The sequence below is a fragment of the Muscardinus avellanarius genome, assembly GCF_963383645.1.
Source record: "Muscardinus avellanarius genome assembly, chromosome: 7".
Taxonomy (NCBI): Eukaryota; Metazoa; Chordata; class Mammalia; order Rodentia; family Gliridae; genus Muscardinus; species Muscardinus avellanarius.
The window spans coordinates 9,720,863-9,792,951 of record NC_137793.1 but is presented as its reverse complement, the minus strand read 5'-3'; the positions used below and the strand labels follow the sequence as shown (position 1 = coordinate 9,792,951).

General features: G+C 41.3%; 1 protein-coding gene and 1 pseudogene across 2 annotated transcripts; both read left to right on the top strand.

Moving 5' to 3' along the window:
- Positions 1 to 28,808: 28,808 nt before the first annotated feature.
- LOC308264990 (T-cell immunoglobulin and mucin domain-containing protein 4-like) lies at positions 28,809 to 45,299 on the top strand (the record flags this gene model as incomplete). The annotated part of the gene is made up of 5 exons (XM_080698621.1): positions 28,809 to 28,903; positions 34,274 to 34,612; positions 38,493 to 38,795; positions 40,774 to 40,928; positions 45,228 to 45,299. The coding sequence occupies exons 1-5, from the start codon at positions 28,846 to 28,848 to the stop codon at positions 45,297 to 45,299; spliced, it is 927 nt and encodes a 308-aa protein (XP_080554747.1). The 5' UTR covers positions 28,809 to 28,845.
- Positions 45,300 to 70,235: 24,936 nt separating this feature from the next.
- On the top strand, positions 70,236 to 70,563 carry LOC308265642 (dynactin subunit 6-like; annotated as a pseudogene). The gene has a single exon. The product of its transcript is annotated as a dynactin subunit 6-like (transcript).
- The last annotated feature ends 1,526 nt before the right edge of the window (positions 70,564 to 72,089 follow it).

Sequence of the window (72,089 nt, the reverse complement as noted above, 5' to 3'; positions counted from 1 at the left end):
TCTGATTCCTACCATGTGCTTCTTCTGGGCACTGGTCATTGCTTACTTCTATGGGGTGAAGTCAAAGATTAACCTGTCACTTGCTCCTGCTGTAAATTTTAGTTCTAAGCACGAGGATCTAGTATGAATGAGGTTACTCTATGTTGGTACACTGAATAATCTTGGGTTAAGAATTTAAAAGATTTTTGGTGTGTGTGTGTGTGTGTGTGTGTGTGTGTGTGACTGGGGATTGAACACAGGGGCATTCTATCTCTCAGCTACAGTCCCAACCTTGTTTCATATTTTATTTTAAAACACAATCTTGGAGGAAAGATGGCAGCCGCCAAAAAGGACATGCATTCCTCAAAGAAGCCCTGGACACCAGATTTTGGTTTAATATCTGATTGAGACAACTTAAGGAGACATTTCCAGCCATGACTTCCTATTTAGAATTCAGGAGATAGTGGATAATGGTGGAATTAGAAGCAAGATGACAAGGAGGTGCCCGCCACACAAGAAAAGTGATTTTTGGAAGAACATCCCAGAAGAGATTAAAGAAAAGACTGCTTTAGCCGTGCATGCTGAGGACTCTTAACAACATACCATGTAAGAAAAATGATCCGGATGTGGTGAGGGAGCCCAGCAGTGCCGGGCGGGAAGCCCAGCCATGTGTCCCGGGGAGCTCAGCACACCTGGCCGTCATGCTCTTCTATGCTGTGCTGGGGGCTGTGATGTGCTCAGAACAGCAGATCCTACTCTACGCGGTGAGGCTGTGGGCCTTCACTTGTGGAGGGGAGATAAAATTCATTGCTGCTGAGTGCTCGATCTCACAACCTCTTCAATACTGTCTTCTCTTACTAAAAAATATTGGAGAGGGGTCAAGGTGGTGGCGGTGGCAGTCAGGATTCAGAAGATGCAGACAAATCCTATCCAATCCACCTTGAACTTTTGGAAAAAAAATCTCTGTGAAGAGGGATTGCTCCTGCCGCACATGCTTAAGAATTCTGGACATTATACCATGTAAGGAAGGAGCTCAGCAGAGAACCAGGAGGAAGTCAGTGGTGGCAGTGGCAGTGGAGGCCAGTATTTGGGAGAGGCAGAGATCTGATCCAATCCACCTTGAACTTTTGAAGAAATCGCCCCACAGTTAGCCTGCTACGGCCATGCATGCTTAGGAATTCTGGACAACATGCTGTTTGGGAAAAATGTTTGGGAGAGAACTGAGATGGTGGTAGCAGTGGTGGCAGCGGCTAGTATTTGGGAGAAGCAGAGATTGGATCCAATCCACCTCGATCTTTTGAAGAAATCACTCCAAAGGTACAATACTACCGCTGCACATGCTCAGGAATTCTGGACAACATGCTGTGTGAGAAAAGTGTTTGGGAGAGAATTGAGATGGTGGAGGTAGTGGCAATGGTGGTGGCCAGTATTCGGGAGAGGCAGAGATCTGATTCAATTCACCTTGATCCTTTGAATAAATTGCCCCAAAGGTAGAATGCTACTGCCACACATGCTTGAGAATTAGGGATAGCATGCTGTGTGAATAAGGTGCTTGGAAGAGAATCGAGATGGCTGTGGCAGCAGCAGCGGTGGTCAGTATTTGGTAGAGGCAGAGATTCAATTCAATCTACCTCATAATTTAAAAAAAAAAGTCCTCAAAGGTAGACTGCTACTGCTGCACATGCTCGGGAATTCTGGAAAACATACTGTGTGGGAAAGATGTTCAGGAGAGAACCGAGATGGCAGTGGCAGTAGTGACATTGGTGGTGACCAGTATTTGGAGGGGCAGACAGATCCAGTCCAATCCACCTTGAACTTTTGAGGAAATCTCCCCAAAAGTAGACTGCTCCTGTCACACATGCTCAGGAATTCTGGACAACATGCTAAGTGGTAAAAGGGTTTAGGGGGTATCAGAGGGAGCCCCGCATAGCTGGGATGGGCCGCCATGCTGCGTTTTCTGGGAGACATCAGCCTTTATGGTCACTGCGCTCCTCTGCACAGAGCAGGAGGCCAGGGTGCACATGAAGCAGCAGAGTCTGCTCTCTAAAGTGAAGCCATGGACTTCTGCCTTCGGAGGGGAGACAAATTCATTGCCACTAGGTATTTGGGGTCCCAGCTTTTGCAAAAGACATGTACTGCTTTCTCATAATAAAAAAAAAGGAAGAATGCCAGGCATGGTGGCACATGCTTGTAATCCCCACGCTTGGGAGGCGGAGACAGGAGGATCACGCATGTTCGAAGCCAAACTCACTGGCTTATAAGACCTGGTTTCCAAATAAAAATATATGAAAAAAAACTAGATCTCTGGGAGTGTTGACTGGAGGTAGAAGGGTTTTCCAGGAACCCAAGTACCACATACACACACACACACACACACACACACACACACACACAAAGCCGGGTGTGGTGGTGCACGCTTGTAATCCCTGTGCTTGGGAGGCGGAGACAGGAGGATCGCTCAGGTTTGAAGCCAGCCTCGCTGGCTTAAGAGACCCTGTTTCCAAATAAAAATATAAAACATAGATCTGGGAATGTAGCCCAGAGATAGAAGGGTTTCCAGGAATCCAAGTACCACCCCCCCCCAAAAAAAAATATAAAAAAGAAGAGAGAGAGAGAGAAGGAGTGCAGGACCTCAGGAGTGAGATGTACTCTCAGCTCTCTCAGCTGTGTGGGATCTTGTCTTTAAAGGGGATTTTGTAAGTAGTAAACATGACAGGGCCATGGGGGTGACGTCAGTCAGATGAGCTCTATTCTCTCGATCACAGAGCACAGAGTAGGTCATGATGATCTGGTTCTTTTAGAATCTGTATGTTAACAGCATCCAGTCACTAGATAATGGCTGGACTGTAGCTGTATCATAAGCCTCTAGCAGTATTTTCCCTTGGCTTTATTTAGTCTAAATAAAATACACGGTGGAAGCTAGCAATGTATGTAGGCCATAATCATGTAGGCTCATAAGATTTGAGGTTGTATGTAAATATTTATTTATACTGAAAATGGAACCCAGAGACATTCTACGGCCAAGTTATACCCAACCTAATTTTTAAAAATATTTTCTCTTCCCCCTCCCATCACCTCCAGTTAGGCCTCCTCATTTGCTCACCTATGGTTTCTCCTTTGTCTAGAGTTTCTATTAGATCTTTTTTTCTCCCTAGTTTCTACATGTTAGGGAGAGCATCCGATTTCTTACTTTTTGTGACTGACTAATCTAACTTTGCATAATGTTCTTCAGGTCCAGCCATTTCCCTATAATTGACATAATTGTGTTCATTTTTATGGCTGAGTAAAATTCCATTGTATACCTATCCCATAGTTTTGTAGTCCGTTCATCTTTTGATGGACATCTTGGCTGGTTCCATAGTTTGGCTTTTGTGAACTGTGTGGTATGAACATAGATACACACACATTAGTTTGGTAGTTTGGTTTCCATTCTTTTGGGTAAATACCAAAAAGTATTACTGGATCATATGGTAGATTTGTTCCATTCTTCTGAGGATCCTTCATACTGTTTTCCAAAGTGGTTGCACTAATTTGCAATCCCACCAACAGTGTATTAGAGTTCCCATTGGCTTTTGTTGTTGTTTGTGTTTTTAATGATTGCCATTCTAGTTGGAGTATATTTTAAAAACATACTTTTTGGTGCATTGTAGTTATACATCATACTGAGGTATAGAGTGACAGGGATATACATGCATGTCTCAGCAACTTAGTGAGGCTCTCAGCAACCTTGTGAGCCCCTGTTTCAAAATATAAAACAACAAACCAGTGATTTTTTCACTCACTACACCATGACCATATTCATAGTAACAAAGTTTTAATTTAAGCTTTCCTTCACTGACTATTTTAATATCTTTATGATTGGTTGCACACTCCAGGGGTGTGTGATAATTTATTGAAATAAGTCTCCTTTAAATTTAAATTTTCCTCCATTTTTTTAATTATTAGAAACAACACTTAACACTTCTTCTGATGTTTTCTTTCCCCCCAAAATATTAAAACTGAATCAAATCAAATATTTTGCACTAACTTCAGATTTATAGGAAGTGAAACCACCAGAAGAGTCCACAGTATGCAGCATTGTGCAAAACAGCTCCTCTAACTCCTCTAAGATTTCTAGAGAAATGAATGGCATAGAACAATGGGGGGGCTCATTTTTTCAGATGAGAAGGAGCACAAAAGCAAGGCCCAAATGTAAGTTACGTGTTCTGTTTTGGGTACTAAAATGGGTGAATCACTTGATAAAAAGATTTGGGAGCGAGGAGAAAAGAACACTGAAATATCATTGCTTTCATTATTTATGATAATTATGATTATGTAAAAATGTGGGCTATATGTAAATAATATAAAATATTATAAAATTAAATATATAAATATATAGTATATATAAATATCTGGTATATATAAAGTATTATAACATATAACACATATATACACACATATATCTTTATTTTAAAAAGTATCTTTTTATTTCTGCTACTGGAGATGGAACCCAAGGGCATCCTACCTCTGAGCTACATGATGCACCAATAAAATAATTAAAAAAAAAAAAGAGAAATACAAGCTGGGCGTGCTGGCACATTTTTGTAATCCCAGTACTCGGGAGGCTGAGACAGGAGGATTGCAGGTTCCTGGTAAGCCTTAGCTACTTAGTGAGACCCTGTTTAAAATAAAGAACAAAAGATAGGGCTGAAGGTGTAGCTCAGAGGTAGAATGTCTCTAGGATCAATCCCCAGTAAGGGGGGGGGGAGTGAGAGAGGGGGGGGAGGGAGAGAGGGAGGGAGGGAGAGAGGGAGAGAGAAAGAAGAAGAAGAAGAAGAAGAAGAAGAAGAAGAAGAAGAAGAAGAAGAAGAAGAAGAAGAAGAAGAGGAGGAGGAGGAGGAGGAGGAGGAGGAGGAGGAGGAAGAGGAAGAGGAGGAGGAAGAAGAAAGGGAGGGAGGGAGGGAGGAAGAGAGAAAGAGAGAGAAGAAAGTTACAATAGTATAATGATAATATAAACCTCTGTGGCCTGCAGATTCTTCAATACCTTTAGACTATCTTCTTTAAGAAGGGATGCTGTCAGATGACAGGTCTCAGGGTTTAGAAGCTCAGAATCCCATGTGCAAAAGAAAACAGGCAAGACAAATTAGAAACCCAATATAAACATGCAGTGGTTTAACACATAGGGTTGCTAGCTGCTCCATTTCAACCTAGAGGCCCACGAAGTCCCCAGAACAGGACTTCTCTGTCCCATGACTGAGATGCGAAGCACAATCACCCTCGACACAGTGAGGAGCGAGTCATGTGGCTGTCCTTCCCCCACAGCCAGGCTGCAGCTGTGGGAGGAGGACCTGGCTTCTGGCACCTCGCCACTTCTCGGGTTCCTTTTGGCGTGGCCTCCACCTTCGTCACTTCTTATTTCTAGAGGACTTTCTCCTCCTGGCCCCCCTCGCTTGCCCTCCTGTTTGCACTGGCGGCTTATTCTGCAGGGGTTTCTGTTTGAATCGGGGTAGGGTGTTGAGCAGGGGTGCAGTCTCCATTGGACTGCAGAGTCTGGCTCAGCCCCTCCTAGGCATGCGCCTTCAGATGCATGGTGAACAGCTCTTCGACACAGCCCATCCAAAGCAACCTTGGAAACACAAAATAAGAACTTGAAGGTTTTTCCAATATCTAAGATTTGATGGCAGCCTTGCAAGGTTTCCAATGGTAGTATTTAGGGCTGAAGCTGACCCCCCCCCCCCCCTTTTTCCCTTTTTGACTAAGTATTTAGCAGAAACCGGTAATAGAATAAGTTAGAAGACATCTATTTTCCTCTAAACTGTTAGGTGAAATTTAACTCAACTAAAAGAAAACAAAAGAACACATAATGATGGTTCCCTTTTCTCCTTGTTTTTTATTTTTTAATTTTATATTGGTGCATTGCAGTCAGACATCTTAATGGGGTGCAAGATGGTAGAGGCATCCATGCACACATCACTCATTTAGCCCTTCCTTTTTTCCTTGTTTACAGACATCCTTTTATCAAAGGGAAATGCCATTGGCTGGATGTGTTCCAAGGTTGTTTCTTTGTACTTCATTTTGTTTTACGAGAAATGCACCGGGGAGAAGCATCCTTGCGTTTCTACAGATTATTACATTTTACGATATATTTTCACATACCTCGATAGTTTTAAAATTGTTTAAGTTTTTGGCGTATGTTTTTAAAACTAGCTCTATTGGTGTATACTTTTCATACAATAAAATTCACTCACTTTAAGTGTACACCATATTGGCAAAGGCGTTCGGTGGTCAAATCTCCACTCCATTCAAGCTACAAAACACTTCCATCATGACAAGTCCCTGTGTACCCGGTATAATAGTTACACCACGTACCTTGTGTAAAGACAAGAGATGTCTTTGCAGGAAATTTCTTTCCCTTCTCCCAGTCTCAGGAAACCTGTAATCTACTTTATTTCCTTAGACTTATTTTCCTCCTCCTCCTCCTCCTCCTCCTCCTCCTCCTCCTCCTCCTCCTCCCCCCTCCCTCCTCTCCTTCTTCTTTTTCTTCTTCTTCTTCTTCTTCTTCTTCTTCTTCTTCTTCTTCTTCTTCTTCTTCTTCTTCTTCTTCTTCTTCTTCTCTCTCTCTCTCTCTCTCTCTCTCTCTCTCTCTCTCTCTCTCTCTCTCTTTTGGTACTGGGGATAGAACCCAGGGCACTTTACCTTTGTTATATATTCCGAACCATATTTTATTTTGAAACAGAGTCTCACTAGAAGTGTGCACCACTACATCTGGCAAAACAAAAGTTATAAAAGAGAAAAAACAGAAAAGAAACCAGAAGGCAGGTAAGCACTGGAAATCTGCGTTCTAGTCTGAACATGTCAAAATGTAATAGTATAAAAGTCCAAGGAAACCACCAAACTTCCCCTGTGCCTCAGTTTATCTGTGAAATAGAAATAGCTGCCTTTCTCTGACACAGAGCTTTTGCCATGAATCAACACACCCTCTCATAAACAGCTTAGCAACAAGTTAGACATACCCTTGTCATGTGGCCCACCAGTTCCATTCTTAAGTATTTACCCAAGAGAAATGAAAACATGACCACATGAAGACTTGTACATGAATGTTCACAGCAGCCAAAAGCTGCTAAGTCGCCTTAAACTGGAAACAACCCAAATGTCCATAACATACTATTTAGCAACAAATACTAATGCATGTGATAACAGTGAAGGGCCTCAAAAATATGTACACATGTTTACGTGTCAGTCAAAATTGATTTTTTTAAAAATGTATCATACCAGATGAAAACTCCAGACACAAAAAAACTGTATGCTATACCATTCCAATTATATGAAATTCTTTTTTTTATAAAACGAAACTTCAGCCTGGCATGGTGGTGCACACCTGTAATCTGAGTACTTGGGAGGCTGAGACAGGAGGATTGCAGGTCTGTAGGGCAGCCTGAGCTACTGACTGAGGCTCTTAGCAACTTAGTGAGACCTTTTTTTCAAAATAAGGAATAAAAAATAGGGCTGGGGGTATAGCTCAGAGGTAGAATGCCCCTGGGTTCAATCCCTGGCACTAAAAACAAATAAATAAACAAAAAAACCCTATGAGACTTTTGCTTTCATAATAGTTTGAGCTAATTATTACACAAAATTCAAAACAAAGATTTATAAAGAAAAATGAATAGAAAAATCTCTTCTTTCTGCCCAGAAGAGACCATGGTTAATATTTCTTAAGTACCATTCCAGGCTTGTCTGTGTAGATGTATTTTTTCTTACAAAAATGGGCTGAAGTCGAGCGTGGTGGCACACGCTTGTAATCCCAATAGTGGGGAGGCCGAAACAGGAGGATCACGCAGGTTCAAAGCCAGCCTCAGCCACTTAGTGAGGCTCTCAGAAACTTAGTGAGACCTTGTTGCCAAGTAAAATATAAAATATGGATCGAGGCTGTAACCAAGAGGTAGGAAACCCCTGGGTTCCATCCTCAGTACCATACAAACACACAAAAGTGGGCTGAGGTTGTTCATCATCTTTTCCATCTTGATCGTCACGTACGATCATGAAAATTGTTTTCTTCAATTTGATCATGGAAATATTTTCCTATCTAACCATAAATGGACACCAATACCATCCTTTTCTCCGTGTGTGTGTGTGTGTGTGTGTGTGTGTGTGTGTGTATGTGTGTGTGCACGCTCCCATACATAAGTGGTGTTGGTAGTCAAAACCAAGGCTTTGTGCCTGCTGGAGAAGTGCCCATCACTGATCTCCATTTTCTGCCCTCTATGGCTGCTGAGTGGCTCCTGAATCTTTATTCAATGACTTAGTATGAATCTTCATATTAATGCACATGACATATATTATATTATTATTATTATTATTATTATTATTATTATTATTATTATTTTGTGGCATTAGGGATTGAACCCTAAGGGCATTCTACACCCCCAGCCATATTTTAGGTTTTATTTTGAAATGGGGTTTCTCTAAGTTGCTGAGAGCTTTGCTAAGTTGCTGAGGCTGCCTTCAAACCTGCAATCCTCCTGTCTTAGCTTCCAAAGTACAGGGGTTATAGGTGTATGCCACCACATGACTTTAACATACATGATATTTGAGTTATCTTAAATTTTATGGTATTAATACCATATTATATTTGTTTGTAAGAATTCATTTGTAAGCCGGGCTTGGTGGCACACACCTGTAATCTTAGTACTCGGGAGGCTGAGACAGGAAGATTGCATGTTTGAGACCAGCCTCAACAACTTAGTAAGGCTCTCAGAAATTTGGTGAGATCCTGTTTCCAAATAAAACAAAAAATAGAACTGAGGGTGAGGCTCAGAGGTAGAATGTCTTTGGGTTCACTCCCTAGCACACCACATACCACACACACACGCGCACACACACACACACACACACACACACAATTTATTTGCACTTCTACCTATTTTTAAACCACAGTTTTGCATTCTGAGGCAATCATGTGGTCTTAAGGTTTATCAGCCTTCAAGAGCATAACCTCGGCTACCTTCTCAGGTGCCTCAGGTGAGGAAATGGGACCAGTATGCAGATCGCAAAGTGGAATTTATCTCAGTGAGGGAATGTGTTTACTATGCAAGGCACTCGGGTAAATGGTTTTCATTTTCAACTCAAATATATTCTATTTACTCAGACATGAGAAAACAAACTTGCTACCCCCCTAAAGAGCAAGTCTGAGTAAAGGCTTGGCACTGAAGGATCTGAAAGGGCAAGCTTCCTCCGCAGTGCAACTCTGGAAGTTTCACTTCTTGTGTTTCCGCTTCTCTTCCCAAACCAGAGAACACTTGAAACACGTGGACCCTGCTGGACAGAGCTTTGGCCCTGGAGCAAGGCTTAGCGCAAGGATGGGGCAAGAGCCAGCTCAGCATCTGGCCAAAATGACAGTAGCAAAAACAATTCCTCTCCTCAAGTGCCCATGCCCGCATTGTGTCTGTGCATTGCTGTAGACCACACTCATCCCCTGGCGCTAGTCGGCCTTCCATCACTGTGGCAAAACACCTGAGGGCGGGCATCGGAAAGGCCTTGTTTTGGCGCAAGGCTTCGAAGCATTTGGCCTGTGGTCACTTGGCCTCTTGGCTTGGGCCTGTGCTGAGGTTGGACATGATGGCAGGCAGCAGGTGGTCGAGCAGAGCTGCTCACTCAGGGAGCTTGGAAGCAGCAGAGGAGGAAGGACCAGGATCCCAGTAGCCCTCCCAAGGGCACACCCCCATAACTCAACTTCCTTCCGCTAAGCCCCACCCACTAAAGTTTGTATTACCTCCTAATAGCTTCACAAGATGGTCATTAAATCTCCAACATGTGAGCCGGGCGTGGTGGGCACGCTTGTAATCCTAGCATTTGGGAGGCTGAGACCTGGAGGATCGCGGTTCGCGGACAGCCTCAGCTACTTAGTGAGGCCCTCTGCAACTCAGTGAGAACCGGTTTCAAACTAAAGAATAAAAAAATAGGGCAGGGGGTGTAGCTTGGAGATCAAATGCCCCTGGGTTCCATCCCCAGACCCGGAAAAAAAAAAATCTCTAACATGTGGAACTTTGTGTGTGTGTGTGTGTGTGTGTGTGTGTGTGTGTGTGTGTATGTGTGTTATTGGGGATTGAATCCAGAAGCATTGTACCTCTGATCTATACCCCCAGTCTTATTTTATTTTTAATTTTTTAATTAAAAAATCTTTTTGTGTTAGTGGGGGGTTAAACCTAGAGGCATTCTACCAATGAGCTACACCCCCAGCTCCATTTTATTTATTTGGAAACAGGGTCTCAGTAGGTTGATGGGAGTCTCACTACTTGCAGAGGCTGTCCTCAAAACTGCAGTCCTCCCATCTCAGCCTTCCAAGTACAGGGATTACAGGCATGTACCACCACACCTGGGTTACTTTTTATTTTAGAAACAGGGCCTCTACTAAGTTGTAAGGGGCCTTGCTAAGTTGCTGAGGCTGGTCTTGAACCTGTAATCCTCCAATATCAGCCTCTGAAGTAGTAGGATTATAGGAGTGCACCACTGTGCCTGACCTAAACTGGGCTTTCTAATGGAAAAGTATTTTCTCTCCTCAAGAGATGAGGTTTAGATGCCATACTACTATTTAGACTTGAGAAGTCAACTCCTCACTTTATCCATTCTTCTTCCACTGCTTCCTGTTTTAGAGGAAGAAAGAACCTGGCTCTTTTGCAGAGACAAAATTTTCATGGGTGCTCTGTTTTTCCCTTTGTTTCATAATTTAAAAAATCTAGACTATTGAACACAATGTAGAGAAGAGTGAAAAAGTCAAGAGCATTTCATTATCCAGCAGTAATAAGGTATTAATCATATTGTCAATAAAAACGTAAAGCAAGCCGGGCGTGGTGGGCACGCTTGTCATCCCAGCACTTGGGAGGCTGAGACTGGAGGATCGCGGTTCGCGGACAGCCTCAGCTACTTAGTGAGGCCCTCTGCAACTCAGTGAGACCCTGTTTCAAAATAAAGAATAAAAAATAGGGCAGGGAGTGTAGCTCAGAGGTCAAATGTCCCTGGGTTCCATCCCCAGACCCGCAAATCAACAACAACAACAACAACAACAACAACAACAAAAAACCATAATATGTAGTAAGCATTCCAATGAAAACCCACAGAACTTTTAAGATGGAAAATTTAAACTCTATTGAGAATTGTAAAGAAACATGAAAAAACCAAGCTCATGAACAGAATCACAACATTTGTAAGGATGTCAATCCTTCCCTTAAAGCAAATCCCAGAAAAATAATCTAGTAGGGACTCTTCAGATACTCAACACTGACTCTAGAATTTCCATGAAGGTATGAAGTATAAAATAGCTAAAAAGGAGCCGGGTGTGGGGGCGCACGCTTGTAATCTCAGCATTTGGGAGGCCGAGACAGGAGGATCGTGGTTTGAGGACAGCCTCAGCTACTTAGTGAGGCCCTCTACAACTCAGTGAGACCCTGTTTCAAAATAAAGAATAAAAAATATGCCTGGAAGTGCTGCTCTGATGTAGAATGCCCCTGGGTTCCATCCCCAGTACTGCAAAAAAAAAAAAAAAAAAAGCTAAAAAAATTTTTAAGTGTAACAAAGGCAGTCAGAGAGGTTGGATTCAACTTATTAATAGTTAAGTTTATTAAAAGCCTCATAATAAATAATGTGATACTGGCAAGGAAACAAAAAGACTGACACAACAAACAGCATAAAACACACACACACATTCACACACACACATCCACATACATGTACCTACCTATTTTTGTTACTGGAACCCGGGGGCATTCTACCTCTGAGTTACACCCCAGCCCCACTTATTATTTAATTTTTTAAATTCTGAAACAGAGTCTTGCTAAGTTGCCAAGGTTGGCCTCAAACCCAAGAAATTCCCACCTCAGCTTTCCAAGAACCGGAATTATAGGCATGCACCACTGAGCTCTGATTATCCACCTATTTAATAGCCAATGTACGATAGAGATACCATTACATATCAGTGAAGAAAGGATGGACTTTTAGCAGAAATTATTGGGAACATGTGGCAGATGGTGTTCATGTTGATTGATGGGTCAGAAGTCTCTTACATGAATGACCATTAATGGAATCAGAATGATATTATAGAAAATTATTATTATTAGAGAAACAAGACAGCAGAAGGGGCTAGGGAGGAGAGAGATATCTCTCCTATCTGACTTTCCATTAGTGTCTTGTTTTATTGAGAGTTTTAATCAAAACATTATAATCACAGAAGACAGCAATGCTGTAATAGGGTGAGTCAGGAAAAAACATCAAGGTAGCCACTGATGAATCAGGGAGTGAAGGGGTAAAATTCTGGGAAATCAAGAAGTTGTCAGGGTCTTTGCTCAGCGATCTCATTTGGTCTTCGGAGATTTGTCTGTGTGCAGCAGTCTCCACTTGGGTGGGCAGTTTGCGCTCCTTCCAACCCAGACTCAGGTGACTTCAAAGCTGATGACTAATGAGGCTCCCGGCAGGACAAATAATTATTATGTAGAAAAAACGTTAGATTCCTACCTCATGCCATATATAAAAGTAAACTTCAGAGGGATTAAAGACCAATTGTGAAGACAAAACTAAAATGTTTATGGAAAATAGGCAAATAATATTTTAATCTTGGGGTGGGAAAGGATCTCTCAAACAAGATTCCCAAAGCAGAAGCAGTAAGAATAAATCTTGGTGTATTTTTTCACTTTTGGTGGTATTGAAGATAGAACTTGGACCTTACACATGCTAGGCAGGCATTCACCCTTAACCCTGGATGCATGTGTGTGTGTGTGTGTGTGTCGTACTGGGGATTGAACCCAGAGACATTCTACCTCTGAACTACATTCCCACCACTATTTTAATCTTTATATTTACTAAGTTGTGAAGGGTTTTAAAGGGTTGCTGAGGCTAGCTGCAATACTGTGATCCTCCTGTCTCAGTCTCCCAAGTACTGGGATGACAGGCGTGTGCCACCATGCCCAGCTCCTTGATGGATTTTAATATGTCAGAATTTAGAATTTCAGTTCAATGAATTATTTAACGGAAAAAGTTGGGAGAGGAACTGTAGAGCAGAGGAATTGTTTTTATGTTCAGGGAAGATATTATACGTGGGGAAAGAGAGAAGAAAGAGAAGAGAGGGGGAGAGAAAGAAGAGAGAAGGGTAAAGAGAAAAAGAAGAGAGAGAGAAAAGAAGAAGAGAAAAGATAAGGGAAAAGAGAGAAAGAGAAGAGAGATAAAAAGAGGAGGAGGAGGAGGAATAGAAAAGTGGGCAAAGATGTGAGAGGTCAGTTCACTTAAGGGCAAATAGCAACCAAGTATGGAAATAGATGATTAAACTCAAAAGAAGATTCTCAAAGAAATTCCAAGAGAATCACAATGAAGTAACTACACATCCCATCTGGCAGTGGGGCAGGAATCACTCAATGGGATAATATTGTTAGCAAGGATGTGGGTAAACAACCCTCAAGCCCATCAGATGGAGGAGTAAAATTGGCCAGTTGGTTCTGGAGAGAGATCTCCATATGTGATGAAGTGTGCAACTTGCCTATCATTTAACAATTTCCTTTCTGAATACCTACCCCCAATAAACTCTCTCTCAGGTTCATGTAGGAACATGTATGAGTAGCCTGTTCAGTGCAAAGGCTACTTTATCAGCCATTTATGTTAGAGTTGGAGGACACCTAGCTCTTTATCATTAATGGAATGGATGGTTACGACAGCATATACCCCTAGTGGCATATTATGTAGAGATTAGAAGCTATAAACAAAATCGACATATGGTAATAGGTCTTAAGAACAAAGAGCAGAGTAAAAAGAGAAGGAGAATGAGGTCTGTAGCAAAATGTTTTGTTTTGGAAGTATTCTACCTTCTCTCGTTTATGATTTCTTAACTAACAAAAGTTATACTTTTCTGCTAAAACACATTTTCACTTTCAAATGATTCTTTTCCCAATTCTGCAGTATCATCTGCTTATCTCTTTCTCAAGACCATGTCTTTGAAATGTGGACCAAATTACTTCCTAATTCATTTCTCAATCTAGAATCCTTGTCTTTTTCCTACTCTTTCTTTAAAGCTGGTTTGTCAAAGGTTATCAGTGATTTCCTAGTTTTAATTCAATGGACTATTCCTTCTGTTTAGATCAATAAATACTTATATTTATCTTTATATATAATATGATGCTGGGACCTTAGCTAAGTTGCTGGGGCTACAAGGTGATTCTAGTACAATCCCTCTGTTCAGGAAATCATACTGTGGTTTGAAAATAGATAAGAAAATGAATCATCTTTTAAAATATTTTTTACATTATACATTACAATGTAAAATGTACATTATAATCTCACATCATAATGAAGCTGATAATAGAAATGACATTCACACAACTTTTTCTAATGCTGCTTTTTTCTTAGTTTATTTAAACTTAACTCTATTGTCTTCACACTCTCACATTTGCTGTGTGCTATGTGTTTTGTAATTGACACATAAAATGTGTGCATATTTATGTGGTTCCATGTGATGTTTTGATATATGTACACAGGGTATAATGTTCAAAGCAGGGTAAGCACAGCTATCTCCCCAAACAGTTTTCATTTATTTGTGATAAACACATTCAAAATCCTTCTAGGTTTATATATCATTCAAAAACTTTCTTCTAGGTTTTTAAAAAATGTATGCTAAATTATCATCATAAATAAATAATTTCAATGCAGTTTTCTAGTTATAAGGAAAAGGTATGCCTAGGTTGCTGTTGGAGCTCAAGTAGAAACATTGGACTCAGGAAGATTTTTAGAGAAAATTCAGTCTGCAGTCTGTGTGTGGAAGAACTAACCAATTAAATAAGTTTAAGAGATTCAGACAAATTTTTTTCACACTAGGCAGTCATATGAGATTAAAAAATTCTAGTATCAAGCTGGGTGTGGTGGCGCACGCTTGTAATCCCATTACTTGGGAGGCTGACACAGGAAGTTTGCGGGTTCACAGCCAACCTCAGCAACTTAGTGAGGCCCTTGGAAACTTAGTGAGACCCTGTTTCAAAATAAAAAAATAAAGCTGGGCATGGTGGCACACGCTTGTAATCCCCATGCTTGGGAGGTGGAGACAGGAGGATCAGGCAGGTTCGAAGCCAGTCTTGCTGGCTTAAGAGACCCCTGTTTCCAAATAAAAAATATAAAAATAGGTCTGGGAGTGTAGCCCAGAGGTAGAAGGGTTTCCAGGAACCCCAGTACCACCAAAAAATAAAAATAAAAAATAAAATAGGGCTGGGGGTGTGACTTGGGGATAGATTATCCCTGGGTTCAATCCCCAGTACCACAGAAACCAAAGATAATCCTATTATCTAGTTCCCACATGAGAATGATAAAATCAAAATGCCTGGAGGTGAAACTTGAAGTTGCTCTTATGATTTTAAGGTGTGAATATATCTGACCGTGAGGGCATTAGGGCTGACTAGGCTGAGAGAGAAAAGAAAGAAAATGGTCAGTAAGTATCAGAGCTTCCAACCCCAGACTGTCTCACTCCAAAGAATGTTCCCATCTGGTCTTCATTACTGTTTCCATATAACTGAGATGGTATTAGGGAATTAGTCAATATACCTTATGTTCTACTCAGGTGAACACACACATAGTTTAGTGCTTTAGGATAAGAAAGATTTTTATTTTTTATTTTTCTACTTGCTTCCACTGGGGATGGGAGATGGGATTCTGCTTGATATCTTTCCTAAAGAGTTTGTGGGCTTTCACCATGTAATGCCAGTTGCTCTGCCTGGGAAAGGGAAAATAAGGAATTGTACACAATTCTTATGGCTGTCACCTACAAGTGACCCATGAACTTCTGTTCACGTGTGGTAGCCAAATTGCATCATGTAGCCTTATTCAATACCACAGGGACAGGGCATGTTACTTCATAATGTATAAGAAGATAACGTGACCATGTGTGAAAATAAGTATTGCTAAACTATGTCAAATCAAACTGAACTCAAGAGTCAAAGGCAGTCAGTTCTGTTCAGCTAAGATTCCACACTGTCGGACTTCTGGGAAGATGGCGACCGAGAAAAGCGGGGCTTAAGAGCCCCGCTAACAACCAATCTCCATTACCACAAAATCAGCGCCTTTCATAGCCAGAAAACACCATCACCAGAGAAACAAAAAAATCACCAGGCTCCAGAGAGAAAGCGGACTGAGAACAGAGCTCAAAGCCACAGAGGAGATACACCGGCCTCACGCCCGAGGACGCGGCAGCAGTGCCATACTGCCAGCAGCAGCGGCGAGTTCACTGGACGGCTACGGCAAGCTGAGGTGAGCCGCTGTGGAACAGCCAGGCAGGATTTCTCGGCGCAGAGAGCATCTAAAGCTCCCACTGGCTGAGCTCAGCACACGCTGCAGGGATTCAGAGTGGAACTAAAAACCAAGAAGAAATACGCCAGCCTCACGGCTGAGGGCGTAGCAGTGGCGCCATATTGCCACCGGCAGCAGCAGCAGCGAATTCACCGAGACCAGTACAGCTACATCTGCGTACTCAAGAACAGTGAGTCAAATCACGGGCCACAGAGGAGAAATCCCAGTACTGTACTCCCTGGGACTTGACCCAGTGGGGGAGTGGCGGTGGCAGAGATATCACACCATAGGAGAACGTGCAACCTGGCACCCCCCACAGTCTAAAGCAGCCCCTATCGACTCTCTGGGTCGGAGACTCTGTGATACAACCCCGTAAAGGAGTAGTGGGGTCTGAGATACTACTGACTCGAGATCCAGAACACCTTAAGTGAAGTCATAGTGACCCAAGGGAAGAACCCAGAGAAGTCACAAACTTCCAAAATCATGGGAAAGAGGAATAATACTGGAGCAATGAATGCCCACAACCCCACAACATCAGAACCCGATAAAACAGAAATTCAGAGATTTCTAGAAGATCAAATCAGGAAAATAACTGTAGAAATAATAGAGGTGCTTCGAAAAGAACTCAGAGAGAGCCAAAAAGAGATAAAGGATGCAATTAATGAAGTAAAGGCCTCAATTCAAAGCACAAACAACCGATTAGACCACATGGAGAACAGAATCTCGCTCTTAGAAGATGATCATTCCAAAAATGAATGCATAGTTTCTAATCTAGGAAAAAATATCCGACAGCAGGAATCTGATATTGAAGAAATATGGGCCCATTTTAAGAGAGCTAACCTAAGAATAATTGGAATAGAGGAGGGAAAAGAAAGTGAAACCAAAGGGATCAACAATCTCTTCAAGGAAGTAATAGCAGAAAATTTTCCAAACATAGAGCAAGAGGTTGATACACAGGTCCAGGAAACTTATAGAACTCCCTTTAGACAGGATCGGAGAAGAGGATTCCCACGCCACATAATTGTCAAAATGACCAATGTGGAAGCCAAGCAGAGAATCTTAACGGCAACAAAAACAAAGGGCCAAGTGACATTCAGAGGCAAACCAATTAGAATCACTCCAGATTTTCCAAACCAAGTCATGAGAGCCAGAAGGGCTTGGAGTAACATATTCCAAACTCTGAAAGAAAACAACTTCCAGCCAAAAATTTCCTACCCAGCAAAACTTTCTATCAAATTAGATTGAGAAATAAGAAGCTTCCATGACAAACAGAAACTGAAGGAATTTATGTCTTCAAAACCAGCACTAGAGAAAATACTCAAAGAGATTAACTACAAAGAAGAAATAGGTAACACACACCAGAACCAGAGAAACAAGATTTTCCATCCAACAGACAAATAAGATTGGTTATCTGTGGAGATTCATTATTTATGTTAGTCTTTTACCTATCTCTAAATGGTATTGTTTGCCTTTATTGTTGTTAATTTTTAGGATTTCTAGTTGTAATATTAATATACCTTCAGATATAGCATTTGGAAATATTTTATCCCATTCTATTAGTAACTTTTAACTCTGTTTACATTGTCTTTGGATATACAATATTTTTTTTATTTTTTAGGGAGTTTGTATACTCTTCTGTTGCCTGTGCCATTGAAATCATATCCAAGAAATCGCTGCCAATTTCAATGTTGTGAGGTTTTATGACCCAGATTTTCTCCTAAAAGTTTATAGTCTTAAGATTTATATTTAGGTCTTTTATCTATTTTGAGTTAATATTTGTATATGGGATTAGGTAGGGTCCAATTTTATTATTTTCTATGTAATTATTATTTTTCAACAATATTTAGTTAAAAGATTATTATTTCCACCACCAAATGTTCATGGAAACCTTGTCAAAAATAACTTGACAATATAGGGAAGAATTTAGGTCTAGGCTTTTATTTAACTCCAATGGTTTATATATCTGCCTTTAGAATAGTACTACACTGTTTCAATTATTGTAGCTTTATATGGTTTGAAATCAGAAAATATATATCTTCTAGCTTTGTTCTTTTTCAAGATCGTTTTGGGTATCTAGAGTCCATGTTCCATATTAGGATAGATTTTTTTTTCTGAAAAATATATATATATATAAATATATGATAGTTTCACCTAAAAAAATAGAAAAAAATATTCTCTGGTAAGAAAGTAAAAAGAAATATTGAAATGTCATCTTTAAGTCATCAAAAGCTTGGTATCAGACAAATGAAACTGTTATGTGAGATTATCATTTTTAATTTGGATAAATTGCTATAATACTAGATGTCAACCACTAAGCCAAGCATGGGAGGGAGGGATGGAGAGGGAATGGGGTGGGGATCGGGTGGGGGCTGACTGGGTGATGTGTGCATGTATGTCTACAAAAGTTTGTATACCACTATGATGTATGAATACAGTACACCAATAAAAAATTAAAAAAATAAATAAAAATCTAATTACTCTCTACAAAAAAAAAAAAAAGATTCCACACTGTCGTGTGACCTAGACGTGGTGATTTCACTGTATTTGTTCAAGCTAGGCTCTCCGAGGGGAGCTGAAGACTGTAGCTTTTCATTCTTATCCATTTTCTCACTTTCAGTATCTTAACTCAGTCTGGCATTGCCAGGAGAGTTAAGTGTTGGTTTTCTAAGATTTCAGCATTTCCTATATTTTCAGATAGAAACTCCCTTACATTTATAGCGAAAAAGGAATGTAACAATGACTTTATGAACCCACCAGGATATGTATCCACCCAGGCTCCGTTTCTGCTTTCTGACCTGTGGCTCTGCCCTTTGTGGGCAGGGTTTCTAAAGCCAGCTGGTGCGCGCTAGCTTCCTCCCATCTTTGTTTCTTTTGCTTATAAATCAAAACATGTTCCTAATTCTTTATGACTTCAAATAACTTACCCATATGAAGATTCATTTAATTCTCAGATCAACTCTATGGTGAAGGAGTGATTCAATCCTATTCAATAGATGAAGAAGGTGAGATTCAAGGTCAGACAAGGTCTCACAGGGATTTCTGAAATACATTTTCTGATAGCTGCCCTGTTCTTCTTTCTTCTTTGTATCATTTTCTCCATTTAAGGGATCAAAATGTTCATTCATTCATTCATTCACTCACAACACAAACTTGTTATTATCAGAAGTCTGGTATTGGAGAATATGCACGTGGTCTCTTGGGGTCTATTGAGGAAGACATTGCTTATTGATCAACCAACAGTCTTCTAATAGAATTCTAATTTTGTTCAGATCACCAGCACATTCCATCCCTTGATCTGAAGAACTCTAGATTAATACTTTCTGATTGGTCTAAACTAATCATCGTCATCTCCTAGGATAGATTTGAGAGAAGGCTGTGGCCCAGGATTAGATAAGGTATCAGGAGAAAGTCTGTCTGAGAAAGGCTTCCTTCCCAGAAAAAAATTGAAGGACTAATTATGATAAAGCCTTTCTACCTTCTCATTTCCTATTCTCAAATATAAACTTGATGTCCTGAGGATACCAGCCCTTCTGTGACCATGTTAAAGACAAGCCATCATGGAGGAACACAGAGAGAAGAACCTGGTTCTTTGATAGTGCTTTAAAAATCCCTAGACTGTCTATATCCAGGCTTCTTTTGAAAAATATACCTTTATTGGTACATTGTGTTTATGCATTATCAAGAGGTTCAGAGTGCTAAGAACATGTCTGCACATGGCACTTGGTCAATTTCCCTCCAGACCCCATCCTGCCCCCTTCTCGATGTTATTGAGATCATCACTGATGATGCTGTATATAACTTTATTTCAATGTCTTCTTCATCAAGTCTCTCCCCCCTCCTTATACCTCCTTCATTTGCTCTACCAGAGATTCTCCTCCTTTATCTGTAATTCCTTATATTTTCTAATTTCTCTACCTTCCACATAGGAAAGAAAACATACAACCCTTCATCTTTTGAGACTGGCTAATATTGCTTAGAATAATATTCAGTAGTTCCATCTATTTTCTTGTAAATTATATTGTTCCTCTTTAGTAAAATTCCATTGGTTGTATATATCACAGTTATATAACTCATTCTTTTATTGATGGGAACCTAGGTTGGTTCCATAATTTGGCTAGAAACATGGATATGTATATATCACTATACTATTCCAACTTCAATTCCTTTAGAAAGATACTAAAGAATAACGGTATTGCGGGGCCATATGGTGGTTCCATTTCCAGTCTTCTGAGGAACCTTTATTTTCTTATTATGAGATGGAAAAAGAGATCCTTATATAGTTAGGTTTCTGTGAATTGAATTTTCAGTTACTTGCAGTTGAACAGATCCCTAAGTGATTTAACTGACTATTTTGGTTATCAGGCTCATAAACTAGTCCTGTTCATTCGTCATTGTTCGTCAGCCCCAGCCACTTCTGAGAACCTATACCCTACCAGACTACCCATTGTTGGAGTTGCAAATGGAATGGTGATCCTTTAGTTGCCTTTATTTTTCAAGATTCATGCTAATCCATGTCTCTGATGGACTCAACATCTCCAGGTAAACATAGCTACATTTTTTGTCTTGTACCATTTTCCACGAGGAGTAAGTTACGTTTGCTTGTGCCTAGGGCCTAGCAATACATGACAATGTATCCCTACAGGATGGAGAAGGGTTGTCTCCATGAAGGAAGGGATGTTGAGCAGCCCATGAGAAGGTATTAGCCCTATGAGAGATCATCCCGTCCTTTGTACTTATCTAATGCCACCTAGATAAAAACTACTTAAATCATAACTAACATTTGCTGGGTGTTCATTATTGGACAGGTATTTTGCTAAGTGTTTTGCATGGACCATTTTATTCGGTGCTCAAATCATCTAAGATGCAGGTATTATTATCTTTATTTCATAGAGGGGTCATGGAGCACAGAAAGGTTAAGCTGCTCATACCCATGGAGCTGCTGTGTTTGTAAGTTTTGGATCACTGTGACTCAAATTCCTCAAACGAACAATAGAAGAGGAGAAGTGTATTTCTTCTCATAGTTTCAGAGGTGTTAGTCCATGCCTGGCCAGCTCCATTGCCCAGGGCCTGAGGTGAGACAGAAGCATTAAGGAAGAAGGGTGGAATGAAGCAAAGCTTTTCATCTCATAGCAAGCAAGATGCAGAAATGGCAAGAGGAGGGGGCAAAAGGAAAGAAGAAAAATCTTTCCAGGGACACCTCCAGTGACCTACTTCCTTCAATGAGGTGCCACCTCCCAGCAGTCCATTCAACATCAATGGATTAATCCCAATGAAGTCAGAACCCTCAGTATTCAGTCATTCCATTAAAACCCCATTAAAACCCCATATCTGACCCTTGCTGCACTGGGACCTTACTTTGAGCATATGAGCTTTTGGGGGCCATACCAGATCCAAACCATAACATCTGATTTCATGTCTATGGGATCCAGTCAGCCATCCCACAGGAAATAAGGAAGCTGATGAAGAAGTCCTAGAGTGAAAATAAGTTTGCCTAGTAGACCCCTATGAATAATAAGCAAGAGAGGCTACTCTCTTCCCTACCATGCAAATAACTCACAATATGGCCTCCTTTCTAGGAAAAATTCATTTCCTGTCCCCTTAAGACTACACAGTCATATATCGCCCAAGATAGAAGAGAAAAATAGAGATTTTATGAACTAGTTAGTCCTGAAAGCAATTTTAATGAACATACTTCTAGTTGTTGAAATATTTTATCCTTTTTTGTCACGTCTTATTGTCTGTCAACTTGTTTCTTACTCACTTGGAGATGCTGGGCTGTGAGATTACAGATGGCTTGTCTAATATGGAAGTCCAAGGCTTTGTACAGTGCCTGACACATAGCATGAACTCAAAGTGTTGACACTCTTTCTCTGTTAAAACAAGACAGTAATTGTATTTGGCTTTGTGAGCCACAAGGTATTTGTTGCAATTACTTTGTCACTGTTGACTGAAATCAGCCTCAATATGTTACAAAATGGATATGGGTATATTGCAATAAAACTTTATTTAGAAAAATAGGTGTTTGGCTGGATTTGGTTCATGGGCTATAATTTGTCCATTCTTACTATAGTTGATGAAATGAACAAATAAAATGAATGCATAAGATCTTACTTAATGCCATTGATCAGAAAGTACTAGTTATGTGTAACTTTTATAATATAAAAGACTCATCACTAGAAAATCTAGATTTTTTTTTTTTTTTTTTGGTGGTACTGGGGTTCCTGGAAGCCCTTCTATCTCCAGGCTACACTCCCAGACCTATTTTTACATTTTTATTTGGAAACAGGGTCTCCTAAGCCAACTCGTGCAGCTGGCTTCGAACCTGCATGATCCTCCTGTCTCTGCTTCCCAAGAGCGGGGATTACAAGCGTGCGCCACCACGCCTGGTGAAAATCTAGATTTTTAAAATAAAGTTTTATTTATTTATTTATTTATTTATTTATTTATTTATTTATTTATTTAGTGGTACTAGGGGTGGAACCCAGAGGCTTTCTACCTCTGGGCTATACTCCCAGACCTATTTTATATTTTATTTGGAAACAGGGTCTCATTAAGTAGTTGAGGCTGGCTTCGAACCTGTGTGATCCTCCTGTCTCAGCCTCCCAAGCTCAGGGATTACAAGCATGTGCCAACACACCCGGCTCGAAAACCTAGATTCTATTTTCATGCTGTTATGTAATAGTTTTTTTTTTTTAATCTTCTCTTGTCTCCAGAAGCTTTATAAATAAAGTAGGGGGTGATACTACTTCTTCTGCTTAAAAATTTGAAAGTATCAAGTTTTTTAAAAGTAGGATCTATGCTTTATTGGTCTTTATTCCCAGAGAGCCTAATAAAATTCCCACATGTCCAGAGTATAATGAATTGAGAAGCACTTTTGAAATGTTTGAAATGTTGAGGTGAAATAAGTGTTTGGTGAAGCAGGTAATTGAACCAGATAACAGTATCACTCTTAAGGTTAGAGGAAATTTAAAGTCATCCAGCCACATTACCACTGTGCAAAGGTCTTTACAGTTTTAAACTTCAGAATGACTGAAAACTCAATGAAAATTGACTTAAGCTCAAAATAGAATTTATTAGCTCTTTGATTTGCCTTGTAGCTGGACTTACAGCCTGCTGTGACTCGGTGAGGCTGTCTCTGTTCCTTCACTTGCCTTCTGTTAGACTGGTTCTCTTACAAGGCAGGTTTCACTTCTTACTATTGGAAGCACAATGGGTAACACTGGCTTTAGGCTCACATCCTTGCAGCTCAAGGAGGACTGGGAATCAAGAAGGTCCCTATCTCCCCAAAATCCAATGAACATCTCCAGATTGTGTGTTCTTGACTTTGTATGGGGCACCTGAGAAACCTCGAGTCAATCACCATGCTAGTGAATGAAATCAATACTGTGTCTCCTGAGAGTGAGGGAGAACGGGTTCTCCAAGGTCAGATTTCCATGTGCAGAGAAAGAAGACAGCAAAAAAAAAAAAAAAAAAAAAAAAAAAATGCCCAGGAATGCTGGAGACTGTCTTTCAAGAATAATACGCTTTAATACCAAGTGAGAATCCATTTTAGGATGTTTGTAAATTCTCTGAAGATGTCTAGGGACCCCAAGAGTTAACAAATTGCTATTAGCTTTTGTATAAAATAAAATAATACGTGCAATAAACTTTTATTAAAATAGCTGAACTTATTTTAGGACAGTTTCCTCTATTATTAACATCCTGCATTAGTGTGGTCTGTTTATTACAACGAATGTAGCAATGTTGGTACAAAATTCATACTTTATTTAGATTTTTTCAGTTTTTACTTAATATTTTTTTTTTGGTTTCAGGATTGCACCCAGATACCACTTATTAGTTTTTATGTTTCCTTAGGTTGCTCGTGGCTATGAGAGTTTATCAAACCTTCCTTGTTTTCATTGACCTTGACAATTTTGAAAAATACTGTCAAGAATATTGTAGAATGTATTTCAATTTGGGTTGGTCTGATTTTTTTTCCATAATTGGACTAGGGTCATAGGGTATAAGGAGGAAGGCCAAAAAGATAAAGTACTATTTATATCATATGTCAAAGCACATACCATGTCATCATATCATTTCATATCAACATAATATATCATATATCATATCATGTCATGGTATACACCATCAACTTGATTTACTGTTGTTGACGTGTATTAGTTATTATTGTTGACATAGACCTTTACCACCTACCTAAGGCAATCATTACTGTTTCCCCGTCTCCCAATTCATTCTCTCTCTCTCTCTTTCTCTTTATCTCTACCTCTATCTCTGATTTTGGGTTCGTATATCTGTGTTTTTTGCTTGTTTCTGCATTTCTTTTTACTTTCTGATACTTCGAGATACTCTAGGCTCATCTTATATTTTTCCTGCCCTACACCTAGAATCAGTCATTACTCTAAGGAGCCCTAGTTCTTTTAATTGGATAACAGCATTAGAGACCAAGATCTGGGTGCTACATGTGACCAATATGTACATTTTCAAAATCATATTGTAGAAGGCTTACAATAACAACAAAAAAATGGTGAATTCCTTTCTTGCTCTTTTCTGTTAAGCTCTTTTGAGGTTTATCTTTTGGTTTTTACCTCTATATTACTAATAGTATCCTTAAGATGGTCTTACTTGATTGGTCTATTTGAGTCAATATAAGTGTGATAGAATTAGACTCTTGTGTTCCTACCCCACTTCCTTTCTGTATTTCCAATGTAGTCAGTGATCATATTGTAATTTTTTGTTAAGCCATTAGTGAGATTTTGCAGTATAACCACATAACTATCTCTCACATTTAGTAAATGTTCTATATCTTCATTTCCTTTTTGTGTACCACGTTTATTTTTATTTATTGATTATAATTGTCACAGTTTTTTTTCTCTAATTTCCAGTTATCCATGAAAAATTCATACCAAGTATTCCAACATATCTATCAAATACCTATTGAATTTGTTTTCTTTCTTTCCATTCCTCCTTCCATCCTCTTTATTCATTCTCTCTCTCTCTCTCTCTCTCCTCCCCCTTTCTCTCTTTCCTTTATTTCTGTCCATTTTGTTTTCTTCTGGTTGACCCTAGGCCCTCACACCTGCTAGGCAAGGGCTCTATCACTGAGCTATACTCTCAATCTATGAATTTGTTTTCAAAATACCTAAATGCATGAGATAGTTACACTCTCCACCCTTAATTTAATCCTCTGCCCTCTGCTCCAGCCTGTTTGGATTGTTATTGTATCTGGTCTCCAACAATGTTTCCACTAAAATCCCCAGTGTACCACACTTCCTGGTATGCATACCCTGGTGTTGCAGCCCCTGCTTGAATGGCTTCTAACTGTGATGTCTTGTAACCTCTTTGATCAATGAAGAACCATGGAAATGCTCTTGAACACCATCTGAGGCTGGGTCATAAAAACCTTTGCAGATTATTCTGAGTCTATTGGAGTGCACAGTTTTGAGGAAGTCAGACACTATGTCAAAAAAAATTCCATTTACTTTGATGGATTTTAAGGAAGCCCAAGGTGCCATGTAGAAAGGCCAGGTAGATAAAGTTGTCAGTCCAGCCCTAGCTTTGTAGAAATTCTCCCAATTCACTAGACCTGTGAGTTAAAAAATTCTTATGCATGTGAGAAAAGATACTTTGAACATACAGTCCAGGCTGGTCTTGAGATGGCTCCAGCTTTAGTCATTGAACTTGAATGAGAATTGCCCAGCTGAGCACATGGGTCTGGGGGATCATGGGAAGGAAGTTATTCAAGTACTAAGTTTCAGGATGATTTATGATGTGGTGATAGAGAAGTGAAACAGTTTTTCTCTAGATCTGTTCTACATCTGTCTTTCTGGAATTTTCTTTCACTTGAATCAATGTCCTACTCTCTGGGTCCTGTGATTTTGTTTTCTGGTTCATTCTAGTGTTTGTTACAGATATCCTTCCCATGGCTTCCTAAGAAAGACAGGATGGGGAAATAAATTTTGAATTCATCTGTGTCCAAAATTTCTTTATGATAGTCTTACATTTGAGTGGTAGAATGGGTGGGAATAAGATTCATTTTCCCTTAAGACGTTTGAAAGCATGTCTGTATTCTTTTCTAGATTTGTTGTTTAGAAGACCAATTCCATTCTTACTCCAAGTCCTTGCAATGCAATTTGTTTGTTTTCTCTCTAAAATCTTTTTTATGTCTCATGTGGTTCCATTAACTGGTAATGTAATAATGATTTTGTGGGAATATTTCCAGTTATGAAGTTTGGCATTTAGTTGATCTCCCAATCTGAAGGCTCATGTCTTTTAATTAGGAGAATATTTTATTATTTAATTATTCCTCCCCACTATTTTCTTTTTAAAAACATACTGGCTTATGACATTTTAGATGATTATACATTCTAGGAAGTTTTCTTAATTTTTATTTTTTCAAAGGTTCTATCAAGTCTCGGGTTGAGATAATATTTTTAATTTACAAAAGCCTTCTTATTCTCTAATTTTCCCTTTTACAATTTCCCTGTTCTTTTTTTGTGGATGTGAAGTTTTTCTTTCTGGGAAGATGTCATCTTTAAAAAAAATACTATTTTTTTTCTCCTCTCTTTGTTTTCTTTGTCTCTTGTTTACGTTAAAGCCTTTTCAAGTGTTTGGTGGGTCTTATCTATTCCTATCTAAAAGTCGCATGGTAGAAACTTACCACAGGTTCTGTATTCCTGGTTGAAGTTATGCACTACTGACTTGAGTAGAGAGGGGGATTCGGAGACATTATTGGGGGAAATCTGAATAAATAAATACCTGAATTTGTAAATAGCCTAATTCAGTTTATCTCTGGATAACTGACTCATCCTCTGAGTATCTCTTCCAGTTTCCATGGTCCATGGTAGGAAAACAGTCCCACCGTCTGTGGGCATTCAGTAGTAAAATTTTATCTGAAAGTCCCAATTTCCAGCTCTTCCCCCTATATGTCTACCTTCTCTGAGTCCAGAGACTCCCTTGATATTCAGATTTTCACACTATGAGCGGTGTTGAATGTTTGCAGCTCATTGAGTTGGTTATAATCAAGCAAGGACTGGAACAAAACTCTAGAACACTTAGCATTGTCACGTTTCTCTCTGGTGCTCTGTAGGCTGTGCTTGGTCTTATGGTTACACTACCCCAAGGGACACAGGACAAAGGAGGCTCTAGTTAGTGATGAAGAACATGGGCTTTGGGTTTGGGTCCTATTTCTACAACTTTTTAGCTGTGGGCATTGAGTAAGTTATTTAATGCCTCTGAGCCTTTCTTTTTCTTGCCTGCAAAATGGGTAAAATGATATTTATTTCCTAGGTTGTGGTTGTGAGAATTAAATAACATGCCATATGACTTATCAGAGGACCTGGAATCAAGTGAAACCATCAACAAATAAATGATAAAAAAAATCCTGATTTGTACAACAAACACACCTGACTGGTGAGCACTGATTCCTCCTCTACCTTTCCTGTAGTTTTGGATGTATCGTGTTATCTATAGAATCCCAAAGGGTAACACTCATCCAGTTCAGCCCCTGTAACCTGGTTCATGATTTATCTTTCATGCTTTTCTCCATCAATTGGCCTTTCTAAATAAGAGGTGGTGCTGGGCATAGACCCTGGGTCTGATCATTGCCTGAGCCTGGTTGCTATACCACAGCATGCCTTTTCTATGAAACCTCTCTTTTCTTTCCCAATACATTCTAACAGTGTTTTTGACTTATCTGATGATTGGTTGCAGATCTGCTTTTTCTTTTCTCCTTCTTTTTGGGGTACTGGGGTTTGAAACCACGGACATTCTACTTTTGAGATACACCCCTAGCCATTCTTTATTTTTTATTTTGAAACAGAGTCTTGCTAACTTGCTGAGGATGGCTGCAAACCTGTGATCTTCATCTCAGTCTCCCAAGCACTGGGATTGTGAGGACAGGGTGAGCAGAGGCAGGGTCAAGGAGAACTTAGAATGGGGGTGGAGCCAAATCCCAGTTGAACTTTCCTTTGGCCTTGGTACAGAACCTAATGAAAACAGTTGTCACTGAAGAAGTTTTTTGCATTTGATCACACAGTGGACATCAGTCAAGATGATTGCCACTCAAGCACAGGTTACAACATGCATGTAACACGAGAGCACACATTTGGATGCTCACACCTACATAGGAACCCCCATACATGTGGACAAACAAGCACAAGTTCCCCCGCTGCCATCACGACCCACATTTGTACACACACACATTAGCCGCCAGGAGAAAAATGTTCAGCACATTTGATCACACATCCAAAATTGGAAATTGGGCCGTGTGTGTTGTAGACACTTGTAATCCCAGAGACTTGGGAGGCTAACTCAAGAGGATCCCGAGTTTGAGGCCAGGCTAGGCAACTTACTGAGACTCTACTTCAAAATAAAAAAATAAGAGGGTTGGGACTATAGCTCAGTGGTAGAGTGCCCCTGGGTTCTATTCCCAGTACCACACAAAAAAGGCGGGGGGGGCATTCAGGATGAGGAAAGGGAAGATTATGAGGCAAAAAGGGAAATGAAACTCCAATATCCCACCCTGTCAGCAATAAGTGTGGTATAAGAAATGGATTTGGGACAGACAGAGAGACTCCTGTCAAAATGTCCACGGGACCTCTCATTCTCTGGCTGGCGATGGAGCTCGGGTGGCTTTGTCTGAGTAAGTGTTGGAAGCCTACTGCCTGGGGTCCGGGGAGGGCTTCTTGTCTTGTAAGGGCTCCCCTTACACTCCTCCTCTGCTTCCTGGACTTTGTTTTCTGGATGATGTCTTCCAGAGACGGCTTTGAGAACTTAGAGTGGGGTGATTTGCGCTCATTCTAGAAATGGCAACTTAAGACATGAAAGTAAAGGGTCAGAAAAATGGAGATAAGAACTACTTCCATTGGTAGGAGTGACCTAGCAGGGTGAGAGTCAGGGAAATTTCTTCTGATAAAAACCCTTATTATAATTCTTATTATTCTCTACTTTCAGGTCTATGTTTGCTTTTGGTTTTATTTTAATTTGCTGGGAATGGGGCTTCGAGGGGAGATCTCTTTTCTGTGCACTGTCTTCAGATTTTGAATGATTCAAAGGTATACACTCAGCTTGGGCCAGCAGAGCTCTGGGTCCCCTGGGGGTGTGTATATAACGAGTGCTCTGGCCTGAGCTGAAGTTCCCTCCCAGCCACTAACACTGACACTGGGAATTTGCCTAAGTCACTGTATCTCTTCCATGTGTGAAGAAACTCATGTGAGACCTTAAGACCTTGTGCGTGACTCTAGCAGTAGACAATATCTAAAGAGAGTCCGTGTTTATTTGCACATAAAGTTTACCAGCATTTTGTGGCTAAAAATACCTACATTCTAAGGAAAATAAACATGTTCCCTTTCAAGACCACATTGTACTATTCTTTCTGCCTTTTATAATGTCTCAGGACCATATCATGCTATTCTTTCTTTCATAACGTCTTACATTCTTGGGTCTTCACTAAAATTGGCTCTTCCTGTCTACCCCGTGGACCGTGTATAAGCTTAGGTGCTTCTACTGAGGTCCCATCCTCCCCAGAGTTCCTGCATCAGAGAGCTAGTCACTCCATAGTAACTGCTTGCTCCGCTCCCCTCTCTCCATAGATTTTCTGTGGGCTCCATAAAGGCTGGCCAGGTCTTCTTTGCTTCTTGAGAAATTTTAACTTATGGAATGAAAACAGATCTTGTCACTTCTACACATTCTTGTTGGCTTTTCTGTGAGCATTTCTTCCTCCATTTTATGTTAGAAAATTATAGTCTAGTTCTTTATCAATGTTTATTTATTTATTTTAAACATTTGATTTGGTACATCTTAATGGAGTACAAGATGGTAGAGGTATACATGCAGGAACTGAATGAGCTTCTCCAGTCTCTTGATTGAGGAAGGCAGTGCTTGGTGAACTGTCCCTTGTGTTTATTTTTAATGTGCCTTTTCTAAAATAACTAATGTAGAGGGGATCAGGATCAAAACTGAATGTTCTATTAAGAGATGCCTAAGGAGACTCCTCGCTCTGGAGATGGTAAAACAGATCCGTGTGGGGAGGCCCATCAGCTGGAGATGGAACCAAGCTGGCACCAGAATGAGGTTAAGTTAGACAACCTGGGGCGATTCCACAGGGGGGAAACTGATCTGGTTCCAGTGATATCCAGCGATTTCTCCAAGATACTTTTGCAGCTAAGAAGAAAAAATTTCCTGTCCTGTTTCTAAATTTCGATGCACATGATTAGTTGGATTAGTACTTTATTCCTTTTCTGTGTCATCTGATACTTCATGTCACAGGAGCCTTAGAATTCTTCCTAGGTAAGTAACATTCTCTTTGTCTTTTTATTTTATTTTGTATACTGGATTCATCTTTTTTATTGATGCATTGTTTTCATACATCTTAATGGGGTACAAGATGGTAGAAGCATGCATGTACCCAACACTCATTAATCCCTTCCCTTGTCTTTTGTGGCTTTTCTCCCAAATCATGAAAGCAATGGCTGGCAGTATGAAGTTCACAGTGTCACCCCGACGGGTGTTTTCCTGCCACATTAAGCTGCCCACTTCCTCTTTGTAAATAGAAACGATTTTGGTAAAAAAAAAATACAATAAAGCTAAAATCTCTTTTTAATCACCACTCCCTTTTCAAATCCTGTCCCTCTCATCCTGGAGTAACTGAAGTCATCACATGGTCTATCCCACCAGCTTCTTTTCGGTGCATTTGCTTTCATACCTTTAAGCCCACCAAAAATGCAGTGTCTTATTTATTTATGTCATAAAAACAGTTTTGCATTTTATGTCTTGTTTTAAATTTTGCCGAGATCATTCATTAAAATTTCATAAAATGAAATTTTCTTGCCGATTTATTTAAGTCCATTTAGGACTCTGCGTATGCCATACCCTAATCTGCATAGTCTGAGTACGCCACGGTCTAGCCATTCCCCATATTCACATTGACTATTCCATTCACAGACACATGAAGGCTAGAGTAAATATTCGCTACAGGCATCCTAGTACACATGTATTTTTTTTCTAGGGTGGATAACTAATGTTAAACTGTCAAGGTAATAGCTAGGAAACATGTGTATTGAAAATTAATAGAAGCTGCCGAATTGCCCCACAGCAGTGCTACACCAGTTTCCACCTGTATTCCACTCTGGTTTGCTCCAGGTGATTGAGTCGCTTGCTGGCTTTCTCCACTCACAATTGGGAGCCCCATTTATTCACCTCTTGGCCAACACTTGCTATTATATGTTCTAAATTTTTGCCAGTCTCATGGGTAAAATTGATTGGCTGCTTATATTTCTTCAGGAATGAATTATTATGTTCTTGGACAGTTTTTCTATTGGGTCTTTTGTTACTTTGTAGTAAGATGCCTCATTTAATACTCCAGGACTCAGGAAAGAAAGCTGTTGAAACTCCAGTAGAAATCGTTCTTGCATACGTTATGTTTACCAACTATTCATAAGAAAAAGCTCATAGTTTAGTAGTGACTAGTTTTGCGCGGGTGTATTCTTTGGTGTTAATGCTGCTGAGAGTGATGACAATGAATTTTCTATTGTTCTCCTGGTTTTATGGACTTCCCACAGCAGTTATAGTCTAAAAGCATTTCCCTCATTGCAATGTGAAGAGTCTATGAAGTCGGGGAAAGCTATAGGCTGGTCCATATTTGGAATGACCTTTCATCATAAGAACCAACAATAAAAAGCCCAGGAAGCATTTTTTTAAACCATCTGGGCAACTCCTAGGGTTCATCCCACCTTCTTGGAGGGAAGAATTCCTGGATACTTCTTTTTTTTCTACTTTTTTTGGTGGTACTGGGTTTCCTGGAAACCTTTCTACCTCTGGGCTGCACTCCCAGACCTATTTTATATTTTTATTTGGAAGCAGGGTCTCTTGAGCCAGCGAGGCTGGCTTCGAACCTTTGTAATCCTTCTGTCTCTGCCTCCCAAGTGCGGGGATTACAAGGGTACCCACCACGCCTGGCTATTCCTGGATATTTCTGACTACAAAGTCAGGGAGAAGCCTGGCACTGCTGGCCATGTTTTCTAGAACTTAGCCAATAAGCTTAGCAGAGTTGATGAATGGAGAGTCTCGGGGGAGTCTATCTTGAGAGATTAATGAACCACATACTCCAAGTGGAGGGAGTGGGCAGAATGTTGTCCTTGAGAGCTTTAAACTACTGGATTCCCACTTCAGTAGTGCTTGGCAGGGGCATGAGGCTGAGAACTATTGGTCATACTCCATTGAACCAGTCGACCTTTCATTTGCAACAGTGAAAATGCTTGACCAATTACCAGAGATGAAAGTAATCTTAGAAGGGTGTATGTAGTGGTTCTCAAACACTACATCAGAACAACCTGCAGAACTTGATGACTGATGAATAGACCCATCCATGGGCCTTGACCTCAGAGATTCGAGCTTGGATTTGAGCAGTGAATTACATATTCTTTTTTTTTTTTTTTTGGTGGTACTGGGGGTAGAACCCAGAGGCTTTCTACCTCTGGGCTATACTCCAAGACCTCTTTTATATTTTATTTGGAAATAGGGTCTCACTAAGTTGCTGAAAGCCTCACCAAGTAGCTGAGGCTGGTTTCAAACCTGTGCGATCCTCTTGTCTCAGCCTCCCAAGCGCAGGGACTACAAGTGTGCGCCACCACGCCCGGCTGAATTATGTATTCTTAATAAGCACCCTGGGTCATGCTGATGAGAGCCGAGGTTGGAAAACACTGACATTTTGTTTTAGAAATGGTACAACATTCCATCTCACATAGCTTATGTGTAAACTCAAAACTCCAGAATATTTAAATATCACAAATTGCCATCTTAGATATTTCTGTGGTTTCTTATAGACATAATATTAAAAAATTACATTATGCTAAGTGAAATAAGCTTGGCAGAAGACAAATAGCATATAATCTCACTTGGAAGTGGAGTCTAATAAAGTGGTGGTTCTCCTAGAAGCTGAGAATAGAAAGGAATATGGGGAAGGAGGGAGGCCAATCAAAGGGTACAAAGTTTTGTTTAATGGGGACAATAAGTTTTAGTGATTTATTGCATTGATTAGTATTCACAGTTAATAATAATAGTACTGCATTTTTTTTTTTTTGGTGGTACTGGGGTTCCTGGAAACCCTTCTACCTCCAGGCTACACTCCCAGTACCCATTTTTATACTTTTTTATTTGGAAACAGGGTCTCTTAAGCCAGAGCACGTGGCTGGCTTCGAACCTGCCCAATCCTCCTGTATCCACCTCCCAAGCGCGGGGATTACAAGCGTTCGCCACCACGCCCAGCCTAGTACTGCATATTTCAAAATAACTAAAAGAGTCCTAATGTTCTCACCACAAAAATGTTACATTGATGCGATAAGTTAATCAGCTCTTTTGAATCTTTCTACAACATATATGCAAATACAAACATCATATCATACCCCATAAATAAACATAATCTCTATTTGATGTTAAAAATAAAGAATTCACGAACTCCTCCTGCATTCATAGTGTCTAAAGCAAGTGGTCCAGAGCAAGCAATTTCCCTTTCCAATACCAAAAGGTGAGGAGAGTAGAATATTGTTTAACAGCCCATCTTCCTGTTTTAGCACTCTCTGGGTTGGGAAACCCATTTGATATACTCATATCAGTAGTATGATACCTGATTGTTGAGATGCCACAGAAAGAATATTGTTTTTAGATAGGTTTATATGGAATAGACAGAATGGATTACAGGATCAGGACTTTTCCTTTGGGAGTTGTTGGCTTATTGAGTGGTACCAAAGATCAGAGTGTTTAAATCAATGCAAAGGCCTTGATTTAAGCCTGATTGGCTGAGATGGGTGTAGAGACCCAGGTGGCTGACTCTCTTCACTTGGGGAAGTGTGTGGAGTAGAAAATCTGCAGTCCTGGAGGGCACACCAAAATTCATGTTAAAGAATCAACAACGACTCTGAATCTTCCCAGACACATTGATTCTGCCCCCAAACTGTGTAGTCCACCCAAGAGGTCTCAGAACCATACAACTTAGTGTTTTCCCTTTCTTTTGCAGCACCAATTGCATCTGAGGTTGTGAGAGCATTTTTGGGGGAGTCAGTGATTCTGCCCTGCTTATACTCATCTTGGTCTCAGAGTCGCAACACCATGTGCTGGGGCAAAGGCTCATGTCCCAGGAACAAATGCAATGAGATGATCCTCCAGACAGATGGAACCAGTGTAATCTCGGTGCCGTCGATGAAGTATCAACTTCTTGGGAATATCCAAGGAGGAGATGTTTCCTTGACCATCTCCAATGCCAATGAAGATGACAGTGGGGAGTACTGCTGCCGCATAGAGGTGCCCGGGTGGTTCAACGATGTGAAGAAAAACGTCCAGCTGGTGCTGAGCAGGGGTGAGTGAGGAAGGGGCAGGCATCCGGGGTGGGAGGAACTCAGTGGTTAAGGGGTAATTAATTCAGCAGTGGTGCTGGCGAGGTTGTACTTACATAGGCAGTGGGAGGGGAGACTAGAATCAGAATTGGGAGCTCTGACTGGGAGCAGGCAAGGAACTCAAGTGGCCGCGGGGAGCGGGGAGAAAGGCAGCCACAGCAGTGAGTATGGGGGAAGTACAAAGGGACATGGGAACCCGTGAATTGCAGAGTTAACCTGAAGATGGCAGTTGCTATTTATCAAGGAAGGGGTCGCCTGCCAGCTTTCAGAAACATGCACTCAGTGATTTCATATCCTGTTTTTTGTTTTTATTTTTATTTATTCTTTTTATTGGTGCATTGTAGTTGTACATCTCAATGGGGTACAAAATGGTAGAGGCATACATGCACACATCACTCATTTAGCCCTTCCCCAATTTCCACTGCATCCCCCCTTCTGAGTTTGGCTTAGTGATTGACATTGATATGTTTGTGAATGTACATCATGTACTTTAGGGAATTTCCCTCTTCCCCTCCCATCTCCTCAGTTAGGTCGCCTTATTTGCTCATCTGTGGTTTCTCTTTCTTTGTCTAGAGTTCCTCCTATGACCAGTTTTCTCCCTGGCTTCCGCATATTAGGGAGAGCATCTGATTTTTTACTTTTTGTGACTGACTAATCTCACTTAGCAAGTGAACTAAACAGGTTTCTCAGTTTTTATGTGAGCTCTATTGACTTTTTTTTTTTTACATACTGGCTAATTTCAAAATCATAAAAAGTACAGTATGAACTAAATAAAATAGCCGTGGGTCAGCTTCAGGCTGTAAACAAATGGTTTGTGACTTCTGCCAGAGGGGCCGGGGGATGGGATTTGGAGAGGTTTAGAGCAGTTTTCAGGTGCTCTTCCTTCTGTTACTGAGAGTTGCTTTTGATGAAATGGAAGATGTAGCGGGACTCCTAAATCTGTAGAGCGTCAGGTGCAATGAGCCTGTGGTTGAAAGATACTAACAGTAATCACCACTAGATATCTGGAATTGGAGCTTCTCAAAGCAAGCTGTGTATCACGCTTGAGCCAGTGTTGTTTGGAGGATTTTCGGACTCCATTCCTACAGGACTGTGCCTTGGAAGGTGGGATCTATATATCCATACTCTTATGCTTCCCAGGTGACTCTAATACACTCTAAGATATGGGAGCAGCGGATATGTGGCTGCTTTGAACTCATTTGAATACATATTAGTATATTTTTCTCTTAAAGCAACCTCATGAGATTGAAGGTAGTTTGATTTCACTGTAAAGGGCAGTGGAGTTCTTGGAAGTCCAGTGCTTCCAAACCAAGTCTCCTCTTTTCTTGCCTGGTATAACTCGCTACCATTTTATAAGACACTTGTTGACTGCAATATTCTACATGGTCATTTCCAAGTTTAATTGCAGCAACCAGTGTCTTCTTGCTCATATGTGGATGCTAGAGAGAAAATAGGAAACCAAAGAAAAGGATTTTAGATGTTTGAGGAGAGTGACCAGTAGAACAATGGAAGGAGAGAGGGGGAGGGGAGGTAGGTGTGGATGTGAAAGGGAAGAACCGACGAAGGAAACAGTTCAAATGATTCTGTCATGTACGAAGGTATCGCTACCAATCTCACTGTTAGGGATGGGAGGAGCGGTAGCTGGGTGGGACCTGAGGGGAACCATACCAAGACCTGTGTGCACGTTTGCATGACTCTGACCCTCACTATGATGTATCATCACAATGCAACAATAAAATATTTTTTAAATAAGAGCTATGAGATTTTAAATGGTAGGTAATAGACTCAAATTTAGATGTTTATGTAGTGACATGGCCATGAAGTAATCTTTTTTTTTTTTTTTTTTGCAGTACTGGGGGTGGAACCTAGGGGCATTCTACCTTTGAGCTACACCCCTAGCTCTACTTTTTAGTCTTTATTTTGAAACAGGATCTCACTGAGTTGCCAAGGGCCTCACTAAATAGTTGAGGCTGTCCTTAAACCACAATTCTGCTGACTTAGCCTCCCAAATGCTGGATTATAAGCATATGAACCAATCTTGAAGATCTGAAAGACACCATGCTTGCCCTGAGATGCATGCTTTGGGTTCACTATTTTTTTCGGGTCTGGGGATGGAACCCAGGGGCATTCAACCTCCGAGATACACCCCCTGCCCTAGTTTTTATTCTTTATTTTGAAACAGGGTCTCACTAAGTTGCAGAGGGCCTCACTAAGTAGCTAAGGCTCTCCGTGAACCATGATCCTCCTGTTTCAGCCTCCCGAACGCTGGGATTACAAGCATGTGCCACCACGCCTGGCTTTGGGTTCACTTTTGATATGCTTGTTCATTCACAACACTTACACAATATGTTTGGAGCCCCTCTCTTATGCCAGACACTGCAATAGATACTGGATTCATCGCAGAGATCAAATAAACACCGGGTTTTCCTCATGGAGCTTACAGTCTAGAGGGAGAAGCAGACATTAAATAATAATAAATAATAAATAAATAATAATAGTAATAATAATAATAATAAAATAAGTGCATGTTTATGAATTGTCATAAATGCTGGGAAGCTGAAGCATGGAAGTGGCCTTTTGTCACTGAGACCTGAGGGCCAAGTACAAGCCAGCCTAGTCAGTAAGATGGTGCAGACAAGTGCGAGCAGGATGCAGCGGGTGTAGGGCTCCTGTGGCTGGAAGGTCACTGGAGTGGTCCACGAATTATAGAAGGACCAGTTGACAGAGGAAAGTGGGATGAGGGGACTGGGGGGATTTGTGATGGGGAAGAAAGGCAGAGAGCACCTGGCAGGTCAAAGAGCCAGAAAGACCCCTCCAAGTTTTAAGAAAGGGGGTGAGTAGTTAGATTTGTCTTTTTAAAAGGTCACTCTACAATTTTTTTTTTTTGGTGGTACTGGGGTTCCTGGAAACCCTTCTACCTCTGGGTTACACTCCCAGATCTATTTTTATATTTTTTATTTGGAAACAGGGTCTCTTAAGCCAGAGAGGCTGGCTTCGAACTATCGCGATCCTCCTGTCTCTGCCTCCCAAGCACCGGTAGTATATTTTATTATTATTATTATTTTTGGTGGTACCGGGGTTCCTGGGAGCCCTTCTACCTCTGGGCTATACTCCCAGACCTATTTCATACTTTTCTTATTTTTGGAAACAGGGTCTCATAAGTCAGCATGGCTGGCTTCGAACCTGCGCGATCCTCCTGTCTCCGCCTCCCGAGCTTGGGGAATACAAGCGTGCGCCACCACGCCCGGCTTTAAATAACAGAACTATATAATTACAGAGGTCAGATGGGTAAACTGCAAAATATGATGAAACATTTGACCTATTGTATTAATTATGGAGTTTTGTGTGTGGTTTTTAAAATTGTTAAGGCAAGACATGTCACATGCCTTAGAATTAAATAACTAATGGTAACTGAAAAAAAATAAAAGGTCACTCTCGCTGATTGTGGTGGTGCTTACCTGTAATCCAGCACCTCAGAAGCTGAGACAAGAGCATCACAGTTGGAGGCAACCTAGTGAGATTCTCAGTAATCTAGTGAGACCTTGTTTCAAAACAAAACAATACAAAACTCAGAGGTAGAATGCCCCTGGATTCAATCCCCAGTAACCCCAAAAGGTAAAAAAAAAACAAAAAGCAAAAAAAAAAAAAAAACACAAAAAACTCAGTTTACACTAGCCAGTGTGTAAAGAATAGATGGGAGGGAACAGGCATCCTGGTGGTCCAGGCCAAGACCCAGGAGAGGGCCATGGGGGCGGAGAGAAATGGACAGACCCCACCTGTCTATGTGTTGATTCCTTCCCTCCATTTCTGTGTGGTGCTAGACACATCTTTTATTGGTTATAGCGCCAACCACCACCCGTCGAACAACCACCACCCGTCGGACAACCACCACCCGTCGGACAACCACCACCCGTCGGACAACCACCACCCGTCGAACAACCACCCCTTACACGACCACAGCTGTGCTCCCAATGACAACTGCGATGACCCCGGCCCACTCCACCAGAGCACCGCTTCAGACAAGCACCCCTCCAATTGTCAGTACAGCCTCCACGTGCCCTCTGATGACACTGACCTCCCTCCCAGAGACAGGCGCGAGTCTCCTGACCACCCAGCCTTCCACGGAGGAGCCTCTCCTCACGCCGGGTACGTGGCTGAGCCTCCCTTCCACTGGCCAGCCTCAGAACAGGATCCTTGGGTCTTTGCGTGTGTGAACTTGTGTTAGTTTGCTAGGTCCCTTGCAGCAGGCACCACGGCCTGGGTGGCTTAACCCATGGAATTTTATTTTCTCACAGATCTGGGTGCTGAAAGTCCAAGGTTATGGTGTCAGCAGGGTGGGTTTCTGCCACATCCTCTTTGGTTCACAGATGCTGTTCTTTCCCTGTGTGGTCATGTGGTCTCCCCTTTGTCTTTCTGTCCTTCTGTGTCCTAAGATCTTATGGATATTTCAATCATGTTGGATTATGGGCCATCTAAAGGACCTCATCATACCTTAATGGCCTTTTTATTTTTGGAACTGGAATTAAATCTGGAGACATTCTATCTCAAAGTTACATCCTCAGCTCTTTAAAAAAAATTTTTTTTTTTTAAAATCAAGCATGGTGGCACATGCCTTTAATCTCAGTACTTGGAAGCCTGAGACAGGAAGATTGCAGGTTCAAGGACAGCCTCAGCAAGTAGTGAGACTCTCATCAACCTAGCAAGACTCTGTTTCAAAATAAAAATAAAATAAGGCTGGGAGTGTAACTCAGAGGGAGAATGCCCTGAGTTCAATCTCCAGTAATTAAAAAAAATTTTTTTTGAATAGGGTCTTTCTAAATTGCTTAGGCTAGACTCAAACTTGCAATCCTCCTTTCTCTGCCTCCCAAGTACTGGAATTACAGATGTGAGCTGCTGCATTCAGCTTACTTGAATGACTTCTTTAAGTGCCTATCTAAAAATGCAGTCACATTCTGAGGTCCTGAGAATCAACACTTCCACACATAAATTTGGGGGAGACATGATGAAAGTCCCAAAACAGTGAGTGTGTGTGTGTGTGTGTGTGTGTGTGTGTGTGTGTGTGTGTGTGTAAGGAAGAATGTGGTTTCACTGAGCTATTCCCTTTATTTGTTTTATGGGCTTTTATTATTTTTTTTCTGTTTTCCTTCCTTTATGTTTTTGACTAGTCAGTATTTCGAGTTCTCCAGGTGCCCTCCCCAGAGTCTTGCAGGAGTTTCTTATTGAAGAACCAGAAAATGTTATTCCAGGCCAGACTCCATTTCCATATTTCCATACTTTCAGGGGTGGAGCTTCTCCCTGGGTATTAGGCTGAGGAAAGGCCTTCAGATGCTTTGAAAGATCTTTTGTTGGTAAACTAATTCTAGCCTTCTTTCTTTCTTTTTTTTTTCTCATCTAAATTCTTGTTGACCCTGCATCTTGTACCTTTCAGGATAACTAGCCCCATTGCTAGGAGGCTTGTTTAGAATTCCACCCTATTTTACGCCGGGCGTGGTGGCGCACGCTTGTCATCCCCGCGCTTGGGAGGCGGAGACAGGAGGATCGCGCAGGTTCAAAGCCAGCCGCGCGCGCTGGCTTAGGAGACCCTGTTTCCAAATAAAAAAGTATAAAAAATAGGTCTGGGAGTGTAGCTCAGAGGTAGAAGGGCTTCCGGGACCCCCAGTACCACCAAATAAATAAATAAATAAATAAATAAATAAATAAATAAATAAAATAAAAAAAGAGAATTCCACCCTATTTTAACCTCTCATTTTTGAAGTATGAATGTTAAAAATGATGCTGAGGTAGCTTAAAGTATTTCCTAAGCATTTCAGCTGCCCCCAATAAGTCCTAGATAATTCAAAAGGCTTCACAATATTGAATTGGCTAACTTGTTATATTCTGAGTCGTCACTAAAACCCCTGAATTCTAATCAGTTTTGCATATAGTTTTCATTTGGGACTTAAAAGAGCGACCTTAAAACATCTAAGTTTCTTTCCCTTGATTCTAAAACATAACCTATAATAATTGAGGGAAACCAGAACTATATAGAAGTACACACAGATGGCTATAAAAATAGCTGCCCACCATGAATGCTGTTAACACTGTATTTCTCAGCTGCCTTTTGTTAAACCTTTTTCTCTTCCAGAATCAGAAACTGTTCTCTCCAATGACTCTTGGATCAGCACCAAGGCACCTGCCCTGCCCACAGTCACAGGTGCGCGGTTGCAGATGGCGAAGGCAACATTGAGTCAGATGAGTAGAGACGGCCTGGGTCCTTGGTCCTATGAAGTCCCCCGGACAGTGCGGCATCTGGGAAGGATTTGTCATTTGTCTGTTCTGTGGCTCTTGGAAGGAGGGAAGAGGAAGGGAAAAGTGGGGAGAGAGAGCATCCTTCTTGACTCGTGTAATTCTCTCTGGTGACACATGGTGCATCTCTGGAATATTTGCCATTACACTGTGGGTTATGTTGCTTTTTTTTTTTTTGTGGGTCTGGGGATGGAACCTAGGGGCATTCTACCTCTGAGCTACACCTTCTACCCTATTTTTTATTCTTTATTTTGAAACCGGGTCTCACTGAGTGGCAGAGGGCCTCACTAAGTGGCTGAGGCTGTCTGCGAACCATGATCCTCCGGTCTCAGCCTCCCAAGTACTGGGATTACAAGTGTGCGCCACCACGCCCGGCTGGTTATGTTGCTTTTAAGCTGTTTTGTCCCAATTCCAAGCACATCTTTGTTGAAGCTCAGAAAGACATTTATTTTCTCTTTCCCTTTTGTTTTTCCAAAGGATCTGAAGTTTGGGTTAAGGTGCCGATGCAGAAAACAAGTAATCCAGGGAAAATGAGTATCCCAGAAATTCCTCAACAAAGTAAGCAGCGGTGTTATGAGAGCAATCTCTTGTGATCCTGTAAACATAGATCCAGCTATTTTGGTTCTGTTGTGGCTGTATCCCACATCCTATTGTGAAAGAAAGGTGGAACACATTACCAGCAGCAGGACTGGCCTCAACCTCCTCTTCTCATTCCCAAAGCCCCTCTGCTGAGATTTCTTTTCTTTCTTAGCAACTTGGGCTTAAAATCAGAAATAGTGGTAGTAGTAGTAGGAATATCACCTGCCCATTTTTCAAACTGCTACTTATTTTAAATCACCCAAACATTACACTAATGCAAGTTTTGTTAGGGGCACATAAGATTTTTGTGGACTCCCTGTCTTTCATCCCAGCCTCCCAGCTTTCTGACATAATCATCGTTATTTGTTGAACATGAAGATTCTAGATCCTTTTTTCTTTCTCTTATGTGTGTGCATGGATGAAGGGATGTGTGCTTTGCTTTGTGTATTTTTTAAGTCATCACATCATATACCTTCATATAGTCTTCTGTATTTTGGTTTTGTTAACGCATATTGGACCACTTTCTTTCTTAGTCTGTCTAGGGATCTGTGCAATTATTTTAAGTTGCTGTTTACTATTTCATATCATGGGCATTGATAATATCTACTACCTGTTAAATAGCATTTAAGTTCCTCCAATGTTTCATTATTATAAATAGTGTTTCTTTGAATGTCTATGCTTCTTTAAGCATTTATACAAGTGTGTTTCTAGATAGGTTGGTGACCAAGACATAGATAAGCTAGGCTAAAAATAATGTGTATTTAGAAAGTTTAACAGCTCTTCCAGAATTCTTCTTGAGAAAGGATAATTTATTTTCCTACCCACAGAGTATCTACTTTTCCATCTCCTCCCTATACCTAATATGACTGTTTCTTTAATTTTTTAATCTTTTGAGAATAATATATCATTAGTTCTTTTTCTGTTCCAATTAATAGACAACTTGAGCATCTTTTTGTGTGTTTATTAGCCAGAAAATAGCCATGTTTTAACTATGAAGGAATTAACATCCCAGAAGCTCAGAAAACAGGATTGGAGGGGACAGACCAGAGTGGACGGAAGAGGAATAGGTTTTGAATTAATACCATAAACCAAGATAATATGCAAGGGTAATCTGATATTGGAAAGCTTTGGCTCATGCTGGCTCATACAGATGGAAATCTGGACTGGGAGCTAATAGCCTGTGGGAAACTGGGTGTCAAGGTCTCTTTGTTCATGGGCTGGGGTAAATTTGGAAGACTATTTTTTTGTTGTTGTTAAAAAGAAGGCAGCATAAGCCGGGCGTGGTGGCTCATGCTTGTAATCCTCGCGCTTGGGAGGCTGAGACAGGAAGATCACACGGGTTCGAATGAGGCTCTCAGCAACTTAGTGAGACCCTGTTTCCCAAAGGTCTGGGAGTATAGCCCGGAGGGAGAAAGCCTCTGGGTTCCACACCCCCAGTACCACCAAAAAAAAAAAAAAAAAAAAAAAAAGGCAGCAACTAGAAATTAGAAATATGGTAGAAAGTATAAATGGCATTCTAAAACTATTATTTTTTATTTCATTTAAATCTAGGGCCAATTCACATAGAATTGCAAGGAAATAACACATCACCTTATCTTTCTTGTACTATCCCTAGTAATTTTTATTTCATTTCTCCCTGACCAAATCCCTGGAGAGAAAGAGAAATTACTTGCTGCAATCTCTGTAGGCTGCTCTGCTGAAGATGAGCTTGTGATAAGAAAGCCATTCATCTCTGCATCACAGTAAATCACGGTGGAAGAAACCAGTTTGTTGAGCACATATTATGTGCTGGTTCCATATTAAGGTGCTTTCACAGGCTATTTTCATTTAAAACGTCTTTATCAGATGTTTATACCTTATTTTGCCATTTTATTTACTACTGGGGATCAAACCCAGAGGTACTTCTGAGCTATACCCCCAGCCTTATTATTTATTTATTTATTTATTTATTTATTTATTTATTTATTTATTGTGAGTCTGAGGATGGAACCCAGGGGCATTTGGCCTCCCAGCTACAACCCCTGCCCTATTTTTTATTCTTTATTTTGAAACAGGGTCTCACTAAGTTGTGGAGGGCCTCACTAAGTAGCTGAGGCTATCTGTAAACTGGAACCCTCCGGTCTGAGCCTCCCAAATGCTGGGATTCGGGCCACCACGCCCAGCTTCCCCAGCTCTTTTTATTTTTTGTTTTGAAATAGGGTCTCTCTAAGTTGCTGAGGCTGGCCTTGAGCCTGTGATCCTCCTATCTAAGCCTCTCAGGTACTGGGATTGTAGGTGTGTGTCACCATGCCCAGCTATTATTTGACCAAAAATTTCCAAGGCTATATAGTTCTCAGGGAGTCTAGTTCAGATTACTTCTTCTCAGAGATTACTTTATTTTACCTGGCCTTCCAGTCTGAAACAAAATATCTTCCTTTTTTTATTGAAATGAAACACAGTAATAACTGCAGCTAACACCTACTGAGGACTTAAATAGGTGTTAGGTGTGGTTTGAAAAGTGTTCATATCCGTTTTATTATTTAAATATAATGATGATCTTCTAGGCAGGTGCAGATATTATCCTCAGTTTATAAGTAAAGGAATAGAGCATTATAGAATTCCTTAGAGAAGCTAAGGCTTCCTGAACTCTCTCTCTTCTTTACTACTCTTTAATTTTACATGAATTATTTATTTTGATTTTTCACAAATTCCTGTGAGATGGGTACTGTTATTTCCTCTGTGTTAGAGTCCATGAAGATTAATGATTTGTCCAGTGGCGAGCTTAGATCTGACCCATGTCTTTTCAACTCGGATGCCACTGTAACACCGAGTTCCTTCCTCCTTCTCTCCCTGTTGGAGCCTCTTTCAGAAAAAGAGTTCTTCATGCTCATGAAGATATGTATACCCCGGTTCCTAGGGCCTGCATGTCCCGTGAGTTTTCCTTTCACTGGCTATTTCCAGTTTCCTCCCTGTTTCTTCATGTAACTTTTGGGTGGCAAGGCTTCTATGGTTGACTGCTGGTTTACATCCGTAGCATTACTCAGGGTGGCAATTCCTCCCCTCCACTCTGTGGCTGCAAAGAATTGGAGCTCAGAGGAGTGGTGTGACTTTCCCAAGATCACACAGCTGGACAATGGGAGGAGGAAGAATCACACTCCAATGTCAGGGAGTTTTACACTATGACCATCAGCCCCTGAATGGGGGTTATCTATGGATGAACTTTGGGCAGGGGGCATAAACCCCCTGAAACTCTATGAAGAGCTGTGTGTATATCTGGATGTACACCACTTTCCAAAAGAAAATCCAGTGGCACAGGATTAAGTCCCTTCCTGATTACATCAGGTTCACCTTTACTGCTCCAGCACCCCTAGTCCTTTCTAGCCCTTCTCATAGTCTTCTGGGTAGACTTGCAGAGGGGAGCGTGTCAAAGGAGCTCAACCGGAAATCTAAAGGTTCGTGATTATATCACCACTTTCTGATTTTTTTTTCTTCTTTTAGAATCTCAGAAGATGTGTTACTTGTTGTGTCCTATTCTAAATCTCAGTTTCCTCAAAATGTGAAGCAGGGAATAATAGTAGTGATTATTTCAAAGGGTTGTTGAGTGAGGAAATGGATGAAGAGAAACGCCTAGTGTATAGTGGTTAGCTGGTAAATGATAGTCATCGTGCAAGGTACCAGTTTCCACTCTTCTTTGCATCTCTGCTGCTACTCTGACTCGCACACCTTCCTTTTCAGGTCGGCACAGGAGGGCAACAAGAGGCCACTTCCACTGGCTCTCAACTGACTATTCCTGATAAGTGCCGATAAGCACTTAGGTACTTTGTAGTTTTATGATTTTTTCTTAACTGCTAATCACACTTGGGAAACAGCCACCAACTGACAAAATTATAAACCTGGTGAAATTACAAAAGCTTTGAAAATCTCATAGTAGTAATTCTCTACTAACTATCAGAGTAACTGTGGGCTTCTGAAAGCTTTCCACTGACCCCCTTTTAGGCAGCTCTGTAGAGCTTGGCATTATTGCTTTTATAGCTGTGGTTGGATATCTTTGATCTCCCTTGCCTATCAGTTGTTTTGTCCTTATTACTCAATTCGTGCTCCATCGACAGAGGCTTTACTCTATAATTTGGACTTGAAAATCTAGTTATGGCTGAAAAAGAGCTGTGGTCCATTTTGTTGTTTGTGGACGTCTGCATTCATGTTATGTTTTTTATAAGGCGACTCCATGTACAGATCTTATAGTTCAGTGGCTTTTTCTGACTTTGAGGTGTTCGGTTTGTCTCCATGGCCTATCTCATCTCCACTCTCTGGCTGCAGAGAAATGGAGCTCAGAGATATAGTGACTTGCCCCAGATCACACAGCGAGACAGAGGGAAAGCTGGGACTCACAGCTAGGTTTTGGGGATTGACATGTGTTTGTGAACTCTTGAAGTAGGATTGGGGGAAGGGTTGTCTGGGTATCTGAGAAGATGGGGAAACCGAGGAACAGAGAAGACTAGTGAATTGAGAGAGGACTTACAATGAATCAGAAGAGTTCCGAGACTCCAGCGGGCTCTCCTGAGCTCAGGCACCAGTGGCTGTTGTCCCAGGACTGGCAGGCATTGTCCCTCAACAGAACTTCCTTGAGGACAGGGTTTCAAATTTAATCCCATATGAAAGGCTCTAAAGGTTAGAGCAGGAGGAAGGAGCATGGTATTAGTGTGGCCTCAGAGTTGAAAAGGCATGGGTTAGATCCAGGCTTGCCAATGACTGGACAAAACATTAAAATAGAGGTGGTAACTATAACTAGCTCATAGGAATTTGTGAAAAATCAAAATAAACAGTGGATGTGTATTTATATAATGTTAAAACAAATACAGATCTAGGCATGGTAGCACACACCAGTAACCCCAGTACTTGGAAGGTTGAGACTGGAGGGTTGCAGGTTTGAGGATGGCCTCCGCAAGTAGTAAGACCCTCAACAACCTATTGAGACCCTGTTTCAAAATAAAATAAAGTAGGGCTGGAGGTGTAGCTCAGATATAGAATGCCACTGTATTCAATTCCTAGCACCAATAAATAAATAACTATATTAATTAAAAAGGGCGGGGAAGCTGGGTGTGGTGGCGCATGCTTACAATCCCAGCATTTGGGAGGCTGAGACTGGAGGATTGCAGTTCGTGGACAGCCTCAGCTACTTAGTGAGGCCCTCTGCAACTTAGTAAGACCCTGTTTCAAAATAAAGAATAAAAAACAGGGCAGGAGGTGTAGCTCAGAGGTCGAATGCCCCTGGATTCCATCCTCAGACCTGCAATAAATAAATAAATAAATAAATAAATAAATAAAAATAAATAAAAAGGTCTGGGTTGTAGCTCAGTTGTATTACTTCTGGGCTCAATCTTCAGTATTAAGACAAACAAACAAACAAACAAACAAATAGCAACAACAAAACACAAAGACCTTAGAAGATGTGAGCTCCTTTTATAGACCCTCAGATCCTCCTTTTCCTTATCTTTAAAGTGAGGATACTCTTTGTACCTTCTTAGAAGATCATCATGAGATTTAAATAAGAAAGTGAATATACAAACTTTTCAAGCAGCACCTAAGTCATGCACTGGCTACCCATGTCAGCTTCAACAATGCCTCAAAGAAGTGAGGAGCGTGTCAGAATGAGGGCAGCCATGACAATAGACAGCCAGAGTCCAAGTCATTTAGGACTCAGAGGACTTGGTGACCAAAGTAAGAACAAAGGACAACGGATCCTCCACACTCAGGAGATTCCCGGGGAAAATTTGTATAGGAGATCTCAAGTTGAAATATCCCTAATAAATGTCTAATAAGGCAGGGCTTCATGGTGTATGCTTGTAACCCCAGTACTTGAGAGGCTGAGACAAGAGGATCACAGGTTCAAGGCCAGCCTCAGCTACTTAGTGAGGTCCTGTTTTAAAATAAGAAATGAAAAAATAGGGCTGAGGGTGTAGCTTGGAGGGAGAATACCCCTGGGTTAAATCTCCGGTACCACCAAAAAAAAAAAAAAAAAAAAAAAAGAAATGTCTACTAGGCAGTTGGAAGTGTGAACCTGAGCTGACTCATGGGTACCTGGGTAGAGATGGGTGTTTCCGATCACTGAGATTTATCTCTGATCAAAATAATTACTAGGGTGATTCACATGATAAGTACTGAGGGAGAACTTGCCAGCATGCCCAGGCTTTCTTGTGAATTATCTCATTTGGGGTAGTTCAGGCTAAAGATATAATTTTGGAAGTCATTGCTGATAAGTGACATTTATTGAGTGCTTATTATATGTCAGGGCTGGGAGCGATGCTCTGAATGCATTGTCTCCTTGTGAGGCTTGTCTATATCTACGAGGAAAATGCCATTATTATCTCTATTTTAAAGGAGAAGAAACATCTTTGAAACAGTGAAGAAATGACCAGGATTGAACCCAGGGGCATTCTACCTCTGAGCCACATCCCCAGCCCCTTTTATTTTTTTGTTTTGAAGAAGGATCTTGCTTTGTGGCTGAGTCCGGTATCCTCCTTTCTCAGCCTCCCAAGTACTAGGTTTACAAACGTTCACCACCATGCCCAGCCTGTTTGGACATGTGATTTTATTGCCTTATTAGCAAAAGGGGATAAGCGAGGCCCCTATAGGATCACCTAAAGATGCTGTGAGCTAAAGGGAGAGGTGGAGAGGTACAAAGAGGATGCCTTCTCCCCTGCCCTGTTAAAGGAAAAACTGCAAAGGCTGGGGTGGGGCAGGGGGAGTGTGGTGGGAGGTAGAAAGTCAGCTAAGACGGGAGAGAGGAAGATACCTACCAAAAGAAGGAAGGGTCCTGAGAGCCCAGGGCCAGGGCAGCTGGGCTGACAAAGGCTAGAGAGGGTGAAATTCAATCATGTTCTCAATATGGCTCCAGTAGCAGAGCCATTTAATATGGCGGCTGCTCACTGTGTTACATGGAGCGCGCGATGTAAGCTCTGTAGAGTGGACTCTACGGGTGAGAGAATAGGAAAGATGAAGGTGCAGAAGCAATTGGATCAAATTTTAGGCGGTAGAAGGCTGGGGCACTTGCACTTAGGAGATTATCCAATCTTGACTTTCAGCCTGGCCCTGGGCTGAGAGCAGAGGGAGCTTAGTAAAGATATATGGATCCTTCTGCTTTACCTGTGGCTTTCTGCATTCATTACAACCTCTAGCGAGGTGGCCAAGAAATGATATATTTGGAAAATTTCCTTTTTTGATGCCTTCCTTTTGAAGGCATCCCAGCCATAGTGTCAAGAAGGCTGCTAGGAACCGCTGGCACAGTTCAAAGGTCACCAAGGCAGAGAGGCATTAAATAAGTTCAAAGAAGAGTGGGTACCAGCCCCTTGGTGGGATTCTCTTCTGGCTCTGAATTCAGAGGTCCCTCCCCATTTCACACTATTTGATTAAAGATAAGTGGAGCCCTGTCAGAACCGGATGCTCTTCTGAGTCCTGAGTTGATGGAGAACATAAAGGAGGTGCAGGAGGAATTGCCATCCTCTGTCCAAAAGTTCAGCAAAAGGAGCAGAGGAGAGAAAAGGAGTGAAGCAAAGTTCAGCTTCCCTTACAAACGTCATTGCTAGCAAGAGAGAAACTGGATGCAGCTGATGTCAAAGACCACGACTCTCCTGAAGCAATAGCAGATTTGTTTCAGCTCTTGTGCTCGGTGCTTTTCACAGGCTGGAGTCAGCTGGTAGGCTGACAGTCTGGGGGATAAAGAAAAAGGACTAGAAGTAGATTCCCATGATTCCTCTTACAGTAGTATTATATTCTATCAACAGCACAGGCAAGCCTTTTTTTTTTAATGTATAAAGTTGGAATCGGATCCATGTAATTCGAGCATCCAACCACTCACCTTCAGAAAGATCAAGCAGCTGGGCGTGGTGGCGCACACTTGTAATCCCAGCATTTGGGAGGTTGAGATGGGAGGATTGTGGCTCTCCTACAGCCTCAGCTACTTAGGCCCTTTGCAACTCAGTGAGACCCTTTTTCAAAATAAAAAATAGAAAATAGGGCTGGGGGCGTAGCTCTTGGAGGAAATGCCTCTGGGTTCCATCCCCAGTACTGGGAAAAAAAAAAAAGGAAAAAGAAGAAAGAAAGAAAGAAAGAAAGAAAGAAAGAAAGAAAGAAAGAAAGAAAGAAAGAAAAAAGATCAATCAAATATAATCAGAGACCATTGTTGAGCTGAGTAGAAAAGAAGTGAGTTTGAGTCACTGAAATAGAAGACGAAACTGGGCAACTCTACAGGCCCCAACTTCCCTCTGAGACTGATCCATGGAGGGGCTGCCAGGCTCTTAGAGATGCTCCGATCACAGAGGGAAGGATCCGTGGTGAGCTTGAGGTCTCTGTTCTCTCCACGGGAACACGTTAGTGGATGAAGAGGCAGATGTTCCATGTCAAGAGCCGGTCTCCTCTCTCCAGGGAATATGGAACCTGTGGAATTGGCAGTGTGACTAAGGGGGCGGGGGAGTGGACTTTGGGATCAGACATCATTTCTCTTTCATTTACTGGAAGCCAACACTATCGTGCAGCTTTGGGCCACATCGGCAGCCTCTCAGAGCTTCAGTTTTGTTTCCTTTCAATAGTCTGTGCAAGTATGTTTGGCTTGTAGAATTGTTTTAAGGCTCAAGTGAAATAGCATGTGCTTCACGCCCTTCCGTGTGCTTGTACCGTGCTCATAATAATCACAAACGTAAATAATTATTAGGATCTTGTTTCCTGAAACTGCACCCACCTGGGAGGCAGGGAATGAGGTTTATTTCTAAGCAAATTGCTTAGCATTGTTTTCAGGGTCTAACACTGATCTTTTCAGAGAAAGAGTAACTTGGGCTTTGGTCGCATTTTCCAAAGTCTGTCAAACCCAGAGCATGAGACCTTGGGCTTTGCAGGTAATAATTCTGGCTCTGAGACTGCTATGCCTTCCGAGCTGTGTGTCCTTAGCCAGTTGCCTGGCTCTAAGATAAGGACAAGAATGGTGCCCACTGTAGAGTGATTTATTTACTTATTTATTTGTTTTTATTTGGTGGTACTGGGGTTCCTGGAAGCCCTTCTACCTCCGGGCTACACTCCCAGACCTAATTTTTATACTTTTTTATTTGGAAACAGGGTCTCCTAAGCCAGCGCGCGCGGCTGGCTTCGAACCTGCGCGATCCTCCTGTCTCCGCCTTCCAAGCGCGGGGATGACAAGCGTGCGCCACCATGCCCGGCCTTGTAGCGTGATTTACAAAGATCAACTGATATCAAGCATGGGATGTACTTAGAACTGCTGTTTGACTTGTGGAAACTGCTTAGTATACAGCAATTGCTTTATATAGGTATAAAAAATTCTGAGGCTTTTTGGTAAAATGTGAGTCTCTCTACCTTTCTCAGCCTGGATTTATTGGTCAGCTCTTGTAGGCAGAGTAGAATGCTAGATATTTTCCCTCAGAAACGTGTACAGTGGGGAAGGATGAGAATCAGGACCTGTATTAGTCGAATTTTTAATCTCTGTGTCCAAAATACAAAATACACTATAAGGACAACTTAGAGTAAGAAAGATTTTTTTTGTCTCATGTTTTCAGATAAGTCCAGAGTTGGCTTGCTCCAAGGCAAAAATATCATGGAATCATGGCAGGAGGCTGTGGTGGAAGAAAGCTATTTGAGCTCATGGGAAGGAGAGAGAGAGATGAGAGAGAGAGAGAGAGAGAGAGAGAGAGAGAGAGAGAGAGAGAGAGAGAGCGCGCAAAATGTAACCAGGGACAGATTTAGTCCTCAAGGCCATGCATCTATAGACCACTTCCTCTAGCCACGTCCCACCTGCCCACAGTTCCCACCCAGTAAGTCCACTCAAATGTTTAATTAATCAATAAGTTCATATACCGGTGAGGTTGGAGCTCTGATTCAATTATTTTGCCTCTGACCATTCCTGCATTGCCAACACATGAGCCTTTCCGGGGGACATTGCCTATATGAAGCATAACAGGGTCATCTTCTCTTTGGTGCACCAAGCCCCTCAGATGTTAGCCTGTGAGGGCAGGAGCCTCAGGCCATGGCCCTGGGTGAGGAGATTCTGCTGCTGCTAGGGCATCTCAAAAGCTGTGGAAAGTGGAGACAAAATTCTGACCTGGATTTTCTCTTTTCTTTCTTTTTTTTTTTTTTTTTGGCAGTATTGGGGATTGAACTTAGGGGCATTCTACATCTGAGCTACATACCCAGCCCTATTTTTTATTCTTTATTTTGAAACAGAGTCTCACTAGTTGCAGAGGGCCTAAGTAGCTGAGGCTGGCCAGAAACCTGCGATCTTCCTGTCTCAATCTCCTAAATACTGGGATTACAAGTGTTTACCACCAAGCCCAGGTCTGGGTTCCCTCTTGAATAATGTGTTTCAGAGTTTCTGTTTTTCTTCTATCCACCTCCTCTGAGTGAAATGTGACAGTATCTCACCATTCCTTCCTCTTTTATGAGACAGTTCATATGCCACCATAATTTGCTTTCTGTTCCCTACTGAAATTTAAAAAATGGGGCCCACCCCAAATTGCTCTTGGAGTTAAGGAACACCTGAGTTGTGTATGCATTGCTCTGTTGATTTTTTAATTAAAGTATATAGTGCTATTTTTGCTCACTTTATGCATTAAAAACATGTGGGGGTCTCCAGAACCAGAAGAAAATATGTGCATCCAGCAAATGTGTGTTTCCACTTTCAGAAGGAGTTCTGAAATCCCAGATCTGTTAGCGCTGCCTTGCGAAAATAAAGCCTTCTTTGTTGATCTCAATGTCTCTCCTGACAAAAAGAAAGAAAAAAGAAGAAACTGGAGGAGATAATCTCTCCTAAAATGTTCAGATTGTAGTATTTTTGTATCCTTTCATTTTTCCTTTTTTTTTTTTTTAAGTTCATGTCACCAGTGATCCAAAGAGGGCAGCATAAGCCATAGGCTGCTCAGGAAAGCAAAAAAAATTTCTCCAAAGGTTTCAGTTGTCACTTCAAAAATTCTAGGATTGGCAGGGTATGGTGGCGTACGCTTGTTATCCCAGTACTTGGGAGGCTGAGACAGGAGGATCCAGGTTCACAGGAAGCCTCAGCTACTTAGTGAGGCCCTTTGCAACTCAGTCAGATCCTGTTTCAAAATAAAGAATAAAAAATAGGGCTGGGGCATAGCTTGGAGTTAGAATGCCCCTGGGTTCCAACCACAGTACTGCCAAAAAAAAAAAAAAAAAAAAAAAAAAAAATCTAGGATTGAGCCAGGTAGTGACACCTGCCTGTAATTCCAGTACTTTGGAGGTAGAGACAGAAGGATCACAGGTTCAAGGCCAGCCTCAGCAACTTAGCAAGACCCTGTTTCAAAATTAAAAAAAAAATAGGGCTGGAAGTCTAGCTCAGAGGTAGACTGCCCTGGGCTTCAATCCCCAGTACCAAAATCAAACAAACAAAAAAGTTCTAATGTTGTGTTGAGATTGTATCATCCAGTTGACTTATTTCAAAACTGATTATGTTTAGGAAGTAGAGACAGAGGAGGCTTAGTGTTTATGAAGTCAGTGAGGTCAATGACGAGTTAACATATTTAATATAAGCTTTAAATGCACCCACGAAGAATATAAAGTGCGATTATTCCTCATTGATTTCTGTCCAGAATCTCTTTCATTAGAGAGTGGTTGTTTTCAAATAGGTTTTTTAATATGCTCTTTTCCTTTTCTCTCAGAATAGTTAAAATCAAGACTATTTTTTTGAGTCATTCAAAATTCAGTTCAGTTTTCCTTTTGTTTGCGTTACCTTGGGCAAGTGATTCAGGTTCGACCTTAGTTTACATGTCTGTAAGAAGAGTTTTGTAAGCATTTGATGTGATAATGGACATAAAGTGCTTGCCTGGGTATCCAGCATACAGTACATGTTCAATAAACTGATCATGAGAAGGACTCTTCGGTAATTTTATTTTATTTTATTTTTTGTGGTACTGGGGGTGGAACCCAGAGGCTTTCTACCTCCAGGCTATACTCCCAGACCTTTTTTAAAAATATTTTATTTGGAAACAGGGTCTCACTAAGTTGCTGAAAGCCTCACTAAGTAGCTGAGGCTGGCTTCGAAGCCGTGAGATCCTCCTGTCTCAGCCTCCCAAGCGCAGGGATTACAAGCGTGTGCCACCACGCCCGGCTCTTTGGTAATTTTAAAGCAAATTTTTACTAATGGGATGGAGACAGGAATAATATTTAAGGTGAATTCTTAGAAGATCTCCTAATGTAAAAATTCCAGTGCACAGAATCGCATGTAGCACATGGTTTTAGTTTAGTGAGGCTGTATGTTCTATTCTATTATGTCAGACAACATTATGTTGAAGGGGAAATCTTTTATCATGGTGGAGTCTGGTTAGAAGGTGATTAAAACTGTGATTATACAGTGAATTTCTCAGTTCCCTGGGGGCTATTGTTGTACCAGATGAACTCTGCTAGCATTCAGCAAACTTTTTCTGAAAAGGGTCAGAAAGTACCTAGTCGAGTCCTCGTGGGCCACATCTGTTGTACTACTCAGTTTTGCCACTGCGGTGCCCATGCAGCCCTGGGGACATGTAAATACATGTGCTTCAATAAAACTTTATCTAAGCACACAGACATTTGGATTCTTTATAGTTGTCGTGTGTCAATGATAACTCTTTTTATTCCCCCCTCATTCTTTAAAAATGCAGAAACTATTCTTGGCTGTGCAAAAACATGAAGTGAACTGCATAGGGCCTCAGGCCATAGCTGGCGAACGCTTGATCTGCACCAGGCAGGCACAGGACAGGTCCCTGGAAAGGGCTGGCGTGAAAGCCTTTCCATGGGCTTTTGCAGAGCACGTGCTGAGCATGGCTGCCTCCTCTGCTGGGCTTCTAGACCTCAGAAGGGAAAGGTGGTGTTTCTAGGCTGCAGTGTCTCGTTTGATATTTACTCGCTTTACAGGTTACAGAATAAATAATGCTCCTGTCTAAGAAAGAGAAAGTCCATGGCCTTCATCTCTCCATGAGCAAGGTCATTACTGTGACCATTTGGGCTAGATCCTTTCAGATCCTTTTTTCCCTAATAACAGTAACATATTATTTAGTTTTACAAAAAATGTTTTTGAGGAGATTTTACTAATTTACAGTCCCACCAATAGTGTATAAGAGTTCCTCTTTCTCAGCCGAGCATGGTGGTACATGATTCCAAATTGTAGTATTTGAAAGACTGAGACAGGAGGATGGTAGGTTTGGGGGCACCCTCTGCAAATTAGTGAGACCTTGTTTCAAAATAAAATGATAAAAGGGGCTGGGCTGTAGCTCAAAGGGAGAATTCCCTTGGGTTCAATCCTCGGTGCCAAAAAAACCCAAAAAAGTTTTCTGCAAACTCTCACCAGAATTTATTGTTTCTTCCTTCCTTTCTCTTTTTCCTTTTCCTTCCTTCCTTCCTTCCTTCCTTCCTTCCTTCCTTCCTTCCTTCCTTCCTTCCTTCCTCTTTCCTCATTCCCTGTTTTCTTCCTTTCTTTTTTCTTTCTGTCTCTTGGTAGCTATTTCTTATGGTCAGATACAGAATGTCCCCTAAAGACATCCATTGTGGTGAACTTACTGGGTGGTACCCTAGGCCAGAGAAGTGTGGCTGGAGAAGGTGGGTTCCTGATAGCGTGACCTTAGGGACTGTGCCTTAGCCTTTCAATTCCTTTGCTTTCATGCTGTATCTTGCTTCTTGTCTCCATAATGTGAGAGCATAACCTCTCCCTCTCCCTGTCTCTGGTTCCCACTGCCATGCCCTGAGTTCCACACTCCGGCCTCACAGGGACTGAACCTGGACTCTCCAAGAATCTGAGCAAATAAATCTTCCTCCCTTTAAGTTGCATGCTCAGTCTTTTTGAATTATAGTGAGAGTGTTGACCAAGACACCCTCTAGTTGGAGTGAGGTGATATCTCTTGGAGGTTTTATTCTCCATTTCTGTGATGAGTAGTAAGAAACATTTGTCATATATTTGATGGCTATCTGTATGTCTTCTCTTTAGAAATGTCTATTCAGGTCACTTGATCATTTTTAAAATGAGTTATTTGTGGTTTTTTTTTTGGTTTTGTTACAGATGTTTGAGTTCCTTGCATATTCTAGGCTTAATGAAAAGTGTGTGAATATTTTTCCCATTTCCTAGATTGTCTTTTAACTCCAGTGATCCCTTTCTTCTTCTGTTGCAGCAAGAGCTCTCTAGTGTGATATCATTTCACTTGCTAATTTTTACTTGTGTTGCCTGATAATTTGGGGTCACATAAAAAATAGCTTCCCATTCCAATATCTGGAAGCATTTCTTCTATGGTTTCTTCTAGAAGTTTCAGGTCTTGCATTTAAGGTTTTGATTCTCTTTGAATTGACCTTTGTGTCTGCTGTGAGGAAGGAGTGCAGAGCTCTACCTCTAAATGAGGTTACTGTCTGGGGTTCCAGGTGGATGTGATTTGGGGTTAGGATATCATTCAACCCACTGAATTCTCTTGTCACAGATGGAGGAGGTTCTGGAGTCCCTTGTCTTTGTGTGAATGTATGTATGTCAGGGCTCAGGACCTTGAGGACCTGGGGGCCATGAACACAGACAGCGTGGACCCTGGCAGTGCTGCCTTGTCTAGCCTCATCCCCTAGCTGCCAGCACAACTTCCTTTCCCAAGGATGAAATTCACTGACTTGAATTTGCTGTTGCTATTCTGTGCACAGTGCTGCAGCCCTTGGAGTTTTCCCCATCTGGGCTTTTAGCATGCTCCAAAGAAAAGAGGGGGGAGGAAAGTGCTGTTCGGTCACCTGCAGCAGTGTGTGTGTGTGTGTGTGTGTGTGTGTGTGTGTGTGTGTTTGCAAAATGTCTCTCCCATTAGACAATCCCAATTTAAAACACAGATTATCTCAGATAAAATTGAAGCAGGCTGACTTTTCCCTTTGATAGTTTCAATTTCAGACTTCTCCATCACGAGTGATAACAATACAACACGCTTTTGACATAGCTGAGATAGGGGTTTTGAATTCTTACCTGCAATTTTCAGCTCCAAGGGATAATAGCAGAGGGAAAAACAACAATAACTTAGTTGTAGGACATGAAAACATGCTGAATTTCCTCCTTGGGTTTTAATGCTCCCAGGCATTTAACAAGTCACTTTTCCTGAAGAACAAATAAGCTCTCTGGTACCAATTATGAGCCTTGTACAAAACCCAGCACACTTCTCTTTTTACCTTAAATGCAAGGGACTTTGTGTTAGGGGGTGTTTATTGATTAATTTCAGTAACTATTAGCCTGTGTATTTATGACATTCGGGTCCTCTGTGTATTTTTTATATTTTGTGGTTTTATTGTACATATGATTTTACATGCTTTCTGAATACTGGAAGCTCTGACTTCCAACATAGTTCTTTCTGATCTCTCTGATAATTTCTTCTGTTTTTTCCCTCTTCTATCTCCTCTGCCTACCTGTTCTTTTTCATGTCTTCCAGGATTTGTGCTCTTTTCTCTAGACAGGCTGCCCTGGTTCTTGTGCATTCTGAAGATTGTAAACTGCTCCCTGGATTCTGATGGCTCCCAAATTAATATCTTCAACCACACCCTTTCCCCAAATTTCCTTCAGATCCAGTACTTATTGGGCAAATAGTGTTGGTGTGTGTCTCATTCGTACCTTAAACTCCTTGGCTCCAACTGTGAGCTCATCACCGCTCTCTTTTCTAGATCTGGACATCTGCTTTTCTTCTGTTCTTAAACTTAGTCAACAGTTAGGCAGTAGCCTGGAGTCTCAAGTAGGAACTTGGAGATACCTAAGGCCTATATCTCTCTCATCCTCATTTAGTGTTCATATCCCCTCGACTTCTCTTCTAAACATTTCTGAAAGTTGTCGTTCCTCCATTTCTACCTTCTCTGAACATCAGCCCTGGAGTCTCATCTTGGCTCTTCCCCTACCCTCCTAATCCAGCCCTATCATACCAAGACATTTCTATGCTTTCTCACTGTCTCAGAGTCACACAGAAACTTACCAGCATAAAACAAACACCCACAACTGGTTCCTGCCCGCCCCGCTCTTGTGTGACACCTTCCCAGCTCATAACTGCGGGCCACGCAACATGGGCACCAAGCTCTTTCCTGCTTCCAAAGCTTAGTGGTGTTTCTATAGCTACCCCAAATGTCCTTGTCACCATTCCTCGCCTGCCTGGCTAATTCATTTTTTCCCCCTGTTTTCAGCTTTTCTTTCATTTTATTTCAATTAACTTTAAATTAATTTTAATTTTAAGTTTCTTTTTTATTTAACTTAATTTTATTTAATATTTATTAAATATTTTTATTTATTTAATTTAATAAAACCAAATTAATATTTATTTAATATTTATTTTAAAATATTTTAATTTAATATTTAATATTTATGTATTTAATATTATTTATTTAATATTTTAAATATTTTTATTTAATATTTATTTAATATTTATTTTTATTTAACTTTAATTTTATTTTTAATATACCTTTTTTGGTGCATTGTAGTATCATATCATAATGCAGTTAGAGAGAGAGAGAGAGAGAGAGAGAGAGAGAGAGAGAGACTCTGTTCTTACATCCAGGGTGCTGGAAGCAATATCACAAGAAAGCAAGGGATTCAAAGACACAAGCACAGCTCCCAAGGCCACACCCCGGGGACTCACCTTCTCTAGGCACACTACACCTGTCTAGGTTACCGCCTCGTAAATCTATTACATTTGATTTATCTACTGCTGAGATTACAACCCTCACAGCTTAATTACATTAACTCTGAACATGCATACATGATGTTCACATCTAACATAACACACATGTTTATTCTGACCTTCCCCATGAGTGGAGCATCTAGGAACCCCCGGGAACCCACCTTCTTTAGCCACGCCCCATCTGCCTCGGGTACTACACTGTAAACCCGTCTCAATAGATTTACACACCGGTGGAATTACAACTCTTGTGACTTAACTACATCGACTCTGAACATTAATACACAAGCTCCTCAGGGGACACAGGGGACGTTCTATACCTAACCATAGCAACACCCACATCACAGGACCTTTGGAAACAGCACTGTGCATCCTGTGTGGAGAACAGAGGGACAGTGGCACCTGGTGTCTCTGAAGATCACCTTGATCTCACTGGCTCCCCGACTCCACTTTGAAAACCACTGCTGTAGAAAATTTAGAATTGAGCTCCATTTTCTCTTAAATCCTGTTTTCTCTAGAAGCCTAAGTTAGCCATAGAAGGACCTGCATAAGAGGAGGGAGAGCTTAAGGGATTGAGGCAGCTGCCAGGAAAGAGATTCGCCGCGGCTCACAACACAGTCACTCTTTATCTTCAGATCCCTGAGCCTGACAGCCCCGTATGCCTGATGTCTCAGACTGAAGAAAAATGTGAGGATGTGGATAAAATGTTTTAGGTTTGTAGGAAAAAAATTAAAAATAGAGTTTATAAGGCTGACTTTAATGTTTTGAAATTGAACCACACTGGGTACAATGTGGTGGAATATACAGGGTGTGGGGGATGGAAAGGCATTATGGGTTTGGGGCTTGTTCCTATGGTGATGGGATCCAGAAGGGGGTGACCCAATCAATCGCCTTGCCTGTGTCTCACCAGGACCCAACCACCAATTTCTTCACCTGCTGATGATAGTTGCTCCCTGCTTAGGATTACTGATAGTGGTGATCTTCTTGGCATTTCTCCTGCGAGGTAAGGCGGTCAGGGTGGGGTGAGATGGAGCCCTTCAGATCCCATCCCTGGTGACTCTGGGGGAGGGGGAAGCTGGGGCTGGGCTGTTTCTGCTTCCCTTTCCTCTCTTTCTTCCGCAAAGAGGCTTAGTGCTATCACTGCTTCTATCCCAGCCAGGGAGGTCAAGGGAAACTCAGCTCTACAAGGTGCCAATGGTTTTGTGGATTGTTCTCCTGGTTGGCATTTAAAAAAAATTACACAAGCATCTTCATTGATTGAACTCTAGATACTCTGTGCCCATCCTAATGTTTTCTTTTCTTTCTTTTTTTTTTTTTTTGTGGTACTGGGGATGGAACCCAGGGGCTTTCTACCTGTGGGCTATACTCCCAAACCTATTTTTATATTTTATTTGGAAACAGGGTCTCATGAAGTTGCTGAGAGCCTCACTAAGTAGCTGAGGGCTGGCTTTGAATCTGTGTGATCCTCCTGTCTCAGCCTCCCAAGCACGGGGATTACAAGCGTGCACCACCACGCCTGGCTTCTTTTCTCTTTTTTTGATGATGGTGTTACTGGGGATGGAACCCAGGGAAATTCTATTCTGAGCTACACCCCCAGCCCTACTTTATCTATTTATTCCAATTTTGAAACAGAGTCTCACTAAGTTGCTGAGGTTGACCTCAAACCTACAATACTCCTGCCTCAGCCTCCCAAGTACTGAGATTATAGACGTGTATCACCTGTTAGTAATTCTGTAGTCATGATGATCCTAATTCATTCAATTTCCATTACTTTACATGAAAAGTACTATTATTATTGTTTTAGGGTTGAAGGAAACCTGAGTTTTTCTCTCTTTTTGGCTAGGATTGCCCCAGGAACCAAATGATGAATGATCTTGGTCTTATGTGGCCCATATAAGCGTGCTTTCTCAACCCTGGGGCCACAGATGTCCTTTAGGGGAGACAGAAATCCCTGGAAATCATTTCCAAAATGTTTATGTGTCTGTGCCTGCATTTTTTGAGAGACAGGGACCATAGTTTTCATTAAATTCTCAAGCTGACCTATGGCCTTGCATTTATTCCCCCCCAAAAAAGTTTAAAAACAATGAAAAAAAATAGCCACACAATAGAGTTTATGGTTTTTATGCAAAGCACAGGCATATGAAACCTGGTCCTGTTATTAGACATGAGCCTGGTAACCATCTTAACTAGTTGCAACTAGAGTGATATTGGGATATTTCAATACTGGTCCCAGCTGTGAATGCTACCAAAGAAAAATGACAAGTTCATGGAAACTTACTAGTAGCTCCCAGACAGAGTCATGGTTATAGTGTTGGGACATTCTGGACATACCTTATAAAGAAGTGCTTTAACACCCACACAGGTACTTATCTTCTGGATAACTAGATGACTCAGAAATAATACCATTTAACACCATTGCCCACAATGTGGAAACAGCCTGATTGGGGACCAAAACTAGCAAGCATCTTTCAAAATTATTTATTCATTTATTTATTTAATACTTGTGATTGAAGCCAGGGGCCCTTGACCTCTGAGCTGTACCCCCAGCCCTTTTAAGTTTTCATTTTGAAACAGGGTCTTGTTAAGTTGCTGAAGCTCTTTCTCACCAAGTTGCTGAGGCTGGGCTCGAATCTGTGATCTTACTATCTCAGCCTTCTAATACCGGGGTTACAGGTATGTGCTAACAGCAAGCCTTTAACCTGGGAAAAAGAATGGCTGTCCTCATGGGCGGGAGTTTCCCATGGACCCCGGTCTGCTCTGTGTAAGGGAGAAGTGGGCTTTTCCCAGTATCTGGCGTGTGCCAGCACAGTTACTTTCCTCACGATGCGGCCTTGTCTTTCCAGGGAAAGTCATGAAAACCAGTTGTTTGCAGAAACACAAGAGGTAATTCATCATGCATGACTGATTGTTGTAATGATTTTACACGCTGTTACAAACGATTAGATACTACTCAGTGGCTTTTTAATGACTTGTGCTTATGTTCTGATTACACACGGGGTGGGAGAGACAGGCATGTTGTTAGAGGTGAAAAGAAATTATGTAGGGATTTAGTTCATGTGAACCTCCTTCTCAGTTAACGCTGTGTGTGTTTCCAAAATGGAAGCACAAAAACAGATGGCACTGATAGAAGTCGAGGATGCAAAAGAGAGGAGCGATGGCCCCGTGCTCGCTGGGTGACTTGCTTTGAGAGCATGTTGTTAACCTGGAGCTCACGAGAGGAGGTTGGTCTCTGGAACATGAAACAAAGCATTTGAAATAGTAATCCTGGGACTTGGTTCTTCTGCCCAATTAGAAGCTGGAAGTAGCTTTTTTGACTCTTTGGCTTTTTTTTTTCTTTTGGTGGTATTGGGGTTCCTGGAAGCCCTTCTACCTCCGGGCTACACTCCCAGACCTATTTTATATTTTTATTTGGAAACAGGGTCTCTTAAGCCAGCAAGGCTGGCTTTGGACCTGTGCGATCCTCCTGTCTCCGCCTCCCAAGGGTGGGGATTGCAAGCGTGTGCCACCACGCCCGGCACTCTGGTTTTTTTTAAGATAGTGTTTGAAGTCTCTGGGAATGGATTTTGGATATTCGTCCTGTTTTAGAGCTTTCGGGGGAAAGAAATGAAGAGATCTGGCCTCAGTCATTGGTGAAGGTTTGCTTTCACTAATTAATTGCATTGATATCACAATGTTTATTAAAAAATAAGCATTAACAAGCGGGGAAACTGAGGACCGGCAAGGTGAACTTCCAGCATCCTCTTTGGAAATCCTTTTGGCATGCATGTAGAGCGTGCTTTTGTATTTTACTAAGAAAGTGCCAGTCTTCTGATTATAATGGATTGACAAAAGCCTTTCATGCCCGGCAGCCTCTGTTTGTCCATCTGTAAAATGAGAGACTGGGACTGGATGGACACAGCGGTCATTAGTGTAGCAGTGTGAGTGTGAGTGTGTGTGTGTGTGTGTGTGTGTGTGTGCATGTGTGCGTGTTTCCCCCAAGTCCTGGTGTGTCCCTTCATCAGCCTTTCTTTTCTCTTTACAGGGTAGATGAGCTTGGAGAAAACAGACATGTTCTCAGTGATATGCAGCCTGGAAGGGACAATGACGAAGAGCTTTTCACGCTCTGACGTGAAAAGCTGAAGGCGTCTGAAAAACTTCAGGCGTCTGACGTGACGCCTGAAGTTTTCTTACCAGTCGTGCGATGGTTTCAGTTTTGTTCCTTCAGAAAAGCCTCACCTGTCTATCCCGTTGACGTCACAGATCCCATTTTGTTTTCACTTCACACGTGAAAGATACTTCAGGGACCACGTCTTCTCTACCCCCTGTTTTAGTCATCTCTGTAATGTCACCCCTAAGTGATCTTTCACACTTCGATGGAAAGCTCTCAGTGATGGTTAAACTTCTTACCACACCCGAGGCAGTTCAGTTAGCCTCAGGACAGTTCTGAGGTTAAGAAATACTTAGTGCAAAATTTGTCTCCAGGATAGCATCTGCCTGTTGATCTTAGCTGAACATGCGCTTGCCCAGAATATGCTCAGTCTCTCTTCCATGCGGTGCTTCTCCAAAGAATGGAAGGAGTCCTTTCTGTTTCTCTAAATTGTCCTGCTTCTGAAACATGACGTCTGGCACTTTCACCAGTCTAGTTCCTTTCATTTTATACATGTTTGTATATCTCTTCTTCTTCCCAGCTTTCCAAGTTCAAGGCCCTGTTCCAGGTATACTGTGAGCAGCCCGAGGATTCTTCATTTTTGATGCAAGGAATGATGTAAACTCACACCAGAATTTTGCCTCAATCCGAAAACTCCCCAGTTTTATTTCTCGCTTTTCACACTCTGTGTGTTTAAAGGTGACCAGAGTGTCACATCTTAGCTCTTGACTCAGAAATTTAAATTTGGAAACAGCCAGTGTCCATGGGAGCAAAATGTGATGAGTGACAGGGAGGGTTCCTGGCAGTGACAATAAGGCGATCTAAGCCAGTGCCTCTAAATAAAATTCATGGCCATTTTCTCCTCAATAAGAACAGACTTGCTTTAAAACTTTAATAACTACTAGCATGAGAAATCCTGGGAGAGAGATTTAAGCAAATAGATGTTGGATGAATGAATGTAAAAAAAAACATAATGTAGGCCCAAGTGAGAGAAGCTTCTAACAAGCAACTGTGGAAAGTGACCAGCTCTGAAAGACGTTTCTCAGAAGTAGTGGAATAAACACAGGGTCCTCCAAGAAACTATTATCTTTTGGATTTCTACTCTCTCAATGGTACCTTTGAGAAAGAAAAGAATTGGTGCCATGACTTGACTGGCATGACCTCTGGATTTCTTGCCCTCTTAGTTCACATGACCCTAATTCTGCAGTTAAGAAAGATTCCCTTCTCACCTGGGCATTTGGAAAACAAGGAGCAGAGAGCATGCTGGCTTATTCTTATTCTGTTTTTTTTTTTACAGGACAGGTGTGGCCCATACCATAGAAACACTAACAACAGATTGGTAGTTTCTTTGCTTTTGTAGGCTTGACTTGTCTTGACACTCACTGAAGATACTTCTAATAATGACTGACTGGTGAGCTGAACTCCAACTTTTATTTAGAAACTTGAGAAATGGGTTTAAAGTCAGATTCAGGGTCTCAGTTTCTGCATTTGAAAAATGAAATGGGGCTAGATGACCTGATATAAGTATGTTGTAATATTATGTGAGTCAATGATGCACTCATCCTAATTTAGCTTACATTGCCTGTCTATCTAAAACAACCATGGCCATCAGTGTCCTTATCAGCTTGGACCTGATTAAAAAAAAGAAGATGCCATATACATCCAAAACAGAACATTTAAGAAGCCCACTGGCTACTTTTCAGTTTAGCAAGGAGCCATCTTCAATCATTTCTCAAATTTTTTTTGCAGCCCCTAGTTCAGACTAAGAAACATTTACATGTGCAATCATATTTTAGAACTGGTAATAGTCCCCAGGAGCCTCTAGTCTAAGGAGTTCTCAACCTTAGCAGAGCATCCACTGGGGAGTTTTTAAAATGGGCCAGTTCCTGAGTTGCACAATTTGATTCTTTTAGTCTAGGGTGTGACTTGGGCATCTGAATTTTTATTTTTTTAAATGTCCCCAAATGACTTTAAGAACTGTTGCTCTAGTCTGATGTTCTTGAACTATGCACTTGAGGCCAGCAGCCTCAGCAACATCTGAGCTTGGTAGAACTGCAAATTTGCCGAGACAGGAGGATTGAAGGTTCACAGCCAGCCTCAGCAACTTAGTGAGGCCCTCAGCAACTTAGTGAGACTTTGTTTCAAAATAAAAAAAATCAAATAGGGCTCTAGGTGTAACTCAGAGATAGATGTCTCTGGGTTCAATCCCTAGAATCAAAAGAAAAGAAAGAAATGCAGTTGCATGGTGCATATGTACTGGGCTATCAACATTGTTTTAATTTCTCTTAAAAATTAAATAAACTTACCACATTTATGTTTAAAGTATTTTTAATTGATGTACTGAGTTTATTAATTTTTAGTAGAACTTGCATCTGTTATTTTCATTTTTCTTGGAGGAAAAGTGTTATTTGATTTTTTTTTTTTTTTTGCAGTACTTGGGATGGAGCCCAGGGGGCATTCCACCTCTGAGCAACAACCCAAGCCCTATTTTTCATTCTTTATTTTGAAACAGGGTCTCGCTAAGTTGCAGAGGGCCTCACTAAGTAGCTAAGGATGTCCACAAATCGCGATCCTCCTATCTCAGGCTCCAAAATGCTAGAATTTCAAGCGTGTGCCACCATGCCTGGCTCTGTTATTTGCAACTTTGATTATCCAATATTATTTCAATTATAGAAGATACTATAATGAATACAGGAATAAGATTTTTCTATGCATGAAAGAAAGATAAAGAAAAGAAGGGAATAAGAGAGGGAGGGAGGGAGAAAGGAAAGAAGAAAGAAAAAGAAAGAAAGAAAGAAGGAAAGAAAGAAAGGGAAATTCTTTCTCTGCCCACTTCCTAATGAACCAGCAACTCTGCAGGGTGGAGCCCAGAGAGCTGTGTTTTAACAAACCCTCCAGGGGATTCTGATGCATATTAGTTTGAGAAGTCTTACAGCACAATAATTTCTAATAGGAAGAGTGAGTTTTCAAAGGAAGATTCTCTCTCTTCCTGGGCTGTGTGGTAATGAGCTCCACTGGATAGAGGGCCTGAGTTTCCAACACCAGCCAGCAGAGATCCTGCTGTTACATCTTAAGCTGGCCTTGTTCTTTGCCTGGACTGATGCAGCAGCTTCCCAATTCTAGCCATCAATTGCACTTTTCCTCATCTGTTCTCTATGAGATAGCAGACCTCTTCTTGGTGCAGATTGGAGATTCTCATCTCCTGATTTTTTAGCCTTTCCCCTCTGCATCCCTTAGACCTATGTAGGATAAGGACTTTTAGGCTCTGCTCAAGGCAGGAGTGACAGATTGATGCTTTCAGAGGCCAGGCAGCTGATACAGCTGACAGAGGTAAGGGGAGTGACTTTGAGGTCACCCCCTCGATGTAAACTGTGAACACTGGAATGCATGTGTGTCAAGTTAAAGGCATGAAATTTCAAAATTCAAAACATCCTGAGCAAACAAAACATGGCTGTGGGCTAGAACAAGGTCATCAATTTGGGACTCAAGATAAAGTGTGGATTTTATAAAATTCATTTAGAAACATAAAATGCTTTTGCCAGTGCTTTTTGGTTAGATGAGGTTGTTGGTGAAGTTCCTCTCCTTTTTTCTTTCTATCAGGACGAATTAATTGGTGGCTGTTTCCAAACAAATTTCTAGCATCTATTATGTGCAAGGAGGGGAAACTTAGGAGAGACAATTGCTTCCCTTAAGGAGCTTAAAATAAAAATGAAACGGAGTAGCATGGAATCATGCTGTTCCACATGGGAAATGGGATAGCATGGAATCACGTTGTTTCCCATTCCTAGGAGGAAGGACTTGGAGGACACAGGGCATGCGGCTCTTATAGCTGAGGTTTGTAGGGAAACTCCACACTCAAACCCTGCAGATTTAAAGCAACCTAATTCTTCAACCTTGACCTGGGGCTTTCTAGGCTAAATGAAATAGGTAATACACAAATTATAGTGAACATTTCATTTATTTAAAAATATTGGTGTGTGGTAATTAGACATCATAACAGAGTTCAGAATAAAAGAGATATACATGCACACAGCACTTGGTGAGCTTCTGACCTGGCTCCCAGCTGGTTCCCTCCCCTTCCTCCTATATGATATTGAGACTGGAATTGATAATTTTATATACGTGTATAGTGTCAACTAAAGTATTTCCTTCAACAAGTCTCCCTCCCCCCACCAACCTCTCTTCCCTAGAGCTCTTTCATCACCCCACTGGGGTTTCTCCTCCTCTATCTGGAGTCCCTTTTATATACCAATTTCTCCCTAGATTCCACATATAAGGAAACCATGTTAGCCTTCATTTATTTGTGCCTGGCTAATCTATAATTTTCTATGTGTCCGGTACTCTATGAAGTGTTTTCAGGCACTGGATTCCAGAAGCTGAGAAAATAGAAACACAAACAGGTGAAGGAACTTGCCCAAGGTCACATAGTTTGACCTCTTGTAGTAGAGTCAGGTAATGAATCAGGCTCAATAAAAAGTTTCAGGGGAGGAAGGAGATGGGATAGGGTTCAACAGCAGTACAGACTCAACTGGGATAAAAACTGCAGAGGGAGGTCTCCAGGAAAGGATGGAGCCTTTGTTGGATTATAGACCGAAAGCTTATATAGGTTGTTTAAAGGGAGATTCTATGGGGTAGGGGAAAATAGTGATTAGCCATTGATAGGGGGATTTGTTAAGGAGAGTTAGTTGGGTTGTTAGAGCTAGGTCACGAAGGATAATGGGAATGTTTCAGAAGTAGAGGGATGCAATAAACTCGTCAGGCATTTTTTTCAGCAAGACAATTGGGGGCATTTAGGTAAGCATGTATGTATTTGAGTAAGACTTGGGAATTTCTGGTTAGAAAAGAGACTTTCAAAATGACATGTCTTCACAAGACGGGATCACTTTTACTGGAGATTCTAACACTCAAAAGACCCTACTCTCCGAATCCCTGGCCTGTACTTCATGCATGTATGACTTCATGCATATGGTACTAGAACATTGGTCTGCATTTGAAACCCTATGGATTTTAGTCTTCTCAGAACCACAGCAACCTGAGTGGGTAGAGACAGTTCTCCAATCCCAGCCCTACTGTAGTTCCAGCTTCCTTTGTCCCCGACATTATTGACTCAGAATCTGATCTGCATTTGTGGAGGAAGCCTGCAAGTGGAGAACCTGGCAGGAGCCTCAGTGAAGCCACATGGGACCCACTTGAATGGGAATGTGTTAAGCTAACTCAGGAAGAGCTGAAGCCAGCTGTCAGCATGCTTAATGGAAGGTTAACAGCAACCCAGCAATGGGTGGCTGGGGAGAGCCTTTGTCTCTCTAAAGAAAACAGAAATTTGAGAAGTGAGTTCCCTGGGTGGAGGCAAGAGCAGAAGGAAGAAGCCACTGGCAGCCCTGAGACTGAATGTGGAAATAGAGTTTCAGTTAGATTTGTAAGCACATTACAGTCTTTTTTTTTTTTTTTTTTAAAGCACTTTGAGTTCCCAGGTCCTGGGCATGAAAGGAAGTGACAAAAAGTGTTCCCTGAATGCCATGGATGCTAATGTTTTTCTGAAAGAACTTGGGGAGGGGCACCAGAAATGGCTGCTCAAGGGGCAGAAAGGAGTTCGCTCTAAACTTGACCCCAAACATTGCTATCCTCTTGCTGTGTGCATGATTGATGATACAGACAGAGTAGCAAGGTTGGGGAACAGGAAAGATTCTTTCACATCTTTGGATTCGACCCCTTTTTTTTAGCTGTAGAAACCCCCATCAGACAGAGGCAATGTGTTGTCTCCTGGCCACACAGAAAATCTGCACTAGAGCTGGACACTGAGATACCCAGACTTAGGTCTGTGACATGTCAGAAAGTTGGTTGTTGGATTTTCAGACTTCACTGGATCTGTCTGATTATGGCCCTTCTTGTGAGGGGGGTCATATTCATCTATCTCTTAAGTTCATGTTGGTGGAACCATGTGACTCAGCAATCTTGTTCTAACTATAACCGCCAAGTCATCATTCCCAGCACACCCCTGGCCCTATAGTGCACTCTTTCAGAAAACTATCAAGACCCAGTTTCAAAACAAAAAATAAAACCATATAGATGCTCCTAGGGAAAAAATATGAAGTCACAGATGTGCAGTGTGGCTACTTTTCCATTCTCTTATTGCCCTAATGATGAGATGATGATGGCCAGCCTTTCCTAGATCATCTGGGACTTTAAAAAATTTTTAAATTAATTGATTAGCTAATCAATTAATTTTTAGAAGTAGAACCCAAGGACATTCTACCTCTGAGCTACATTCCTCTCCCTTTTTATTTTTTTGTTTTGAAACTGGGTCTTGCAAGTTTTCTGAAAGAGTCTTGCTATGTTGCTGAGGCTGTCTTGGAACCTGTGATCCTCTTGTCTCAGTCTCCCAAGTACTGGAATTATAGAAGTGTGCCACCACACCTGGTTGAATTTTCCAGTTTTCAAATTCAAAGTTCCACATGTTGGACCCCTCCATCCTTCAAGTCTGGGGCAAATTGATGCAGTCCATTAAAGATGATTACCCTCTTGGGTCTTTCACTCAGAGACCCTGCACTTGGTTTTGTTCTGTAGTTGAATCTAAGTAGGTTTTTTCCTGCTCTGATCCATAGTTCGAATACTACCAGATTTAGACCCTTGCTATTCTGAACATGGGGCTCACACCAGCAGTACTGTCATCTGGGAGCTTATTAGCATGCAAAATCCTAGGCCCAACTCTAAACACACTGAATCGAATCTGCACTGTGTTTTAATTTTTAAGATCTTCAGGTATTGTATGCGAATTAAACTTTCAGAAGTAATGGTCTAAAAAATTGACTGTGTTAGACCCAGATGTATATTGAAATAACCCAGGGAACTTTAAAAAAATACGGAAGGGGGCTTTTGAGCCTTTGCTTTGATTGGCATGGTGATAATGGGGCATCAGGAGTTTTTCAAACACTGAGTAATTTGAAGCAGCGATGTTTGCAAGCTACTTTTCCAAGGGCAGGGTAGTTTTCCACCAAAAAGTAAGGTTGCTAATTAATTGGGATAAAACTTGGCTTAAAGTTATAAGCATAGGCAGGTTTAGTATCCTCCTATGATTTTGCTCAAAGAAATAATCAATAAAATTGCTCCAAAAAATTGGAGAAGACAAGATAATGACCAATTATTATGAAGGAGGCTCATTAGAGGGACTAAAAGCCAGGATGAATATTTAATCTTTGGGTAGTGATAATGAGAAAACAGAAAAGATAAACAGAAGGAATGTCTGAGGAAGGGCTATCCGTCTGTTTAGAAGCTAGCTGTAGAATAATGAGAGGTGTAACGGTATGACAAGAGGAGAAAGATGGGAGTTTGGTAAGTGGAAGCCTTGGTTACAGTACAGGAACTTGGTAAGGAGGCAACTACCTGTCCTCTTTTGCCTAAATAGAATGGGAGACCTCCCCTGCCCTAATCAGGGAGCGAATAAGCACTCATTATGTCAGTGAGATTGTATTTAACTGCAAGTAAGAGAACACTAAAAAATAGTGATACTCACTAAAGACTTTGAATTATTTTATATAAGTAGAAATCTGGGCTTAGGGCTATTTGGGGTTTGGTTCAGAGCTTTGCTAGGATTAATTATTACTAAGCTTTCTGCAACTTTGTTGACTCTTCCCCCATAGTCGCAGGATGGCTGCTATTGCTCAGATAGGCTTTCCCACAAAAATATCCCAAGCGGGAGAAAGGAGGCGGTAGATGGGCTTTTCCTGTAATATAACTCCTTATCAAAAAGAGAAGTCTCAGATCCAGCCCTACCAAGGCGGAGAAGATTCAGAAGAGTGTGAAAATTGCTCGTGGAGCAGTGAAATCAGAGGAGATGTAACTATAGGACCTAGCATGGTGATATACTCTAAATTACAAATTATCGTGGAAGCTGGGCCAATAGTGATTGAAAAGACAGGCCCTTATCATTAACGTTCACACCAACACTGAAGATCCAGGGCCAAAGCTATGATCATTGGCACCATTAATGTGTTTGAAGTTGGCTGTTATTTCCAAGCCATGAAAATGGGAGATAATAATATAATTAAGTCAAACGCATACATAGGTAAAAATGTAATATCAACAAATGGATGCATCATTGGGGCTTGCTGCAACCAAATACTTTTGAAGTCATCCCAGAGAATACAGTGATTTTGGTGCAAACCGCCTTCATTGGGTACAGACTGATTGACTACAGCCCCGGACGCTACAGCTGGGTTTCTTGATGAAAATCTTGCCAAATTACCACTACCTAAAGAAGACAATGAAAGGAAGCTCAACTCCAGTTAAGAACTAAGAACAATATATGATATCAAGATGTTTCCTCTTTGCTGTCTTTGAAGGGGCCATATTTGTATGTTCTTAGAGCTCACAACAGAATGCATGTTGACTTTGGTAAAATTGAGTTAGAGAACAAAATAATAGATTTTCATTGTACCTGTCCTTAAAACTTATATAAAATCTACCATTTTCTTATACTTTTGCTCCCTTTCTAATAATTTACAAATTCAAATTTTCTTTTGTTTTGTAAAATGTTAGCCACAAATTTGTTAAGTAGAAGACTACTTGTGATATATTGTTATATATTTATAATCTAGCACATACTAAACTAAATAAAACTGCTGGTTGACAAGACCTTTTTTTTTAAAAAAGAGAGAAATCTCTCATGGAAGCTACTCAAAGACCTCCTGTGTGTTTGTCCAGGATGAGGCCTTCTTTGTCAAAGGGGATCAAGATTGCTCATTCCTGTTTGTCCTCCAGGCCACACACATTGTCGTTCAGACAATCCTCAGTCTCAGCTAGCAAGGGAGAGATTGAAAGCCTGTAGGGTCAAAAGACAGCCTGAGTTTGTCACAGTCTTTTTTCCAGTCAAAGCTTACTAGTTGTCTCCTACATGTTGAGCTAGGGGCCCCACAGAGAGCTGGGTATTGTGATGAACAAGAGAGTCCCAGGTCCTATACTCAGGTGGTTTGCAAACCTCTTTCTATCTTTATTGTACATTCCATAATTTTATTTAATTATTTATTATTATTTTTTTTGGTGGTACTGGGGGTAGAACTCAGGGGCTTTTCTACCTCTGGGCTATACTCCCAGACCTATTTTATGCTTTATTTGGAAACAGGGTCTCACTAAGTTGCTGAGAGCCTCACTCAGTAGCTGAGGCTGGCTTCGAACCTGTGCGATCCTCCTGTCTCAGCCTCCCAAGCGCAGGGATTACAAGCGTGCGCCACCATGCCAGGAATACATTTTATGATTTTAAATGGCTGGAGGATTTCTGGTATGTCTGAGAGACAAAGAGAAGGAAGGGAAGAAAATTTAGAAATTCTGTGCACATACCTTGAAACTTTGCAATTGTACCTGTATTGTATCGTGAGTCAATGGAGGCATGGAGCTGAAACATTCAGCCCTAGGAGGGAAAGGCAAGCGATAGCAGGACTTCTTAGCTGCTATAGAATGGTACCGGCTGGCAGAGAGAAGTTGGCTTTGTCCAAGACCAAGCATTTTTAAACACATAATGCTCCATGTCCAAGGAAGTTGCAAGTCCTCATCACATAGAGGAGAAGAATGGAAGCACAGAGAGATTAAACAACTGTCTGGGTCCCTACAATTGTTAGAGGACCAAGAATCCTGAATCTTCTTTAGCACTCTCTTTGTGGAGTGCCAGTGTTCCAAGCTGTCTGGGTCCCTACAATTGTTAGAGGACCAAGCATCCTGAGTCTTCCTTAGCACTGTCTTTGTGGAGTGCCAGTGTTCAAGCTTTGTGCTCAGATCTACTAACAGGGCTGCTCATCACCACCGGTATTATGTGAGCGCTTGGAGTTG